General features: G+C 36.1%; 1 protein-coding gene and 4 pseudogenes across 1 annotated transcript; all 5 read right to left on the bottom strand.

The window, feature by feature from the left end:
• Positions 1–2,559: 2,559 nt before the first annotated feature.
• Positions 2,560–11,841, bottom strand: LOC149250112 (UDP-glycosyltransferase 83A1-like; annotated as a pseudogene).
• A 4,589-nt stretch (positions 11,842–16,430) lies between these two features.
• On the bottom strand, positions 16,431–17,103 carry LOC149250111 (isopentenyl-diphosphate Delta-isomerase I pseudogene; annotated as a pseudogene).
• A 19,104-nt stretch (positions 17,104–36,207) lies between these two features.
• LOC149250110 (isopentenyl-diphosphate Delta-isomerase I pseudogene) lies at positions 36,208–36,846 on the bottom strand (annotated as a pseudogene).
• An 11,448-nt stretch (positions 36,847–48,294) lies between these two features.
• On the bottom strand, positions 48,295–57,617 carry LOC149250109 (UDP-glycosyltransferase 83A1-like). Its single transcript, XM_089453554.1, has 3 exons — positions 57,119–57,617; positions 56,487–57,018; positions 48,295–48,721 (listed from the first exon to the last, which is right to left on the bottom strand). Exons 1-3 carry the CDS (start codon positions 57,615–57,617, stop codon positions 48,295–48,297), a joined length of 1,458 nt encoding a protein of 485 aa, XP_089309680.1.
• A 3,621-nt stretch (positions 57,618–61,238) lies between these two features.
• Positions 61,239–62,892, bottom strand: LOC149250108 (isopentenyl-diphosphate Delta-isomerase I pseudogene; annotated as a pseudogene).
• Between the last annotated feature and the right edge of the window lie 9,197 nt (positions 62,893–72,089).

Genomic DNA, 72,089 nt, shown 5'->3' with positions numbered 1-72,089 from the left:
TCAATATACACATAAAACAACACCTTTTTAACTACAAAATTGATTTTTGGGGCTTGAACTTAAGTCGATTACAAATTTTGAGAATATTTTAGAATTTGACAAATAGGAGTGAGGTCAATTGTTTGACATTGTTTTATATCCTAGATTCCAATATATTATCAAAATTTGCAATCGAGATAACGATGACCATTTTTAGGTACTCACGTATTACTCTGTTTATATTTTCCTCACTCATATTTCCACTATTGTTCCTTGTATAGTTTCCATGGTTACATTGCTCCATTTGGCCCATTTTTCTTTACCTTCAAAATTGGTACTCCTTCATCATACAATGTGTCATACAAACAATCCTTCTTCTCATCTCTCGTCTATTTCTACCTTCCTTGAGAATTGACTTTGTTAAATTCGCCCCTTCATCCACACCCAAAGATTCAAAAGTTCCTAATACAATTTTCAGTAGTCTTTGAGATTCTTGGATAGGATCCCCTTTTCATATATACTTGGTCTTGATGAGATTATTAACCTTTCTCAATAATGATGCATGGCTTCCCTAATTTGGTCTCCTAATTAAGACTCCATACCTTTATTGGATTTTGGTATGCTTCTCTTGGTTATGATAGAGTCAACTATTTTAAGGCTATTAGCTCCTTAAGCCTTCTAACCACATTACAAGATGAGAATCATTCTATGTATAGGGTTGTTAAATGTAGTTAGGTTGGCTCCAAACTCATGGCTTATTGCATCCAAGTATATCCTTTCCCACCATCGATCTCAGTAGTCCAACCAATGGTTCCCCTTGGTCAAACACTGCAATCTCATCCTCTCTAGCCTTTATCTCTATTCCCTATGTTAGCTATTTCCATGCCACTAAAACACACTTACCCTCTTCATAGTCCAATAAACATTATCACACACCTATTTCTTCCCAAAAAAAAAAAAAATACATTGGGAACCTGAACCTTTAATTTCTATAGATTTACTCAATTATAGACCATATAATCCCATAATGACTCAATGCATCATGCATTTTGTCTCCATTTTACAAACCCATTGTATGTTGATATTGTGGACTAAGGAGCATCTTTTTCTAGTTTTGATTCTTCTTTCTTGATTATATTCTAACTATTCAACAATCTTAGCCATGCAAATCCTTTGAAGGTTCTGCATGAGTTAAATGTGGATGATATTGCAATGACTTATATGGTTTGCAACTTAGCATCTGGGACATAGATTGGTATATTTGTCATTGGTGGATGTCACATGATGTGATGTGATGGTGTGTGTACCGAACCATTTGTTGAGTAACCAATTCATTCAAATACAAATGAGTTGAATAACATGTCTTCCATGATCCCTGATCCCATTGATTAAGCAGACACCACTAAGGATGGCCATAGTCACAGTGTGGCACATTTCATCTTGTTGACATGATTATTGTGAGTATGCCGCTCTGCACACATACCACCTTAACTGTGTGGAGCAAGCAATGTTATGTCCACAATGAGGGCATCTATGGTGAAATCGTTCTGCAAGTCAGTTTGATAGTGTTTGAAGATCTGCTTGAATGTGTGAAAAGGGAACATTGCTCTCTTCTTTGACTTGATCAAAATATCTACACATAAAGGTAGCAATCATGATCAAGCACTTAGAATACTCTTTGGGATGCATTCTTTCCAATATTGGCCTGCAATGTTGAGTTTTTACTTTGATTTTGAAATGGTTCATATGTTGTACTTCATGGCTCCTAAGATCTCCAGATTTCTGGTCTTTGATTGCTCTTAATAAAGTTCATTGTCAATGGGGCATTGGGCAAAGTGGATGTTTTATATTCACTATGGTTTAAGATGAACAAACAAAGATGTTCTGCAAATTAAATCACAAATGGAACACTGATGGAGCATCTTTGTAGCTAAAGGGAGGAGGACTTAGATCTCTTTAAGAACATGATTAAAGATGTTTTCCATCTAGACATTGTGCCTTTTAGCAAACTAATTTCTAGCCTTAACAAGGAGACTATTGAAACATTAATTCCAATTGTTAGAAGCAAAAATGTGATGTAACAAAGCTATTCAACATATTATTACACTAAGATTGTAGTTGCAGTTGTAGATTCTATATCTTGATTTAAGCTCCGATACCAATTTGTTGGTAAGAGAGCTCTGATACCAATTTGTTGGTAAGATAGAGGAGACAAAACAAATAATTCACACACAAATCATACGAGCTGCTGCTCTTCTATTGATCACACAAAACTTGATTCTTACAATGAACCCGATGAAAGGCATTTAAGCGTTACCAACTAGCGACCGGCCTAAAATATCTTAACATACATATACACTTAACTTAGTTAACTCACGCTTTAAATATAGACTGCACTTAACTCTTTATCCATCACTCAACTTGACTCAACGCTCAACACTCAACACTTAGTTAAAATTGACTCTCTAAATTTAACTAACTCCACATACTAGAGTAATTACATTTTCTAACATATTATTACACTACGATCGTAGTTGTTCGCAGAAGCAAATCCTACCAGCACTCGGCAACGTCAATCAATTACTTTTCTACGGTTTTCATTGCAGTAGCGAAGTTGTAGAAATTTGTGTCAGATGAACCACCTTCCTTAACTGCAGCAATCACACTCTCCCTCAAGTTCATCACTCTTCTCTTCATCTCTGCACCTTCCTCGCCCATCACTGCTCTCTCCACATCCCTCTTAATCTTATTCCTGTCGATTATTGATGTTCCACTCTCAGTAGATGCAGTGTTTTCCTTAAGCAAAGACAAGCCAATTTTCCAGACATGGACTATATAACTTTGGTTCAGAAACTAATTTGCAAAATAAGGCCAGCATAACATTGGCACCCCTATGGTGATGCTCTCCAACGTTGAATTCCATCCACAATGTGTCAGAAAACAAGCAATGGAAGGATGAGAAAGTACCCTCAACTGCAGACACCATAACACCAGACAGCCTCGCTGGCTCCGTTTGTTGAAATTGTAATTTCAACCGCTGCAACAGTTGAACCGTGCAACATTTAATTCCCAAAAACAGCTAGACTTCATCGCACCGCCTTTCATCGGTTGGTGGTATTTTCCGGAGGGGACGCGATAAAACATAGGGCTGACACGTGTCCACAGTACTTTTCAAAAAACCACTTTTTATCGGGAGGTAACATTTGTTTGGTTTGATCGAGCGATAGTCGTTGGATTAAAATGAAGGTGTGAAGCCGTTGATTGAAGTCAAAGATGCATACAGGCCTGAACATGGAGTTCGCGTGAAATTTTTGTTTTGACCGCCGGTTCTGTCAGCAAAGAAAATAAATGAAATTTAATGGTGATTGGCAGATTGTAGGTAGAAGTTTTAATTATATTGTTTTTTTTACTTATGGAAGTATGGCGTAGTAAACACATGTAAGTTTTTTTATTTTTGTTGCATATGTAATGTAATTTTTAGCTAGTTGTTTTTATTATTCGTGCATGTCATGTGAGGGAAGCACGGAGTGAAACACACAGCAGTGTGAACATAGAAGAACAGAGGCAGCGGTGAATTTTTTTTTTGTGGAGCACATGCATTGAAATGCATAGCAATGAGATGTAATGTGAAGAATGGATATGTAAAAGAAATTTTTCTTTACAACAGTAAATGTAAGATTTTGTTTTTACACAGTAGTGAATGTAATTTTCTGTAGTTGAACTCTGTTTTTACAGCAGTGAATGTAAAAGAGATTTTTACACACAGCAATGTAAAATCTCAGGAGGAGACAAAGTAATTTTTGTTGAAATGTTCTTGGTGAATCCCTCTAAGAGAGAGGAAGAAATTTGTAACTGAAGCTGTCTCTGATTAATGAATACAAAGCTTTTGTGGGTGTGTGTAATACTCTGTTCTCAGAAAATAATTTGTTTATAGCTTCTCTGTGTTAAGATCCTGTGCAAAAACAGAGCATCATTCTCTGTTCAGTCATTTTGTTTTGGAATTTACCAAAAAATTCCCAACAATGGTATCAGAGCTTATCCAGGCTCTTTAAAGGTGTCAAAGAAGCTAAAGGAAGGATTCTTGCTGTAGCAGCTTCTCCAGTAGAGTGAAGACTCAGTCAAGAAAGGATCTAGGTATTTCTCAGATTAGTTTTTTGTGTTGCTGAAGAAACAGTCAGTTACTTTAAATACACAGTCAAGAATTTGAAGCATAGTTTAGAGTGCAAGGAATGGCTAACTCCAACACCAGCACTAGTATGGGTATTTTTAATACTCAGCTCCAACAGTTTAATGGGAAAAACTATGACTATTGGGCAATAACCATGAGAGCCTTGTTTGCCTCACAAGATCTATGGGAACTTGTTGAATATGGATTTGAAGAACCAACAGATGAAGAAGAGTTTAATAAATTGACGCAGGCAGAGAAAGATTTGTTGAAGAGCAATAATAAGAAGGATTCAAAAGCCCTCGTATTTTTATATCAAGCAGTGCATGAGAGTGTGTTTCCAAGGATAGCAGCAGCCAAGACATCCAAAGAAGCATGGCAAACCCTCAAGACAGCCTATCAAGGCATGGAGAAAATGAAGACAACAAAACTACAGTTGCTGAGGAGATATTTTGAGAACATGTGCATGGAGGAGTCAGATAATATTGACTCATTCTTCACACATGTGATTGGTCTGGTCACACAGATAAGGACTCATGGAGAAGTTCTTGAAGAAAGGAGGATTGTGGAGAAACTATTGAGGATCCTACCCTCAAAGTTTGATGTGATTGTCACCACCATAGAAGAGACAAAGGATCTCTCAAACATTTCAGTTGATGAACTTCATGCATCACTGATAACACATGAGCAGAGATTGAGTAGAAATGAAAACTCATCCCTAGAGCAAGCCTTAAAGACCCAGATGTCCTTTGGAAGAGGAAGAGGTCAAGGCAGAGGAAACAAGAGAGGAAGAGGCAGAAGCCAAAACAGAGGTGGAAGGAACAGTCCAGCAAATGCTCAAGGAAGAGGCAGCAATCCAAATCAGAACCAAGGCCAAGGCAGTAGTCAACAAAGTGGACAACATCATGCTCAAGGACAAAGGTATGAAAAATCCAATGTCCAATGTTATTATTGTAAAAAATATGGGCATTATGCAAATGAATGTAGGAAGAAGCAACATGATATGAATAATAGATCTAGTGCAAATATCACTAGAGAAAATATCAGCCAAGATAATGTGCTTTTAGCTTGTAACATGGCTGAAATAAACAGTGATGATATATGGTTTCTAGACTCTGGTTGCAGCAACCATATGACAGGAAACATAGCCCTGTTTTCTGCTTTAGATCAAAATGTGAAATCACAAGTCACACTTGGGACTGATAGTAAAATTTCTGTTATGGGAAAAGGAGAAGTAAAAATATTTACAAAGAAAGGTGAAAAGAAAAGCATAGTAGATGTCTATTATGTTCCTGGAATGAAATGTAACCTCTTGAGTATTGGACAGCTTGTTCAAAAGGGGTGCAATGTCTTCTTTGAGAATGATGTATGCACCATCATGGATAGAGTACCCAGCAAAAGATGTATTGTTGAAGTGAAGATGACAAGGAACAAGATGTTCCCTCTCAGAATAAGGGCAGATTTGAAAAATAAAGAAGTAATTGCAGTAGTTACCCAAGAGGCTTTCCAAAACGTACCAAAGGATGAAAATTGGTTGTGGCACTTGAGATTTGGACATCTGAATTTTGGAGGTCTTAACTTGTTGAGTAGAAAAGCAATGGTAAGAGGATTACCATTGATAGAGAAACCGGACAACCTTTGTGAAGGTTGTATCTTGCGGAAACAACACAGAGAAAGTTTTCCATCAGGGAAAAGCATAAGGGCAAAAGAACCCTTAGAGATTGTCCACTCAGATTTATGTGGACCAATGCAAACTCCATCACTAGCAGGTAGCCAATATTTTCTAACATTCATTGATGATTTCACTAGAAAGACTTGGGTTTATTTTCTAAAGAACAAAAGTGAAGTGTTTGAAAATTTTCAAAATTTCAAAGAACTTGTAGAAGATGAAAGTGTGCTGCATATCAAAGTTTTGAGAACTGATAGAGGAGGTGAGTATATCTCCAAGGAATTCCTATGGTTTTGTAGAGAAAATGGAATTCATAAGAAATTTACAGCTAGGTACACCCCGCAACAAAATGGAGTTGCTGAAAGGAAGAACAGGACAATCATGGATATGGTGAGGAGTATGTTAAAGGCAAAGCATTTGCCAAATGATTATTGGGCTGAAGCTGTACATTGTGCAGTATACATTTTGAATAGGTGTCCTACAAAAGCAGTCATGAACAAAGTGTCGGAAGAAGCATGGAATTGGAGAAAGCAAGGAGTCACCCACATGGAAGATTTTGGTTGTGTGGCTGATGCACACATTCCAGATCAGCTAAGGAGGAAGTTGGACAGCAAAGGGGAGAAATGTATTTTCATTGGATACAGTGAGAAATCCAAAGCTTACAGGTTGTATATCCCATCTACCAAGAATTTTTTTGTGAGCAGAGATGTTGAATTCATTAAGGAGGAAGCTTGGGATGGAAGCATAGAGAAAACATTGAATGTTAAAAACTGTTTGTCTCATGATGAAAATGATGAGGAGATGGCTGAAATACATCCCCAAATAGCAGCGCCAACACAAGGACAGCATGAGACACCCTTGAGGAGAAATGAAAGTGCTTCTTCAAGCACACCACAAGGAGGAAATTCAAGTGCTTCTTCAATCACTTGCACACCAAATGAAAGAGGTAAGAAGTTCAGAAATTTAAGTGGCATTTATGATGAAGGTATGAATTCTTTGTTTGCTTTATATTGTCATGTTGATGACCCTATTCATTTTGAAGATGCAATTAAGGATAGGAAATGGATAGAAACTATGGATGAGGAGATTAATGCCATAGAAAGAAACAAGACATGGGATTTGGTTGAACTACCAAAAGGAAAAGAAGTCATTGGAGTTAAATGGGTCTACAAGACCAAGAGTAATGATGAAGGCAAAATAGAAAGACACAAGGCAAGGCTGGTTGCCAAAGGATACAAACAGCAGTATGGGAGAGACTATGAGGAAACTTTCGCACCGGTTGCTAGAATGGAAACCGTGAGAGCAGTGCTGTCCATAGCAGCACAAAACAAGTGGAAAGTTTACCAAATGGACGTGAAGTCAGCATTCCTAAATGGAGTGTTAAAGGAAGAGGTCTACATTGAACAACCTCTAGGCTATGAAAAGAAATTCCAAGAGCACAAAGTGTGCAGATTGAAGAAAGCTCTTTATGGGCTAAAGCAAGCACCAACAGCATGGTACAGTAGGATAGACTCCTATCTACTGGAAAATGAATTTTCAAAGTGTGAGGGAGAACCCACCCTCTACATCAAAGAAAAGGATGGTAAAATTTTAATTGTTGTGTTGTATGCTGATGATGTTATTTTCACAGGTAATGATGATCATCTTATTGAAAATTTCAAAACAATCATGAAAGAAGAATTTGAAATGACTGACATGGGTTTGCTGAGATACTTCTCAGGAATAAAAGTAGATCAAAATGAAAATGGAATTTTTATCTGATGCAGGAGTATCGAAACTGGCCAGCAAAGTGGAAAATTGTCGACATGTTGTGGCTTGACAAAGTGAATTTCATTTACTGTTGATTTTAGTATTACTATGAGAGTTGATTTCATAATCAATTTGTTATTATAATAAGTGAAATTGCTCCATTTAGTGATAAGATTTGTTAGGCGCATCAAAATATTTCTGTTAGAATTAATTTATGGAAGATTACCTTATCTATTTGTTAGAGTAATTAGTGGAAAATATATAGAGAAATTGTAACCAGCGAGGGGATTCTGTGTAGAAGAACTGGCCATGGAGCGATAGTTCAGAGAGTGAGAAGTTCGTGTGAGTTTTAATTGGATTGTATGTAGTAGAAGTTATTTTTATCATGTATGCAATTGGGTCCATAAATCTCGCCTTGGCACCGTGGAATCCACAACAGCATCGAAACAAATCCTTACCACCAGACATATTCGGTAACTATTATAACAGGAGTTAAAGAAGGGGCGATTCTGGTGGCAATTATTTGTAAACTGAAGATCTCTGACAGTTAATACCTTGGAGCGTATCAACGCCAATTCCTCGTGGGCAATCTTGGTTCAGATCGCATGAAATCTGATAAATTGTTATATATATATGTTATATATTTGTTTTGACCGCCGATTGTGGCAAATATAGTTGTGTTGGACCGGAATATCGGTCAATCGATATACACATATATCGAACCTGTATTAATGAGCTGGGGGAAGGCGAATATGTGTGTGAAAATAAAAATCCAACTGAAATATGGTTGGTATATGTATTCATTGGAAAATTGCGGTCAAAGGGGAATAGGGAGAGACCGGCAACGTTTTTTTTAAAAAAACATTTCACTGTCATATGTTTTTAAAAACAGTAATCTATGGTCTGCATTCTCGATGAAATGTAGAAGGAATTCTACAGATTAAAGGCGCATTTTGTAATTGTGTGTTATAGCCTTGAATTGGCTAGTCGGTCGATAGATAGTGATATTTTTTTAATGATTACATACTGAAACCTTTATATGCCTGAAGCTGTTTTAAAACAGCGTTTTAAGTTGTTCTTTTATTCAGATAATCATATCTGCGAATAAGGACCTGCGTTTTCAAATACAAAATGGACGGAAATGTTTTTTTGCTTTGTTTAAAACCAGTGGCTGTTATCTGATATATGATATAAAATAAATATATGGCTGCGCCCTATATGAAACAAGAAAGGAATCCAGTTCCTATGTTTGAGTTGAAACAGAATTTCTATTTTGGTATTCGGCATTTTAGAAGTGGATTGGATTGATTTGTATGCTTAAGATACAAGTGGAGTGCGCTCAGAGTTTCAGGTGCATTATTATCTCACAAGCAAAATATGTAAATGAAGTGTTGGAAAGATTTAATATGCAGGACAGCAAGGCAGCAATCACTCCCACAGTGATGGGATTAAAACTCAGCAAAGAGGACAACAGCAAGGATTTTGATCCTAGTTTGTACAAGAGCATAGTTGGCAGCCTCATGTATTTGACTGCAACTAGGCCAGATATATTGTTTGCTGTTAGTTTAATTTCCAGATTTATGGAGAGGCCAAAAGAAACACATTGGCAGGCAGCAAAAAGAATTCTGAGGTATGTTAAAGGTACCAAAAGGTTTGGCATTTTATATACTATCTCAGAATGTTGAGATTTAGTTGGATACACAGATAGTGATTGGGCTGGAAGTGTAGATGATCGGAAAAGCACATCTGGTTATATTTTTCACATGGGTTCAGGAGCTATTTCATGGGCTTCTAAAAAACAGCCTATTGTAGCATTGTCTACAACAGAGGTGGAATATGTGGCAGCTACAACAGCAACATGTCAAGCAGTTTGAATGAGAAGAATGTTAAGGAGCTTAGGCCAAGAGCAGGCAAAAGGAACAGTAATTTTTTGTGACAATAGCTCAGCTACTGCATTATCCAAGAATTCGGTGTTTCATAAGAGAACGAAACACATTGATACAAGGTTTCATTACATCAGGGAATTGGTAAGAAATGGAGAAATTGTTTTTAAACATTGCAGGACTCAAGAGCAGGTTGCAGACATTCTGACAAAGCCATTGGACCAGAAAAGTTTTTTATTTTTGAGGAAGTGTTTGGGCATGACTGATAACCCAGTAGTTGAAATTAAAGGGGAGTGTTGAAATTGTAATTTCAACCGCTGCAACAGTTGAATCGTGCAGCATTTAATTCTCGAAAACAGCCAGACTTCATCGCACCGCCTTTCATCGGTTGGTGGTATTCTCCAGAGGGGACGCGATAAAACATAGTGCTGATAGGCGTCCACAGTACTTTTCCAAAAACCACTTTTTATTGGGAGGTAACATTCGTTTGGTTTGATCGAGCGATAGCCATTCGATTAAAATGAAGGTTTGAAGTTGTTGATTGATGTCAAAGATGCATACAGGCCTTAACATGGAGTTCGAGTGAAATTTTTGTTTTGACCGCCGGTTCTGTCAGCAAAGAAATTAAATGAAATTTAATGGTGATTGGCAGATTGTAGGTAGAAGTTTTAATTATATTGTTTTTTTTTTACTTACGGAAGTATGGCGTAGTAAACACATGTAAGTTTTTTTATTTTGTTTCATATGTAATGTAATTTTTAGTTAGTTGTTTTTATTATTCGTGCATGTAATGTGAGGGAAGCGTGGAGTGAAACACACACCAGTGTGAACATAGAAGAACAGAGGCAACGGTGAATTTTTTTTTGTGGAGCACATGCATTGAAATGCATAGCAATGAAATGTAATGTGAAGAATGGATATGTAAAAGAAATTTTTCCTTACAGCAGTAAATGTAAGATTTTGTTTTTACACAGTAGTGAATGTAATTTTCTGTAGTTGAAGTCTGTTTTTACAACAGTGAATGTAAAAGAGATTTTTACACACAGCAGTGTAAAATCTCAGGAGGAGACAGAGTAATTTTTGTTGAAATGTTCTTGGTGAATCCCTCTGAGAGAGAGGAAGAAATTTGTAACTGAAGTTGTCCTTGATTAATGAATACAAAGATTTTGTGGGTGTGTGTAATACTCTGTTCTCAGAAAATAATTTGTTTGTAGCTTCCCTGTGTTAAGATCTTGTTTTGGAATTTACCAGAAAATTCCCAACACCGTTGGATGCGCTCCACAAACCCTAGAGGGAAGGCGGCCTCGCTACCTTGTACCAGATCAGGTTGCACAACCCAAAGAAATGGTCTTTCCGTGGCCTCCAACACAAGTGCAAGTTGTTGGAACTGCGTCTCGCTTAACACACTCAAGCTGCCAAATGAGATGTAGATCAAAGACTGCCTAGACTGCTTATCCAACCAATCCAAGCATTCGCCATCTTCAGCCCAAAATCCTGTTGTGATTTCCAATCGGAGTCCTGAGTTCGAATTGAGAAGGGAAGAAGGAACCAAGCGACCTATTGGACAGACTGAACCTCCATTCTCGACCACACTGTTGATGGCGGGGTCTTCCAGATGATGGAAGGAATTGCAGATGACCCAATCGATTTCCCACACTCTCTCCATGTGTCGATTTGTGAAGTGGAAAAATAATTCATGTTGAGAGTCATTGAAACCGGAAGCCCATGGAAGATGTGCAGAGTAGAGAGGTGGCATGGAGGGGAGGTATTTCACCATTTTAAAGTCCTTTGGAACTCCTACAGAGGCCTCAATTAATAAATACAATTTTGGCAATCAATTCATACACTATAATTACAAGGTTCATGAAATTAACATAATAATTAACTGTAAGCATACCATTTGAGGGAATGATTTGGGATGAAACAAGGGATGGAATATTAAAGAGCAGTGCATAGGTAGCAGTAAGAGATGTCCAAAGAGCGGCCCTTGGAATGTGGTGGCGTTGAGCAATCTCTAGTGCCTGTGACGCTATAATGTCTACTACCAGGCAGACACTTGAATCATTATCCTCCTCTTTGATTTGGTGAATGAGGTTATCAAGAAATGGGATAATCACGTTTTCCGTGACATCACATAGCTTGGCAAAGTCGGTGCGAGTATCATTGGAAGGAAGGCCATCGGGGACGACCACAGAGCCGATCATCGTGTGGTTACTCAAACTGGTTTTGTTAGCCTCTGGTATGCGAGAATGGTTATAATCTGTATTCACAAAACTGATAAAGAATCCCTCGTCCACAAGCTTGAGGGCCACTTGCATCATGGGATTTATGTGGCCTTGCGCAGGAAAAGGAACCAGAAGCGCATGGTGTCGCTGCTTGCTGCAATTGATATCCATTATTGCTTCCTTTCTCAATGCCACGATGTTGCCTCTGTTTCTAACACAACACTTTCTTTACCCTGAATTTTCACAAAGTTTGAAGAAGTGAGGCCATAGTCGTTTTTATTATTGTTAGAAATAATAATAAAAATCATTTACCCGATTTGCCATAGTCATACTTTATGTCTCTTGCACAGATACCCTCTCGCAACGCACTCAAAACATGTTAGCAAACCTTTGTCATTAATGGAATGAATGTGGCTGATGTGATTAATAAATAATTATACAATTTACGGGCTTCATGCCTTTATTTTTAAAATTTAATTATGCTGCCCTTTCAAAACTTATATTGCTCTTTGAAAACTCATTCCAAAGCAGAAGGGATCTGTCTCTGTATCTACCATTCTTCACTGCTCTTTGAAAACTCATTTCAAAGCAAAAGGGATCTGTCTCAATATCTACCATTCCTCACAAGCAGTTGTTTCAAAGAAAACCCAAGGAAATATAATAATATCATATAACTTTTGGAAAATACCAAAAATGAATATAACTAGGGTTATATGGTAGTTAATCCTTTAAGCTTAGTTAAAATATAGCTAAATTAAAGTAGAAATCAGTCAAAACATAAAAATTAAAATTTTTAAAATGTTATAATTAATTGTTGAATTGAGGCTTCTGTGATCCATAAAGTTGTAAGAAGAACTTCGGCGTAAATCACATGTAGAAAGACCTTTGTCAACGCATTTCAAACCAACCAGTGTGGTTCATTGTCAGGACAAGTTGAAGAAACAAATCCAGCTTTGCATGTTAAATAGTCAGAGCAGAGCCTCCAACGGCTATCTTGACCAATGGCTAATTTTGACTAAGGGACCAGAGTCATAAAGTCATTTATATAATTTAAAGGAAGTTAGTTATATTCGGTGACCATACCCTTAATATATATATAAATTTTTTATAAATAAAATAATTTAAATTGGTGCTTAAGTTAATAGTTAATTAAACTGGGTTGTTCTCCCTATTTGTGGATGCCCGGGCAGTGGATCCGTCCTTTCTTTGTAGCGGATTCAGAACCCTCAAGCATATTGCGGATCTCTGAGTCCATGTTCCTGATCGCGCAAACTCCAGCGTGGTCTTGATTTCATCGAATCGGTTGGCTTTGGAGGATTCGTTCCTCTTGCGGTGGCTTGTCTTTATAGATGCGGGTTTTTGGACTGTGTTTCATTGATTTGTGATTTTTGGGAGGAGTCTCTCCTTCCTGCGAAGGCTTGCACTGTCGGCGAGCTAGTTTTAAGCTGAGGCTCTCCCCGCTTGCAGGCGGTTGCAGCCATGGCGTTTTGCTTACTTACTCTATGTAACTCCTTTTTTTTCAAATAAAAAGATGGACTTTTTCCGTGGAAAAAAAATAGTTAATTAAAAAGTTATCATTTAATAATTAAAAATTGAAATTAAATAAGATTTAGTTATATGGAAGACCTTTCTTTGAATAAAAATATATATAAGGTATTTTTAAGATAATAGTTAGTTAGAATAAATATATATTATAACGAGAAAAAATAAAAATAAATAAATAAATTATAAAATAAATAAATAAATAAATAAAAATATAAATAAATAAATAAATAAAATAAATAAATAAATAAATAAACAAAAATAAAAATAAAAATAAAAATAAATAAATAATGATAATAATACAAATATATATATATATATATATATATATATATATATATATATATATATATATATATATAAGTATACCCCTCTCTCTCTCTCTCTATATATATATATATATATAAGTATACCCCTCTCTCTCTCTCTCTCTCTCTATATATATATATATATAAGTATACCTATATATAAAAAAAAAGAGGATATTAATTAAGATTAAAAAAAACGACATAAGATAAAAAGAAGGAGAAGGACAGGAAAAAGCCAATAAAAACCACAGAGCAAGAAGGAAGGAAGGCTCCAGGGGGAGCAACGAAAGCTTGAAAAAGATACAAAAGGGGGGGGGAGAGGAAACGAAAGACTAACACGAAAGGGTAGGGATCCAACATCTACTGATTTTCCCCGTCATCTCTATTGAGATTCTTGGGCCTTCTTTCAATCTCAATAGTTTTTTTTTTTTTTTTATAATCTTAATTAATATCCTCCTTTTTTGATAGATATAGGTATACTTATATAGATATATATATGTATTATTATCATTAATTAACTAATTATTTATTTATTCTTAATTTTATTTTATTTTATTTTTATTTATTTTAGTTTTATTATTATTTATTTATTTATTTTTATTTTTGTTTACTTATTTATTTATTTTTTTTTGTTATATATATTTATTCTGACTAACTATTATCTTAAAGATACCTTATATATATTTTTATTGAAAGAAAGTTCTTCCATATAACTAAATCCTATTTAATTTCAATTTTTAATTATTAAATTATAACTTTTTAATTAACTATTAACTTAAGCACCAATTTAAATGATTTTATTTATAAATTTTTTATATATATTAAGGGCATGGTCACCAAATATAACTAACTTCCTTTAAATTATATAAATGACTTTATGACTCTGGTCCCTTAGTCAAACATAGCCGTTGGTCAAGATAGTCGTTGGAGGCTCTGCTCTGACTATTTAACATGAAAAGCTAGATTTCTTCAACTTGTCCTAACGATGAACCACACTAGTTGGTTCAAAACGCGTCGACAAAGGTCTTTCTACATGTGATTTACGCCGAAGTTCTTCTTACAAAATGTTATAATTAGATTAATTTTAAATTGTAATTAAATGTATTATTAAATTTTGTAAACTAACATTATTTGTATTGCAATATAGAAATAATTATTAATAATTTACTTTTGGCTTTTTATAGTTTGTGAATATGGTTTTATGGAAATCTTATTATTAGACCTCGGTATAGAGGTCCTATCATAAATTTATATTATACCTTGGTTTGCGAATATGAGAAATTTTTAATTTATGCTTATTACAAACATCTTATTATTTTGAGCCTGATTCATTCATTGATAGTCTAAGATCTACCATATGTGGTTAAGTTTGCACAGAAGCCTAAGTGATCCCTGTCTACCCTTTAAAAATATAATATAAAAAAAAATTTCTCTGTCACATACCATTAATAAATTGTTTTCAATTACATGTCTGATTTTAAATAACAGTTTTAAATTACATATGTGATTTTAAATAATATATATTTTTATTAGATTATATTAATCATTAACCATTTTTATAAATAGAAATATACAATGATTATACTGATTAGCAATAATATTATCACATTCCCGAAACAGATTATAATAGGAAAAAATATAAAATTACAATAATTTTATTGCTTTCTCAAAAAATGTAAAATAAATATAATATAAAATTTTAGTATTACTAAATTATTTTATAATAAAAATATAACATAAAATTTCAATAATATTATCACCTTTCTAAAAATTTCAATAATATTATCACCTTTCTAAAAAAATTGTAAAACAAACATAATATACATTTTCAGTACTACTAAATTATTTCAACCCACCATAATCCTCAAATTTGATGACTATTTTGCCACCTTCAACACAGATTGGATAGTATAAATATAATTTAAGATTTCACAGTACTAAATTGTTTTGATACATAAAAATAAAAGTTCAACTCAGAATTACACTCGAAACCCATTGAAATTATAGAAAATTATTTTCTCATTAATATAATGGCCAGTACGTAAGAATTTCTCAAGTCGGAACGCATAATCAGTCACATGGTATGGGGTCCATACACACATTAATTTCAAAGATAGCACGAGTATAACGAAAAAACTCTCCAGCGAATGAACACTAGAAGCCCAGTGTCTATGTGATTTCAAGAAATTTTCACGTTGTGATGGTGAGAGGCAGTATGCATCCTAAATGCTCAAGCAGCTTCTTGTATATATATTGATGTGATTTCTGTATTTTTTAGTTAATTAATAGAGGTAATGGGCACATTAAGAGAGGCAATGCACAATAACATGTTTAACTTAATATCCATTCAAGTTCAATATAATAAATTAAATTATTTTAAAACAATCATATATTTCAATGTGTAATGTTATACTTTAGAATTTTTTGCAATTTTTTTTGTTCAAACCCAAACTAATATGGGTTTGACAAAAAATCCAATGCAATATCGACTGCCTTGCGGCACGGATAATACTATCACGAACTTTTAATCCAAGAGGCCTTGATCAATGGAATTACACAACCTATTGTGATTATCCAAATTCGTTGTATAAAGTATATCTAAGTGTTGCTGAGTGGTAGTCGTGTTATGTAATCATTTTGCAAGTCGAGTGGGACTATCTTTTTTATAGTTGAAGACTTGACTGAGATCTTGATAATTGCATTTTATTCCTTGAAATTTATACATCAGTTCAGTCGGAGAATCTACAGGGATTGCATTGACTATATTTATTATCTACCTAAACCTTATGAACTCCTGCTGACTATTAATTCCTCCCTGACTCACACCGATGACTCCTCGTCATATGAACATGGACGGATGACTTCGTGATTTTCTAACACCTCCCTTAGTCATGACCTATACTTTAGCTTTCATGCTGATCTCAGTCTCAGCTAGGCTTACAACAGTACATTAAAAATTTGATAACAAAGCTTTCATTTTTGCCTTCTTGCTAAAGGGTCCATGCTTGTTCATTTGTTGGTGTAGTTTCATCTTCACCTTTCTTGATTTCCTTATGAGCTCCTTCAAATGCTCTTTTCTTACATACTTAACATCAGAAACCTCTTCCGTATTAGGATGCAAGGCAACATCCCGAATAATGAAAACAAGGTAATCCAATTCATGCTCTCCCCACTTTCCATGGGGAGGAGCCTTATAAAGTATGAGACCAAGTGGCACAAACTGACCGATTGGATCATCTTCTACAACAATGCCTAGTTCATCATACAACTTCCTTTGGGCTACATTTCTGACCCCTGAATTGTTCTCCTCAATGAGCTCAAACTCCCTATAGAGAGGATGGCTACAACATGTATTTGTCCATACTAAAGGGAATGTTACCTTTGTTGAAGAACATTGCTGAAGAAGAAATTTATATTATGTATTGAATAGAAACACACTGAAAGCTCTATGCAATAGATTCTCTGAATCTATTTTCTCCATCAACTGACAATTGTATTTTGAGTCATGGCTAATGACATGATCCTCTTCATCCACCAAAATGCACTCATCTTCGAACATGAGTGACCTTTGAACAACATCCATGGTGATACCCTTCACTGTCACAATGATCTTAGAAGTAGATCCAATCAAATTTCTAACAATTGGGTTTTGGGAGAAGCAAGTTCTTCCCTCAATGATTGCAGGAACACGTGGAATAGATTGCACCTCCTAATATTCATGGTCATCAATAAAACCATTTTTTTATCGAATAATTCTTTTGAATAAAAAATACTACCTGAATCAAATTACCTGACCTAAAAATACTTCCGAATAGAGGATTATCAAAAATACCAATGTAAAAAATGCTTGAGAAAATATTTATCCCACTCATTGAACTCATTGACCAAAGCTGCATGCCAACGTGGCCACTTACACCACCACAACAACTGAATAACACAAAGGATGCATTTCAAGGTGGCTACTTACACCACAACAACAACTCAACAAAGCAAAGGAGACATGCAATGCTTCACACTTTCCACTGCAGCTGCTCCTTTACACTCCATATGGGATTCAACATATCAGTTCCTTCATCCACGCACTTCAGCTCAGCTGACACTAAAATAAAAAATGACCCATCACAAGGCTCACTATGCCTCTTATAAACCATAAACCAAACCTCAGTCAACTGCAGAATGCACCCACAATTTCACGTTCCAACACCACTGCGCCTTCTCCACATACGTGGCTCAAATGGGCTGGCAACAAGTTTCCCAAAACTCGACCAAAGGATTTCAATGCTCCTCACAAATGTTCCACATACAGATAGACAATCATCTCATGCAGATTTCCCATGGATCTATTCCATGCAGGTTGTGGCAGAGTATAATTGAAACTGCCACCAAGTTAGGCCGATTGGAACATACATCTCTATATTCTGAACACGACGAACACAAATCGATCCAGACGCACCATCAGTCCTTCTCCAGAGCACACAACTCTTCTCTAGGTGCACAGGTTAGTGAGTAGGCACTGTCACACACCTCTCTAATCAACTTCGTCAATAGGTGGTCCACGACTCTTCCAAAGTCGCAATACAATACACATGCCAGGACTCTTCTGGATACACAGGATTTCAACTCACCAGATTTCAATTAGGCTTGACCCTCACACAAAAATCCATGACTTGTCCAACATCAAGACAATTATAAGGTTTGATACCACAACTCTAGCAGTAATACACATACGCTCAACTTGAGTGCTACTACACTTATTTCTTTCACACATAACTTCTGAACAACGACCAGATAGGTCGTTGATCAGCTTTTACATGCCTCTTCCACTCTCACTCTACAACACACCTCAACTGTAAAAAAACTTATGTTATTCTTGACAACTCAATTCCACGCATGTTGGGCTCACTCACACCAGCTCCACACACCCTCGACTTACTAGAATAGACTCATTGCTTAGTAGATCACTTCCAGAACCTGAAATTATACCCTCCAGACCTTGCAAGGCACTACCTCGCAACCAGGATGGGACATTGTTGCTGCCACCAATGAACTCTTATAAATTCAATTCAGTGACACTCTCATTAATGTAGGCTCATTCCTAGACACTCACAATAACTACACCCTCGGCTAACAAAAACAACCACACGATGATCCGCTCACAGATCACAGAAAGGTTTGGCATCCACCGACAATGACCTTCACTTGTAACACACAAAATTGGCACTTTAATATTCCATCAATGCAAGAGTGCCTCCACACAATCTTGACATCAATAAACAATGTCGCTCAATGCAAGCTCTTCAGCAACTAACAATCGACTCTCAGTGATGGTGCTCTCTAATAATGCCAAATAGCACACGGGCACTGTATCTCTTGGTAGTTCAATCTCTCCATAACCAGATCTCCACACAATGGGCTCTCTCATAACTCTTCACACCATCGAGCCCACAACTCTTCATACCACTGAGCCTACAACTCTCACTCTGATATGATTTTAGAGTTGAAGACTCAACTTAGAGCTTGATAATTGCATTTAAATCATTGAAATTTATACATCAATTCAACTGGAAAATCTATAGGGATTACACCGACTATATTTATTAGCTACCTAAACATTGTGGACTCCTCGACTCCCACCGACTATTAGCCAACTGACAACAATGACTCACCATCATATGAATAGGGACAGACGACTTCGCGATTAATATTCTAACAATTGTATCTATTTTTGAGACAAAATAGATGGCTTATAAGGATCAAATGTATTCGAATCCATTATATATATTCAACTATATTTAATATGATTAAATTTAATAGGATGAAGTACACAAATAAATAGTCTTAGGGACCATTTTTATCTATTTTTAAGACAAAATAGATGACTTATAAGGATCAAAAATAAAAAATCCATTATATATATTCAACTAGATTAATATGATTAAATTTAATAGGATTAAGTACATAAATAAATAGTCTTATTTATTATAATATAATTAAAATAAAGACATGTTATTTACTCATGAAATTTGTAAAGAAGAATAATTATTAATCTTAAATTAGGTATTGGCATTAGCTTAATATAATGCATTCATATCATTTTTTATATATTAGTTAACAACTTGTAAAATGTAAAATCAATGTATGTCCTATATTAACAACTTGTAAATTGTAAAATCAATATATGTCTTATACTCTTTTAATAATAAGTAAATATATTATTATTAATATTATCCAACTTTAAGGTCACGGCCAAGCCAAACACAAAATTTGTATATGAGACCTTGTTGTTTGTGGGAAAAAGGACCCACCTCTGCGCAACAATTTCACTGATAAGTCTACGAAGTCATACATACTCTACCCCCCTCTAGTTTTGAACGTGTGACCTCTTAGGAGGAAACACATTCTCTTAACCATTAGGCCCACTCAAGTTGTATTTATCCAATTTTAGGGTCACAACCAAGACATACACCAAATTGGTGTATGAGACCCCCCTTGTTTTTGGGACGAGGGACCCACCTACATGCATCAATTTTACTACTAAGTCTATGAAGGCATGCATACTCTACACCCCTTCAGCTTTGAACTTTTGACCTCTTAACTATGTAATGTTGTAAAAAAATCTTCACATGATTAAGAATTTCAAGTAAAAAACCAATGGAAAGAGCTTTAGCTATAAGTTTTTGTTTGTTTCTTTTTCTTTGGGTTTTCTATTTAATTTTTTTTATTTTTTTTTTTCAATTCAATTTTTCCAATGCCTTTTCACTAATAGAATAATAAAAAATAAAATATTAATTATTTTTCTAATGTTTTTAGATATATATATATATATATATCTATATATATATATATATATATATATATATATATATACATACAAAGTTCATGATCCAGGTGGCTCCAGGGACACACACTGGACAAAGAGGGCTTATGGAAGCTCGAAAATCAAAGTGATCAGAATGATTTCAAACTAGGACCAAAGCGTAGATCTCATCGTCCTGATCGTGGCAGTGCCAATGGTTCATCAATTCGAGCTCACATGAGGGAGAATGAGCCAGTCAAAGTTCTGGTTAAAGTTGGGATGTGGGCCAGGTTTAAGTGTCCTACACTTTCAACGACCCCGAGGCATGAAACCTAGCTCTCGAAATCAGTCAAAATTGTGGCCTTGTTAATTTGCCCAATATTTGCACCCCCAAAACTATTTCATAACAAAATTTTATTATTATAAGGCCGATGGGTCATGAACCCCACCTACCTGACCGCAACATTGTTCCAATTATCAAAAGGTTCGGTGGGTGGCCATGACCCTGCCACACCCTTTGTATTAACCATATGAAAACCAATTGGGGTGGGCGCGGGCCACCTCTGGTGGACTCGGCCCACATCCCCACCAATAAAACAATGCCGAGATGTCAGTAAGGGAGTCAGTGGAGGTCAAACCCGCCCGGCCCACGTGGCTGGCCCCCAAGCAGGCAGCCCCATTAATACATGTAACGCCAAATCGTGAGGTGTACCTTGTATCGAACCCCAAACGGTCAACTGAAATATTGATACAAGCAGCGGCGAGGAGTTACGGGGGCAGGCTGACCAATGCAGACCCAACCTCCCATTCAAATTCATTTAAATTTTAAACCAAACAATAATGTGTTAGAAAAAGGGAACGTCGGGGTTTGACCACCCATCCCCTCCTCAACCATTAGCCTAATTTTACCAATGTGCCCAACGATCCTTCTTTGGACTCTTTGCCCGCCAATTTGTATTTAAACTCAGCTGACCAGTGCGCCTAGATGGAGGAAGGAACCAGGAGCGGGCACGAAAAACAAGACAAAATAATTTTTTTTATTAACTTTTAATGCATGTGGAACCATGACTGACCGAAATTTCCAGGAGGGTGAAACTTTTGCAGTGTCCAAATTGAACAAATTTTATGTCGATCTTACACCTCTCAGTGACACGAACCCGATGGCACAATCAGTTTCCCGATCTGAGCAGCCGATTTTCAGAGGACCTGGAGGAGGGAATCTTTAAGGAATCTAGGGGAATCTAAAAGATTCCCTAAGCCCCATAATTCCACTTTCTCAGAATTCAGAAATTTGACAGTCGATTTTGCACTATTCGACGCCACAAATCTGATGGTGCATTCAGATTTTCCATTTTCGCATTCTATTCTTTGTCTAATTTTCTAAGTGGAGTGCAGGTGTGAGCATTCATGTGCGAGCAACCATTTTCATGCGATTCAATGCTGTGAGATCGATGGTCCGAACAACTTCAGCAATTTGACATCTGCTTCTTTAGATGGCCCCTGGATGTGAGGTATATGCAATTTGTTCATGTACTTATTTTGCTATGCATTGCACTGAACAGACCCTTGTTTGATGTTTGATGTGGGATCATGTTTCTTACTTGTCTCATGATTCCTGCCTAATGTGATGCGGAATCAGCTGTGTGATGTAATTGTTGTCATGATTCGCCATGTTGTGTTTTGAGATCCCTTTGTTGTATGTTGATGGGATACTTATGTGTCACCATGCATGTTTGCATTGAGATCCCCCTTATGCCATGTTGGCAGGATGATCATCATGCATGAGTTTTGTGTCATACTGATAGGAGTCTTTTGACTGAGAGTTCCTATAGTTGAACATCTCTTGGAGCCACTCTTGCGTGAGGGCATTTTCCTTGTATGATAGTGACATCATCTCTTATGTACATCATCACTATTGATAGCACTTAATGCAACGACCTACACCATCTTGAGACTGGGGCCCGGAGACGTAGTCCCTCCTGGACGAACTCTGTTATCAACGACTTATGTTTTCATGTGTTGATGATTGACATGTTCCTTTTCTTTACAGCATGCGGATGTATTCATTTATGTTATTTTAAAAATGCAGTTTAAAACATCATGAAAGTAAGGTCTTGGAAGGGTCCTTTGTCACACCCGGACCTAGATCAAGTGGTATCAGAGCGGTCTTTGCGTGGATGTGAATTGCATCGTGAAAAATGGAACGTGCAACGATAGAGGATGAAAAAGCGATGTACGAGACCATGCTCAAAATATCCAAGAGGGTGGAAATAATGTATGAAAATCTATAGAAAGAGATAGAGGAAAAGGAGCGATTGCAGCTTCAGTTGCAAGCCACGGAAGAGGCCCTGGAAGAACTGAAGCACAACAAACACGATCTTCAAATAGAGAACGTTGAATTGAAGATCCGTCTACATGAAGAGAAAGAGGAGAAACATAGTTTGCTACGACCTGGGCGCGGGCCACCTTTGGTGGACCTGGCCCACACCCCCACCAATAAAACGATGCCGAGATGTTAGTAAGGGAGCTGGCAGGGGTCAAACCCACTCAGACCACGTGGCTAGCCCCCAAGCGGGCGATCCCATTAATACATGTAATGCCAAACCATGAGGTGTACCGTGTACCGAACCCCAAACGGTCAACCCAAATATTGATACGAGGAGCGGCGGGGAGTTATGGTGGTGGGATGCCCAATGTGGACCCGACCCCCCATTCAAATTCATTTTAGTTTTAAACCAAACAATAATGTGTTAAAAAAAGGGAGGGGAAGGGTTTGACCACCCGACCCCTCCTCAACCATTAACCTAATTTTACCAATGTGCCCAACAATCCTTCTTTGGACTATCCACCCGCCAATTTGTATTGAAACTTAGCTCACCAATGCGCCTAGGCAGAGGGAGGAACCAAGATCAGGCACGGTAATCGAGACAAAATATTTTTTTATTAATTTTTAATGTAGGTGGAACCATGACTAAGCGAAATTTCCAATAGGGTGAAATTTTTGCAGTGTCCAAATTTGACAAATTTTATGTCGATCTTACACCTCTCAGTGACACGAACTCGACGGTGCAGTCAGTTTCTTAATATGAGCAGCTGATTTGCAGAGGACCTGGAGGAGGCAATCTTTGAGGAATGTAGCGAGAATCTAAAAGATTCCTTAAGCCCTAGAATTCCACTTTCTCAGAATTCAGAAATTTGACAGTCGATTTTGCACTATTCGATGCCACAAATCTGATGGTGCATTCATATTTTCCATTTTCCCATTCTATTCTTCGTCCAATTTTCTAAGTGGAGTGCAGGTGTCAACATTCATGTGCGAGCAACCATTTTCATGTGATTCGATGCCGTGAGATTGATGGTTCGAACATCTTCAGCAGTTTGACATCAACTTCTTCAGATGGCCTCTGGATGTGAGGTATATGCAGTGCGTTCATGTACTCCTTTTGCTATGCATTGTGCTGCACAGATCCCTGTTTGATGTTTGATGTGTGATCATGTTTCTTACTTGTCTCATAATTCCTGCCTGATGTGATGCGGAATCAGCTGTGTGATGTACTTGTTGTCATGATTCGTCATGTTGTGTTTTGAGATCCCTTTGTTGTATGTTGATGGGATACTCATGTGACACCATGCATGTTTGCATTGAGATCCCTTTTATGCCATGTTGGTCGGATGATCATCATGCATGAGTTTTGTGTTATACTGATGGGAGTCTTTTGACTGAGAGTTCTTGTAGTGGAAGATCTCTTGGAGCCACTCCTGTGTGAGGGCATTTTCCTTGTATGATAGCGACATAAGCTATTATGTACATCATCAGTATTGACAACACTTAATGCAGCGGCCTAGACCATCTTGACATTGGGGCCCGGAGACGTAGTCCCTCCTGGACGAACTCCGTTATCAACGGCTTATGTTTTCATGTGTTGATGATTGACCTGTTCCTCTTCTTTACAACATGCAGATGTATTCATTTATGTTCTTTTAAAAATGCAATTTAACACATCGCAAAAGTAAAAGGCCTTGGAAGGGTCCTTTGTCACACCCGGACCTAGATCAGTTCATTAGTAAATAGATAAATATTTATAGTCTAAACATAATTAATACAAAATATTCTCAAATAATATTTACATTTTCTAAAAACTAATAATATAAGGAAATCTTATCAAACAAAACTGTCACAAATATAAATTATAAAATCTATATATGGCGTAAGAATTTTAAATAATACTACATCCATATTTTAAAGAAAAAAGTCATGCTAATTGCTAGTACATTGGTGCTGGTTTCAAATATATATTTTAAAGAAAAAAACATACTAATTGTTAGTACATTGGTGATGGTTTCAAATAGACACTATTTCTATTTTTTGTTGGGTACATTAGTACAAAGTAGGTAAGATTGGTGTATATTTTATTCATGAGTTTAGACTGTGTTTAATACACTCCTAGCTATAGCGACAAAAATCTCAGTAACTTTGCAAATTGGTGGAGTCTTGTGAGGATAAAATTTACAACATTTGCGCTACTATAGAGGCTACATAAGAAATAAGTTAATTAATAGTCTATCCAATGCATTTTATAGACATCATACATAACGCATTCACTAGATGACATGGATGATGTTTAACGAATATGTTAAATAATGATCTACATCCTGCATTTATTCATTAACAATCAACAAATTTAAGTTAAAAAAAAAACTGCATTTAATAAAGACCATGTAAATTTGGGAATGATGAATAGTCCTTAATAATGTTGAACAATTTCAAGTCTCATTTAATGAGTTGCTTAGAGTCATAGAATCATACCATAATGTTATCATTTATCTGTTATAATGGGAGGTAGATTACAATTAATACCTATCAAATCACTTTTGTTTGAAAACATACATAGATCTATATATATATATATATATCTATATATATATATATATATATATATATATATATATATATATATAGATATATATATATATATAGATATAGACACACACACATACATTCGCTGACTCGTAAATATAATGCTATTTATTTATCCTAATTGTATAACATTATTTATTTACCTTGCTTGTTTACGTTATTTTTTCTCTTTGGTGTACCCTTACATATAATTGACTCTTCTCTATTCGAAGGAGACGTCCCCTCACAATGAACTATTAGAAAAATTAGGGAGATGAACAGAGAGAATAGTTAGACACAGAAATCACACACTGTTTTATTGATCACGAGATATATAAATATAAAGGACATATCACAATGACTTCGACACATCTAGATGATGAGTCCAACTCATCTCTAATTCATAACATAGAAATCAACAACTTCTAGACTGATGCTTGGGAACTCACAATTGTCAGGCTAGGCAGTAACTCCATTAGGCAGAAAAACTGATTCGTTTATTTCATTAGGTAGCTATTGTTATATACATGAATGTGACTGATCAGTTCATCTTCTTGATGACTGTTCACATTCCAAATTCACCCAATCGCAGAGGATTAGGTGTCAACATTCTCCCCCTTAATCTGAAGGGATGTTGGTGAGTCCAAGCATCGTTCTGAATCTTTCAAGCTTTTCTCTTCCAAGCTTTTTGGTGAAGATGTCTGCAATTTGCTCATTTGTGGAACAATGACGGAGATGGATTGTTTTGGCCTCAACATGATGTCGGATCAGATGATATTTAGTATTGATGTGCTTTGTACGATCATGGAACTTTGGGTTCTTGGCCAAATTTATTGCAGAGGTGTTGTCAATCATGAGTGGAGTTGATTGTACTTGTTTTACCTGCAAATCTTCAAGAATTTTCCTGAGCCACAGAATTTCTTTCATTGCTTCAGCTGCTGCCACATATTCTGCTTCTGTTGTGGAATTTGCTGGAACTGATTGTTTGCGTGATCTCCAAGAGACATCTCGTGATCCAAGACTCATAACATATCCTGAAGTAGATACTCCAGTTTCTTTGTCTCCATCGAAGTCTGAATCAGAGTATCCAATCAAGCTGAAGTCGTCCACCTGTGTATACTTGATTCCAAGGTCTTGAGTTCCCTTCAAGTACCTTAGAACTCTTTTTGCAGCAGACCAATGTCCCTGACAAGGCTTTTGCATGAACCTGAAGAGGATTCGAACAGTAAATGAAATGTCTGGTCTGGTAGTAGTGAGGTAGATGAGACTTCCTACAAGCTGTCTATACCTTGTTGCATCCTCAAATTCCTTTCCTTCAATAGATGTGAGCTTTAAGTTTTGTTCCATTGGAGTAGAAAGAGGATTGCACTCTGTCATGCCAAATCTGTTTAACAAATCTCCAATGTATTTCTTTTGAGAAAGAAATATGGATTTTGGATGTTGGGTTACTTCAATGCCAAGATAGTAATGAACATAGCCCAAATCAGTCATTTCAAAACTTTTTCCTAGTTCTTTCTTTATGGATGCAATATAGCTTTCGTTGTTCCCTGTCATTAAAAGATCATCTACATATACCACAAGATATACAATTGTTTTGCCAACTTTCTTGACAAATAAAGTTGCATCATCAAGATCAAAATGATTGAAGTTGAGTTTCAGAAGATGCTCAGTTAGTTTTTCATACCAGGCTTGTGGTGCTTGTTTGAGGCCATACAAGGACTTCACAAGTTTGCATACTTTATGTTCATGTCCTTTCACAGAAAATCCTTCAGGCTGGGACATAAAAACATTCTCTTTTAGATCTCCATTCAAGAATGCAGTTTTTACATCCATTTGATGGACTTTCCAACCGTTCTGAGCAGCTAGTGCAAAGAGTGTCCGGATGGTGGCCCATTTTGCTGTGGGAGCAAAAGTTTCCTCATAATCGACCACTTCCTTCTGTGCAAAGCCTTTTGCCACAAGCCTAGCTTTGTGCTTGTCAAGTGAGCCATCAGCTTTGTATTTGTTCTTGTAGACCCACTTGCAGCCAATTGGTTTGGTTCCAAATGGAGGATCAACCAGCTTCCAAGTGCCATTCTTTATGAGGGCATCATACTCCTTTTTCATCGCTTCTTTCCATTCATCATGAGAAGCAGCTTCTTTGAAGGAAGTTGGCTCAAAATCTGTAGAGAAGTTCAATTCGCAATCATAAGTAACATCCATATCAACAGGTGAATTAGAGTCATCTACATCACCTCCATTTTGTCGGTTTGAATTTCTGGTTCCTGTTTTTCCAATTTCATCAGGATGAACACTTTCAAGTGTCTTTGTCAGCCACTTTGGGGGACCTTTCTGAGATGGTCCAAGCTGCTCTGTTGATTGAGTTGGGACTGAATCAAGATTGAGTCTCCCAATTCTATCAATTACATCACTTAAAGCATCATCCGTTGTTGGAGTTTCATGCAGGGGAGATTGTTCTTCAGAAGAAGATTCCACATGTTGATCTAGTATAGGAATCCCCCCTTCAAGATGTGGAATCTGATTATCAAATTCTTGAAATGATTTCATTTTTGCGAATCTATCCAAGCGATCAAGTTGCCGCTCAACAACATTGTCAGATTTGGATGATTCAAGAAAAATGACATCTCTAGATACAACAAACTTTTTAATTACTTCATCATAGAGGCGGTATGCTTTAGAGGTGTTTGAATACCTCAGGAAGATACACTTACGAATTCTAGCACCAAGTTTGTTTCTATGTACCTTTGGTATCAAAGCATAACAGGTGGAACCAAAGATCCTGAGATGTTTTACCGAAGGAACATGTCCATACCACAATTCATAAGGAGTCTTGTTTCTTATAGCATTAGATAGACATCTATTCTTTATATATGCAGCACATAGAACAACATCAGCCCAAAAAATTATCTTTACATTTTTGAAAAAGAGCATGGATCGTACCATATTCAAGATTGTTCTATTCATTCTTTCAGCTACACCATTCTGTTGGGGATTATAAGGAACAATTGTTTGATGTTTAATCCCATGTTGGCGAAGATAGTGTTCAAATTCATTTGATGTATATTCTTTTCCATTATCAGTGCAAATAGACCCAATATGAGATTGTGCATCATTTTCAATCCATTTATGAAAATTCTTGAATGTTTGAAAAGCATCAGATTTGTTCTTCAATAAATAAACCCAGCACATTCTGGTGTAATCATCAATAAATGTCATGATATATTTATTTCCATTTGCAGAAGGAACAGGCATTGGACCACATAAATCTGAATGAATGAGTTCAAGCTTCCTATGTGGTCTTGAATGTGAATCATGAAAAGACTGTTTGCTATGCTTTCCTAGAATGCAAGCATCACATTGCTTATGTTTCCAAGGAATTATAGGCAAACAAGCAACACCATTTTTCTTCAATAAGCGGAGACTGTCATAGTTTAAATGTCCAAATCTAGCATGCCATAATAAACTTGATGGAAGTGTACCTTCTTCATGATGAGAAATATATGAGAAATGTTGTGCATGAGCAGAGGTTCCTTGCAGTTTGAGAAGCCTTTCTTCTTCTATTCCCCTCATGACAAGTGAGTGGTCAGATGCTTTTCTTACCTCAAGCTTGCCATCAAACATATGAATGGAGTGACCTTGCTAGCGGATGTGGACCAAGGAGAGCAAGTTTCTCTTAAGCTGAGGGAGATATAGAACATGATCCAGAAGAAAGTCTGGAAGACCAAGCAGTTTAAGCCTGATTGTGCCAAGCCCTGATGGCTTGATTTTTGACTGATCTGCAAAGTATACTGCTCCATCAACATTGTCAGTGAAATCTTCAAAAAAATATTTTCTATGAGTCATATGACAGGTTGCTCCTGAATCAAGCAACCAATCATTTTTCGAAGAAGCAAGTGAAGCATTAAACAAATCTTCATTTACTCCAATGTTACATTGTGCCTCAATATAGTGAGCGGATTCAGGTGCTTTACCTTTGTCTGTATCATCAGTTTTTCCTTTCTGTTGGTTTCTTTTCTGCTCAATTTTGTCCCATGGTAGCTTGCATGTAGAAGCATCATGTGATCCATTTCGTTTGCAGCGAATGCAATGTAAGTCTGCCTTTTCTCCTTGAGAATGTCTGCCCCCTCGCCTCTGAAGTATCTTCCTCTTCCTCTTCGTCCACCTCTTCCTCTTGTAGAATCTTGAGCATGATGCTTTTCTTTATGAGCAAGACAAACAGTCTCTTCAGAAGATTCAGGGACTGTCTTCTTTCCAAAGGTTTTCTCTCTTTCAGCAAACTTTTTCACAAGAGAATCAAAGGTTATATCTTTAAGATTTCCATTTGCTTGTAGAGACTCAAGATAATTGGAGTAAGTAGGATAGAGTGCCTTGAGAAAAGCAATAAGAGGGATATCCAGCTCAACCATAGTGGATTTAATATCATGCATTATAGACTTTACTTCAGATGCAAGAGCAAGAGGATCATTATTTTTCAGTTCAAGAGTGAAGAGTTTAATCATGAGCTGAACAACTTCAAGTGCAGAATGTCAGTCATAGAGTTATTTTAGCTTTTGTAAAGCTTCAAAGGCAGTTGAATATGATGAAATATGGCGACTTACTTCTTCATTTACAGATGCTGCGATTAATGCATAGGCTTTGTTGTTCTTGTTTTCCCAAATGACGAGCTCTTTGTCGGATGTAGGCTGCACTGGGTCATTTTCTCCTTCTCCGACACACACTCCCTTCCACAACTCATTGAATATGAGGGTGTGTTTTATCATCCGGGACCATTCAGGATAGTTCTCCTTGCCAGTGAGAACTATTCCTACCATAGAGATGATTGAATGCATTATGTAAAAAAATACTTCTGCTGATATACAGTGAAATTGTACTCAAAAGGGCAAAAAAAATTTCAAACACTTTTATGTACTGTTTCTTCAAATCCCTCCAAGGATCCTCATATAATATATACACCATATTCCATATCTAAAAACTATTCAAACAACGTCCAAAATTTTTTCTCAAGCAAGATGGTGAATATATATATATATATATATATATATATATGTTGGTCAATCATCAGGCGTCCAAAACTCAAACGCTGGTCAACTTCATTCAAGCCACAGTTCAATGGGACAGCGCATTCAAAACATATATAAACCACGCATTAATTCAGCACCGCTATAATATAAGGCACAACAAATTAATTCAGCACCATTATCTCAAATAAAAAGAACACCGCATACAGCTATTCAGGTCTTTGTCAGCACCATTATCTCAAAAAAAAAGGAGCACTGCATGATAGTCTCGTTCTGAAACACCGCTATCTCAAAAAAAGGAACAACACATACAGCATTCAGGTCTTTGTGAGCACCATTATCTGAAAAAAGGAGGAGCACTGCAGGATAGTCTCAACTCCAAAAGATCTATCAAATTTTTTTTTGCAATTAAAGCTACAGGATTGAATTTGGTAAATAACGCACATCTGGACAACTTTTCACACACATATATATGAACAGTTATATATGGGACGTATTTTAGGATAGTCCGTATCATTGAGAAAATTCATATTAAAAATTATCTCCCTCCAGCTTTAAGCGTATTGCTTAACCAATCCAATCCTTCACAACAGGCCTTCACCCTTTATTGCTGAAGTAATGAATATAGCCCATTGCCGACTTTTTATCTTGTGCAATTCGAGAGCCTTAATTACTACAGCATTGTCGACAGAGACCACCACGCTTCCGCTACGCACCACGCTTTGAACCAGGGCGCAAAGAACCACGGGTATGCAGGAGAAGATGACTACAGAAATGGATGAGGCAACCCCTGAAGCAATAGCATTAATTCTGCTTAGAATTGAACAAATTCCTCAATCGCTGTTCGGCATTCAAGACGTAGCGATGACAGCCAAAATTGATGAGAATGCCAATGGAATCGAACAAAGCAGCAGGTCCGATGTCGATCATCCAAACACTGCAACACCTCAACACAATGTCTTAACAAATGTCTCAACACAGAATACGACCCCTTCAGCACATCATGCAGTGACACGGTTCAACGAATGTGTTCAGGAATGAATGAGATTTGCAGAGTTTCGACAGAGATTTTAGCATAGAAGCGAAATGAGCTCGGACAGGCCATCATCAGGACAGAAGGGAATATGGCAGTGGCAAATCATTTCAGGACAGAGGCAGAGGAGCGCTCAGTGGACAGAATGACAGAGGCGTTTGAGGACAGAGCTCAGGCCAGCGTACAGCCCACAGTAGCAAAACTGAAGGGAGTTACAACTATTTTTAAACTTGGCTCTGATACCATGTCAGGCCAGGCAGTAACTCCATTAGGCAGAAAAACTGATTCGTTTATTTCATTACGTAGCTATTTTTATATACATGAATGTGACTGATCAGTTCATCTTCTTGATGACTGTTCACATTCCAAATTCACCCAACCGCAGAGGATTAGGTGTCAACAACAATGACAACTCACAACAACACATGGAAGTATTACTTGCAACACCCTCCCTTAATGCTTACATGAAAAACACATATGACAGCAACAAAGGTAATTTGTCTGACTGGTCTTCATCAATGCTCATATTCACTCTATAATCTCGCAAACACCACTCTTTCACCACCACATCTTTGAGCTATCACTTGACCTCCATTTAAAACGTAACTTCCTTTGATCATTGTTGATGAACATTGCAAGATAAAAAATATTGAAAACTCGGCTCATCGGGGATTCTGCGATAAGAGACGTAAAGTAATCAACCATCCTATGGACCAACGACCATCTGTTGGATATTTCACTTTCGGTTATCCGTCAGTTGCTAGGATGGAGGTATGGAATATGAATGTGTTCAAAACTTGATTAACCAACTTGACCTTTCTAACACACAATAATTAATGTTTCATACATCGGGGCGTCCAATTTAAGAACCATGAACCCTTTTTATAACTAATAAAAACAAAAACACCAACACAAACTCTCATAATTTTTTATTTTAGTTTTTTACACAATACCGAAACCCAAAGAAAAGAAACTCAAATACACCAATAAAACTTCAACAAGTCAACGATGCCAATAGTTTTTAAACTATGATTCATAATTAATAATCTCAATCCTAATGGTTATGAGCCTCCCTGATGCAGAGGAAGTTGTGGTGGAAGATATTCCTTAAGCGGCTGGATCTGGTTGTGGTAGTCGAAAAGTTGGCCGAATCTGGATGTCGTAGCGACACTATAGACTTGTTTTGTACTGGAGGTCTTCATGCCAGAGGAGGCTTTGGAGGAAATGCTAGAGAATTTAATTCAGGAATACAACGATGCTTGAAGGAGCTACTAATCTGGATTTCTCTCTTTTGCTAGCAATGTCTTTCCATAGTAGCCTGACTTCATATCTCTTCCTCCATGATCACACCTTTACCACCAAACCTACAAAATAGATGGCAATGACTCTTACGCGGAGGCCTTTTTTCTTTTCATTCTCAACAAATATTTCTACAATGATCTCAAGTCTTTTAAAACTATGTAGATTCATTGATCTTGTAGGGTTTTTACCCCTAGCCTCAACCCCAATCGAACTCGGATTTCTTCCACCCCATAGACAAATATAGCAATGCACTTCCCGATCTTGAACCTCTCGCAAAGAAAGTGTTTGATATTACAAAATTAGAATATTAACTAAGCGGCTGCCGCATGCATTTACTATATTTGGGTTCCAATGGGATCATAATATTAAATGGCTCCAATAATAATAATGTTTAGAGAATGGGAATCGATACTTAGATCGGATTGGTAAAGAGATAACCAAACCCGAGCCCTGACTCTCAAAGCTTCTTTGAGGAGAATAGGAAATAGAGTTGAATAAGAGACACAATTATCACAATTCGAAAGATATTATTGGTTATGCATGCTCTATACATGTATGTATATCATTGAGTTAGTTGTACACATCTCCATTTCCATTCTTTCTTATCCTCAATATGCACACGGAGATTTGATTGTAGCTCCCAATTAAAGTAATACTGATTGTGAAGATTCCATCGACAACATAATATTTTTATGACATATCTTGATAATACATAACACAACATCTTTAAAACAAACAACTCTCACAAAACCAGATTATAGGGGCTTTAACAATCTAGATTAGACCTCTCAGATTTCAGCTTTATGGCACTTATACCATGTTAGAAAAATTGAGAGAGTGAGATAAGAGAGAGATTCATACAAACACAAATCAAACTCATTGTTTTATTGATCACAAGAGATACAAATATAAAGGACATAACACACTGACTTTGACACATCTAGATTATGACTCCAACTCATCTCCAACTCATAACATAGAAATCAATAGCTTCTAGATTGACGCCTGGGAACTCAAAATGACAACTCACAACAACAAATGGAAGTGTTACTTTCAACATGAACATTTCCATAATCTTTTTATCTTATGCCAATTCATGTTTGATTATATCGTATGCAAGTTCACATTTTATCTTTATTATAGATTGTTTTTAGGAAAATATATTCTCCTTATTTGTAATATTAATATTAATGTGGTGAATTTACAATGTTTGAGTAATATGGAAGATTTTTAAGGTTAATATATTTAATAGTGGGTAAAATATATATATTAATAATATATGGCTTAGTAAAAATCAAGATGTTATGTGGGTGGGGACATTACTCTTCCAGTCTTATCACAACAAGTTAAACATGTTTCATAGAATTGAACTCATGTGAATTTTTAAATTTTTTCCAAACTAAACACTAAATTGATATATGATACATCTTGTTTATAGGACAACCTACAAACATCTCTACAATGAATTGACTATTCAAATTTATGATAGATATCCATATCCCACCCACTTTAAATTTGAATATATGACATCTTGCAAAGAAGTACATATTCTTAACCATTATAAACCATTCATAACAAAGAATTTTCATAATTTCTTTATCTTATGTACATTCACATTTCTACTATACTCTATATATTAAAGCAAGAGCCAAGATGTCACGTGTGTGGGCCCCCCTACTCTTCGAGCCTTATCATGACGTGACAAACATATTCCTTGAACTTGAAGCTTTGTGAATTTTTAAGTTGTCGTCAAACTGAACACAAAATTGATGTATAAGACCCTTTGTTTATAGGACAATGAATATAGATGATTAGTTAAAATATAGTTAAATTAATGTAAAAATCAATAAAAATATAAAAATTATTATTTTTTATATGTTATAATTAGATTAATTATAGATTGTTATTAAATGTATTATTAAATTTTGTAAATTAACATTATTTGTATTGCAATATAGGAATAATTATTAATAGTTTATTTTTGGTTTTTTATAGTTTGCAAATATGGTTTTTTGAAAATCTTATTATTAGACCTTGGTATAGAGGTCCTATCATAAATTTATATTATTACTTGGTTTGTGCATATGAAAAATTTTATATTTATTCTTATTACAAACGTCTTATTATTTTGAGCATAATTCATTCATTAATAGTCTAAGATCTACCATATATGGTTAAGTTTGCAAAAAAACCTTGATGCAATATAATATAAAATAAAAATTCATTTGTCACATACCATTAATAAATTGTTTTAAATTACATATGTGATTTTAAATAATATATTTTTATTTGATTATATTAATCATTAACCAATTTTATAAATAGAAATATAAAATGATTATACTCATTATCAAAAATATTATTACTTTCCCTAAATAAATTGTAATTAAAAAAATATATAAAATTACCATAATTTTATAGCTTTCTCAAAAAAAATCCTAAAAAATACATAATATAAAATTTTAATATTGCTAGATTATTTTGTAATAAAAATATAACCCACCATATCCTCAAATTTAATGACTCTTTTTCCACCTTCAACAGAGATTCCCTCCTTCAACACCTTCAACACAGATTGTATAGTATAAATATAATTTAAGATTTCACACTACTAAATTATTTTGATACATAAAAATAAAAGTTCAACTTAGAATTACACTCAAAACAAATTGAAATTATAGAAAATTATTATTTGCTCGTTAATATAATGACCACATAAGCATTTCTCAAGTCAGAACGTATAATCGGTCACATGGTATGGGGTCCAGACACACACAGCATTAATTTTAGAGATAGCATGAGTATAACGAAAAAACTCTCGAGCGAATGAACATCATAAGCCCAGTGTCTATGTGATTTCAAGAAGTTTTCACTGAAGTTGATGTGACTTTAAACGTTGTGATGGGGAGGAGGCATTATGCATTATAAATGCTCAATCCAAATGCCAGTCTGTATATTGATGTGATTTCTGTATTTTTTGGTTAGTTAATAGAGGTAATGGGCATATTAACAAAGTCAATGCACAATAACATGTTTAACTTGATAGCCAATCAAGTTCAACATAAATAGATTAAATTATTTTAAAAAGATCATATTTCAATATGTAATGTTATACTATAGAATTTTTTAATTTTTTTGGTCAAACGCAAACTAATAGGGGTTTGACCAAAAACCCAATGCAATATCTGTATCACGAACTTTCAATCCAAGATAGTGGTGTTACAAAACTTATGGTGATTATCCAAATTCGTTATATAAAGTATATCTAAGCATTGTTGAGTTGTAGTCATGTTATGCAATCATTTTGCAAGTCTAGTGGGACTGTTTTCTTTTAGAGTTGAAGACTTGACTCAGAGCTTGATAATTGCAATTAAGTCATCGAAATTTATACATCAATTTAGTGAAAGAATCTACAGGGATTGCATTGACTATATTTATTATCTATCTAAAACTTGTTGACTCCCACTGACTATTAATTCCTCACTATCTCACATCAACAACTCCTCGTCATGTGAACATTGAGGGATGATGTCTTGATTTTATAAGACATCCCCTTAATCATGACCTATACTTTAACTTGCCTGCCGGCCTCTGTCTTAGCTAGGCTTACAACAGTAAACAAAAATTTGATAACAAAGCTTTCATTTTTCCTTCTTGCTAAAGGGTCCATGCTTGTTCATTTGTTGGTGTAGTTTCATCTTCAACTTTCTTGCTTTCCTTATGAGCTCCTTCAAATGCTCTTTTCTTATGTACTTAACATCATAAACCTCTTCCGGATTAGGATGCAAGGCAACATCTTAAACAATGAAAACAAGGTAATCCAATTCATGCTCTTCTAACTTTCCATGAGAAGGAGCCTTATAAAGTATGCAGCCAAGTGGCACAAACTGACTGATTGGATCATCTTCTACAACAATGCCTAGTTCATCATACAACTTCCTTTGGGTTGCATTTCTGACCTTTATATTTTTCTCCTCAATGAGCTAAGACTCCCTGTAGAGAGGATGGATGCAATAAGTATTTTTCCATACTAAAGGGAATGTTACATTTGTTGCACAACATCGTTGAAGAAGCAATTTATATTGTGTATTGAATAGAAACACACTGAAAGCTCTATGCAATAGATTCTCTGAATCTATTTTCTCCATCAACTGACAATTGTATTTTGAGTCATGACTAATGACATGATCCTCTTCATCCACCAAAATGCACTCATCTTCGAACATGAATGACCTTTGAACAACATCCATGGTCATATCCTTCATTGTCACAATGATCTTAGAAGTAAATCCAATCAAATTTCTAACAATTGGGTTTTGGGAGAAGCAAGTTCTGCCCTCACTGATTACAGGAGCATGTAGAATATATTGCACCTCCTGATATTCATGCTCATCAATAAAACCATTTTTTTATCGAATAATTCTTCTGAATAAAAAATACTACCTCAATCAAATTACCCGACCTAAAAATACTTCCTAATAGAGGAATATCACAAATATCAAGGTAAAAAATGCTCGAGAAAATATTTATCCCACTCATTGAACTCATTCCCGACCTAAAAATACTTCCTAATAGAGGAATATCACTGATCGAACCTGCATTCCAACGTGGCCACTTACACCACCAGAACAACTCAATAACACAAAGGATGCATTTCAACGTGGCTACTTACACAACAAAAACAACTCAACAAAGAAAAGGAGACATGAAATGCTTCACACATTCCACTGCAGCTGCTCCTTTACACTCCATATTGGATTCAACATATCGATGCCTTCATCCACGCACTTCAGCTCAACCGACACTACAGTCGAAAGAGACCCATCACAAGGCTCACTACGCCTCTTATTAACCATAAACTAAACCTCGGTCAACTACAGAATGCACCCGCAACTTCGTTCCAACACCACAGTGCCTTCTCCACATGCGTGGCTCAAACAGGCTGGAAGCAAGCTTCCCACAACTCAACCAAAGGATTTAAATGCTCCTCAAGAATGTTCCACATACGGACAGACACTCATCTCTTGCACGTTGCCCATAGGTCTATTCCATGCAGGCTGTGGCAGAGTAGAATTGAAACTGCCACCAGGTTAGGCCGATTGGAACATACCTCTCTACAGTCTCAACACGACGAACACAAATCGAAGACGGACCATCAATCCTTCTCCAGAGCACACAACTGTTCTCTAGGTGCACAGGTTAGTGATTAGGCACTGTCACACACCTCTCCAGTCAACTTCGTCAACAGATGGTCCACTACTCTTCCAAAGTCGCAATACAATACATAGGCCAGGACTCTTCTGGATACATAGGCTTTCGGCTCACCAGGTTTCAATTAGGCTCAAACCTCGCACAACACTCCATGACTTGTCCAACATCAAGACAATTATAAGTTTTTATACCACAACTCTAGCAGTAATACACATGCTCAACTCGAGAGTTACTGCACTTATTTCTTTCACACATCACTTCTGAACAACGACCAGATAGGTAGTTGATCGGCTTTCGTACGCCTCTTCCACTGTCACTCTGTAACACAACTCAACGCTGAGACATGCAACACACATCAAATGTAAAAAATAAACTTCTCTTACTCTTTCACAACTCGATTCCACACATGCTGGGCTCACTCACACCAACTCCACACGCCCTTGGCTTATTGCAATAGCCTCACCGCTCACTATATCACTTCCAGAATCTGAAATTATACCCTCCAGACCTTGCAAGGCAATACCTCGCAACCAGGATGGGTCGTCGTTGCTGCCACTAATGAACTCTTACACATTCAATTCGGTGGCACTCTCATTAAAGTAGGTTCATGCCCAAACACTCACAACAACTACACCCTCGGCTAACAACAACAACCACACGATGATCCGCTCATAGATCATAGAAAGGTTTGGCCTCCACCGACAATGACCTTCACTTGTATCACACAGAATTGGCAATTTAATATTCCATCAATGCAAGAGCTCCTGCAAGAGCTCCTCCACATAAGCTTGACATCAATAGACAATGTCGCTCAATGCAAGCTCTTCAGTGGGTACATTAGTAAAGAGCGGGTAACATTGATGTATATTTTCTTCACGAGTTTGGACTGTGTTTAATACCGCTATAGTGACAAAAAGCTCAGTGATTCTACAAATTTGGTGGAGTCTTGTGAGGATAAAATTTACAACATTTGGGTTACTATAGATGCTGCATAAGAAATAAGTTAATTAATGTTCTATCCAATGCATTTTATATACATAACACATTCACTGGACGACGTGGATCATGTTTAACGAATCCGTTAAATAATGATCTACATCATGCATTTATTCATTAATAATCAACAAATTTAGGTAAAATAAAATTAAAATTCTGCATTTAATAAAGACCAAGTAAATTCTGGAATGATGAATATTTCTTAATAATGTTGAATAATTTCAAGTCTCATTTAATAAGTTGCTTAGATTTCTACAATCATACCAAAATGTTATTATTTATCTGTTAAAATGGGAGCTGAATGACTAGGTAGATTACAATTAATACTAATCAAATCACTTTTGTTTGAAAACATATATATATATACACACACATTGGTTGACTCGTGAATATAATGATATTTATTTATCCTAATTGTATAACATTATTTATTTATCTTATTTTCGCTCTTCGGTGTACCTTACATATAATTGACTTTTCCCTACTCGAAGGAGACCTCTCCTCACAATGAACTATTAGAAAAATTAGGGAGATGGGCAGAGAGAATAATTAGACACACAAATCACACACATTGTTTTATTGATCACATGAGATATAAATATAAAGGTCATATCACAATTACTTCGACACATCTAGATTATGAGTCTAACTCATCTCTAATTCATAACATAGAAATCAACAGCATCTAGACTAATGCTTGGGAACTCACAACGACAACTCACAACAACACATGGAAGCATTACTTCCAACACCCTCCTTTAATTCGTACATGAAAAACACATATTACAAAAAAAAAGATAATTTGTCTCACTGTTCTTGATCAACACTCACATCCACTTCGGAATCTCGCAAACACTGCTCTTTCACTACCACATCTTCGAGATGTCACTTGGCATCCATTTAAAATGTAACTGCATCTGATAAATGTTGATTAACATTGCAAGATAAAAACTATTCGAAACTCGGCTCGTTGGGGATTCCGCGATAAGAGCCATCAAGTAATGAACCATCTTATCGACCAACCACCATCTATCAAATATTTCACTTTCGGCTATCTGTCACTTGCTAGGATCGAGGTATGGATTCCGAATGTGTTCAAAACTTGATAAAACAACTTGACCTTTCTAACGCACAATAATTGATGTTTCGGACATCGGGGCTTCTAGTTTAAGAACCACGAACCCTTTTTATAACCAATAAAAACACAAACACCAACAGGAACTATCATAATTTATTTTTTTCTTACACAATATCCAAACCCAAAAAAAAGAAAGTCAAATATACCAATCAAACTTAAACATGCTGACGATGCCAATAATTTTTAAGTTATGACTCATAACAAACAGTCTCAATCCTAATGGTTGTGAGCCTTGCTGACGCAGAGGAAGTTGTGGTGGAAGATATTCCTTAGGCGGCCAAATCTGGCTGTGGTAGTCGGAAAGTTGGTCGGATCTGGCTGTGGCAGCGACACTATAGACTTGTTGTGTATTGGAGGTCTTCAAGCCTTGACCTTTCTAACACACAATAATTGATGTTTCGGACATCGGGGCTTCCAGTTTAAGAACCACAAACCCTTTTTATAACCAATAAAAACACAAACACCAATAGGAACTATCATAATTTTTTTTTTCTTACATAATACCCAAACCCAAAAAAAAGAAACTCAAATATACCAATCAAACATCAACAAGCTGACGATGCCAATAATTTCTAAATTATGATTCATAACTAACAGTCTCAATCCTAATGGTTGTGAGACTCGCTGACGCAGAGGAAGTTGTGGTGGAAGATATTCCTTAGGTGGCCAAATCTGGTTGTGGTAGTTGGAAAGTTGGTCGGATCTGGCTGTGGCAGTGACACTATAGACTTGTTGTGTATTGGAGGTATTCATGCTAGAGGAGGCTTTGGATGAAATTCTAGAGAATCTAATTCAGGATGACAATGATGCTTGAAGGAGCTACTGATCTGGATCTCTCTCTTTTGCTAGCAGCGTCTTTCCATAGTAGCCTAATTTTAGATCTCATGCTCCACGATCATGCCTTTACCACCAAACCTATAGAGCATATTGCAATGATTCTTATGCGGAGGCATTTTTTCTTTTCATTGTCCACAAATATTGCTACAATGATCTCAAGTCTTTGAAAACTCTATAGATTCATCGATCTGGTAGGGTTTTTACCCCTAGCATCAACCCCAATTGAACTTGGATTTCTTACACCCCGGAACAAAGCTAACAATGCACTTCTCGGTCTTGAACCTCTCCCTTAGCAAGTTTTTGATATTACAAAAGCATAATATTAACTAAGTGGCCGCTGCATTCATTTACTGTATTGGGGTTCTGATGGGATCATAATATTACATGGCTCCAATAATAATAATGTGCAGAGAATGGGAATTGATACTTAGATCGGATTGGTAAAGAGATAAAGAAACCCAAGCCCCGACTCTCAAAGCTTCTCTGAGGAGAATAGGAAACAGAGTTGGAGAAGAGTCACAAATATCACAATTGGAAAGATATTATTTTTTATGCGTGCTCTATACGTGTATGTATATAATTGAATCAATTGTACACATCTCCACTACCATTCTTTCTTATACTCAATATGCACACGCGGATTTTATTGTAGCTCTCGATTAAAGTAATATTGAATGTGAAGATTCCAGCGGCAACATCATATTGTTTATGATAGATCTTGATAATGCATCACACAACGACTTTAAAACAAATAAATCTCACAAAACTAGATTACAAGGGCTTTAACAATCCAGATCTGACCTCTCAGATTTAAGCTTTATTGCTCTGATACCATGTTAGAAAAATTGAGAGAGTGAGATCAGAGAGAGAATCATACACAACAAAAATCACACTCATTGTTTTATTGATCACAAGATATACAAATATAAAGGACATAACACACTAACTTCGACACATCTAGATTATGACTCCAACTCATCTCCAACTCATAACATAGAAATCAACAACTTCTAGACTGATGGAACTCACAACAAAACACGGAAGCATTACTTCCAACATGAACATTTCCATAATCTTTTTATCTTATGCCAGTTCATGTTTGATTATATCCTATCTAAGTTCACATTTTATCTTTATTATAGATTGTTTTTAGGAAAATATATTCTCTTTGTTTGTAATATTAATATTAATGTGGTTAATGTTTGAGTAATATGGAAGATGTTTAAGGTTAATATATTTAATAGCGGGTAAACCAGATATATTAATAATATATGACTTAGTAAAAATCAAGATGTTATGTGGGTGGGGGCCTTACTATGCTAGTGTTATCACAACGAGTTAAACATGTTCCGTAGAATTGAACTCACGTGCATTTTTAATTTTTTTCCAAACTAAGCACTAAATTGATATATGATACATGTTGTTTATAGGACAACCTACAAGCATCTCTACAATGAATTGACTATTTAAATTTATGAGAGATATCCATATCCCACCCACTTTGAATTTGAATGTATGGCATCTTGCAAAGAAGTACATATTCTTCACCATTATACACCATTCATAGCAAATAATTTTCATAATTTCTCTATCTTATGGACATTCACATTTCTACTATACTCTATATATTAAAGCAAGAGCCAAGGTGTCATGTGAGTGGGGGCCCCTACTCTTCGAACCTTATCATGACAGGACGAACATATTCCTTGAACTTGAAACCCTATGAATTTTTAAGTTGTCAAACTAAACAAAAAATTGATATATAAAACCCTTTGTTTATAAGACAATGAATATGCCTTTACACAATAATTTGACTATTTAAATTTGTGAAAAATATACATACCTACCCACTATAAATATAAATATATAACCTATCACAAAAAAAAATACATATTCTTAATCATTATAAACCATTCATATAAACTATTCATATACGACATTTTCGTAATTCATTTATCTTATACACATTCACATTTCAAACATACATTTCTACTCGCATTTCTATACTCTCGTTATCTTATATCCGTTAACATTTTTACTGCAATGTCTTTGTAACAAAACATTTCCATACTCTTTTGTCTTACTAAGATTCACATTTCTATACGCTCGTTATCTTATATACGTTCACATTTTTACTGCAATGTATTTGTAACAAAACATTTCCATACTCTTTTGTCTTACTAAGGTTCACATTTCTAGCATAAATGAATTATTTATAGCTAATAATTTGTATCATTTTTTGGGTTTTATATTCACATTCATATTTGTGCTATAAATTGTCTATTAAGAAAATGATATATATTAATAATTTTAATAAAATAATTAATATAATATAAATATTTTTATTATATATTTTATAGTAAATAATAATATATATTAATAAGCATATTTAATATTATATTAATTAATAATATATTAATAATTTTAATAAAATAATTAATATAATATAAATATTTTTACTATATTTTTTTATAGTAAATAATAATATATATTAATAAGCATAGTTAATATGATATTAATTAGTAGAAATAGTAATTGGGGTTCATTAATTAATATATTAGTGATATATTAAGATGTTCTAATTTCATATTTATGTGACGATTAATTTTTTAAAAAATCAATGTATTAGTTATAAAAGAATATTTGAATCAATTTCCATAATAAACCGAATATATATATATATATATATATATATATATATATATGTGGGGTAACTTATAATAGTTATATAAATTTATATAGATTATTAAAATATTATTAAATATGATATAATATTATAAAATTATATTTTTATAATTAAGAATAATAAATTTTAAATTTAGATCATTTAATTTTTATAAAATGATATATATATTTTAATATTAATCGAAGTAGACATAATTCAATAAACATAAAGGTGTGTGTCAATTGAGGTTATCCCGAGTGGTTGGGAGCAAGGAATAGAAACTTTCCCCACACAGGCTCAATTACAACAAGTGACATGGAATATGCTGATAGTGTTGACAATATACATATGTTTCTCATATGGAATATACAATATTGTACTTGTGAAAATCTGGGCATGTGTGTGCGTGTTAGTTATTGTTCTTTTAATATTTATATGTTCATCAAGGGTTTTGTTCGGTTGTAACATTTCTTAATGGTTATTTCAAAATGTGGCATTCATCCTGCAGTGTTAATGTTTATGTTGCAATGCAATATTCATTAATGTGATCTCACATTATGATATTCATTAAAGGTTTTATTGGATTGGGGCATTCATTACATGTGATGTCATATTGTGTCATTTGTAGAAATTAATGTGTAGATTCAATACTTCTCATGAAATTTTCTAAATCACAAGACTTGAGGCTACTCTACTCATCTACGGAAGTTAATTCACCATCAAAAGAAAGAATCATAGACATGCAAAAGGAAACATCACACATGCACAAAGATTTATCTAGGGGAAAACAACTGCTCAAAACCCCTTACTATCTATATTGCATTAATCATAGAATAGAGAAGAAATAAAATGCTTGCTCAAGCCTGAGCACACTCTACAAGTGTATAGTCTATCCCTCTTCTTGGCTGACTGAACTTGGCCCAATACTTAGCCAATTTCAAGCCTTCCCAAGCTCCTATTTCCTTGCGTTGTTCCCTTGGGAAATTGCCCCTATTTTTTAGGAATTTCATACCAAGGAATTGCACAATAGACTTAGGTCAATCTCTGACTGCATGCACCATCTGTACACATGGGAATATGCTACAACTGATAGTACGCTGCCTTGGAATCTCCATCTGAAATGGGTAACTCGAATTCTATGCATGTAACAATTATTTTGGGTTGATTGATAAGTTAATTGGTTGATCATTGATTTTGGTTGAAGTTCCACTTCCACAACTTGACCTCCACAAGTTCGTCTGACAGTTAGAATTAGTTAAATTGACAATAACTCAAATTAACTGAAATAGATTGCTAAAAATTAACTTAAATAGATTGCTAAAAATTAACAATCAATCATGTAGAACGGAACTCAAGCTTCTCCAACTCAAATTTACTGAGTTAACTGAGTGACAATAGACATGTCATTTCAGTTAATTACCTCCAAGTATTCTATTGAAATAGAAATTCAAATTTTAATCTAGTTTGACCAAGGAAAAGTCAAACTAAAAATTGTGTGACCAAAGAATTACATCCAAATTTCTAATTGAGAGGCTGAACATCAAAAACGTTTGGGTGTGAGTGAGCACATAATAAATACCTTGATAACGCTTCAATGGAATAATCTCCTTATCTCCTTGAGCACCTTGCTATGTACCTCCAAATCCTCTATGAGTCTGCTCTATGTGAATTGTCCTGTGCGAGTCGAGTATGCACTTTAGTCTCTCGCTTGGCAACCACTATAACAAAATGCAACAATAAATTCATCTACAGTTTAATTGTTGTTTGCTAAAACTACAAACGAAAACTCATTAATATACAAACTAAACTTATTAAATTTACGTGCCATTTAAAAATGGGATCAATTGGAGACGCGAGAGAAATGAGCTCCTTTAAGGAGGAATGAAATCACGTTTCTAAAAAAAATTGTTTCAAGAAACCATCCATTTATGGAGAAACTAGTTTCGTAGATTGAGAAATGAAAACGATCGAGGAAAACATAGTTTTCCATGTTGTTCCATTTTCCATATGTTTTCTTTTGGAAACAAAGGATCTTGATTTGTTTCTAGTAACATAGACTAGGTATATGCTCATCTCTATATAAATAGGCTTGCATAACCACCATAGGAATATGCTCCCCTCTCTCACTATATTGTAGGATTTTGTAGCCTAAATTAATCCACTCCCTCTGTATATAATACGCTTCCATAGCCTAACATAAATCCACTCCCTCACTATAAAATATGATTCCATAGCCTTTTAGAGGGGATCCTCTCCCATTATATTAAATTTCCATAACCTAGAAAAATAAGAGGGATCATGTCCTTTAAGACTGTTTCATTCAATAGACACATAAAACAACACCTTTTTAACTACAAAATTGATTTTTGGGGCTTGAACTTAAGTCGATTACAAATTTTGAGAATATTTTAGAATTTGACAAATAGGAGTGAGGTCAATTGTTTGACATTGTTTTATATGCTAGATTCCAATATATTATCAAAATTTGCAATCGAGATAACGATGACCATTTTTAGGTACTCACGTATTACTCTGTTTATATTTTCCTCACTCATATTTCCACTATTGTTCCTTGTATAGTTTCCATGGTTACATTGCTCCATTTGGCCCATTTTTCTTTACCTTCAAAATTGGTACTCCTTCGCCATACAATGTGTCATACAAACAATCCTTCTTCTCATCTCTCGTCTATTTCTACCTTCTTTGAGAATTGACTTTGTTAAATTCGCCCCTTCATCCACACCCAAAGATTCAAAAGTTCCTAATACAATTTTCAGTAGTCTTTGAGATTCTTGGATAGGATCCCCTTTTCATATGTACTTGGTCTTGATGAGATTATTAACCTTTCTCAATAATGATGCATGGCTTCCCTAATTTGGTCTCCTAATTAAGGCTCCATACCTTTATTGGATTTTGGTATGCTTCTCTTGGTTATGATAGAGTCAACTATTTTAAGGCTATTAGCTCCTTAAGCCTTCTAACCACATTACAAGATGAGAATCATTCTATGTATAGGGTTGTTAAATGTAGTTAGGTTGGCTCCAAACTCATGGCTTATTGCATCCAAGTATATCCTTTTCCACCATCGATCTCATTAGTCCAACCAATGGTTCCCCTTGGTCAAACATTGCAATCTCATCCTCTCTAGCCTTTATCTCTATTCCCTATGTTAGCTATTTCCATGCCACTAAAACACACTTACCCTCTTCATAGTCCAATAAACATTATCACACATGTATTTCTTCCCCAAAAAAATAAAAAATACATTGGGAACCTGAACCTTTAATTTCTATAGATTTTACTCAATTATATACCATATAATCCCATAATGACTCAATGCATCATGCATTTTGTCTCCATTTTACAAACCTATTGTATGTTGATATTGTGGACTAAGGAGCATCTTTTTATAGTTTTGATTCTTCTTTCTTGATTATATTCTAACTATTCAACAATCTTAGCCATGCAAATCCTTTGAAGGTTCTGCATGAGTTGAATGTGGATGATATTGCAATGACTTATATGGTTTGCAACTTAGCATCTGGGACATAGATTGGTATATTTGTCATTGGTGGATGTCACATGATGTGATGTGATGGTGTGTGTACCAAACCATTTGTTGAGTAACCAATTCATTCAAATACAAATGAGTTGAATAACATGTCTTCCATGATCCCTGATCCCATTGATTAAGCAGACACCACTAAGGATGGCCATAGTCACAGTGTGGCACATTTCATCTTGTTGACATGATTATTGTGAGTATGCCGCTCTCCACACATACCACCTTAATTGTGTGGAGCAAGCAATGTTATGTCCACAATGAGGGCATCTATGGTGCAATCGTTCTGCAAGTCAGTTTGATAGTGTTTGAAGATTTGCTTGAATGTATGAAAAGTGAACATTGCTCTCTTCTTTGACTTGATCAAAATATATACACATAAAGGTAGCAATCATGATCAAGCGCTTAGAATACTCTTTGGGATGCATTCTTTCCAATATTGGCCTGCAATGTTGAGTTTTCACTTTGATTTTGAAATGGTTCATATGTTGTACTTCATGGCTCCTAAGATCTCCATATTTCTGGTCTTTGATTGCTCTTAATAAAGTTCATTGTCAATGGGGCATTGGGCAAAATGGATGTTGTATATTCACTATGGTTTAAGATGAACAAACAAAGATGTTCTGCAAATTAAATCACAAATGGAACACTGATGGAGCATCTTTGTAGCTAAAGGGAGGAGGACTTAGATCTCTTTAAGAACATGATTAAATATGTTTTCCATCTAGACATTGTGCCTTTTAGCAAACTAATTTCTAGCCTTAACAAGGAGACTATTGAAACATTAATTCAAATTTTTAGAAGCAAAAATGTGATGTAACAAAGCTATTCAACATATTATTACACTAAGATTGTAGTTGCAGTTGTAGATTCTATATCTTGATTTAAGCTCCGATACCAATTTGTTGGTAAGAGAGCTCTGATACCAATTTGTTGGTAAGATAGAGGAGACAAAACAAATAATTCACACACAAATCATACGAGTTGCTGCTCTTCTATTGATCACACAAAACTTGATTCTTACAATGAACCCGATGAAAGGCATTTAAGCGTTACCAACTAGCGACCGGCCTAAAATATCTTAACATACATATACACTTAACTTAGTTAACTCACGCTTTAAATATAGACTACACTTAACTCTTTATCCATCACTCAACTTGACTCAACGCTCAACACTCAACACTTAGTTAAAATTGACTCTCTAAATTTAACTAACTCCACATACTAGAGTAATTACAATTTCTAACATATTATTACACTACGATCGTAGTTGTTCGCAGAAGCAAATCCTACCAGCACTCGGCAGCGTCAATCAATTACTTTTCTACGGTTTTCATTGCAGTAGCGAAGTTGCAGAAATTTGTGTCAGATGAACCACCTTCCTTAACTGCAGCAATCACACTCTCCCTCAAGTTCATCACTCTTCTCTTCATCTCTGCACCTTCCTCACCCATCACTGCTCTCTCCACAGCCCTCTTAATCTTAGTCCTGTCGATTATTGATGTTCCACTCTCAGTAGATGCAGTGTTTTCCTTAAGAAAAGACAAGCCAATTTTCCAGACATGGACTATATAACTTTGGTTCACAAACTGATCTGCAAAATAAGGCCAGCATAACATGGGCACCCCTATGGTGATGCTCTCCAACGTTGAATTCCATCCACAATGTGTCAAAAAACAAGCAATGGAAGGATGAGAAAGTACCCTCAACTGCGGACGCCACAACACCAGACAACCTCGCTGGCTCCGTTTGTTGAAATTGTAATTTCAACCGCTGCAACAGTTGAACCGTGCAACATTTAATTCCCGAAAACAGCTAGACTTCATCACACCGCCTTTCATCAGTTGGTGGTATTCTCCAGAGGGGACGCGATAAAACATAGGGCTGACACGTGTCCACAGTACTTTTCCAAAAACCACTTTTTATCGGGAGGTAACATTCGTTTGGTTTGATCGAGCGATAGTCGTTCGATTAAAATGAAGGTGTGAAGCCGTTGATTGAAGTCAAAGATGCATACATGCCTGAACATGGAGTTCGCGTGAAATTTTTATTTTGACATCCCGTTCTGTCAGCAAAGAAATTCAATGAAATTTAATGGTGATTGGCAGATTGTAGGTAGAAGTTTTAATTATATTGTTTTTTTTTACTTACGGAAGTATGGCGTAGTAAACACATGTAAGTTTTTTTATTTTGTTGCATATGCAATGTAATTTTTAGTTAGTTGTTTTTATTATTCGTGCATGTAATGTGAGGGAAGCACGGAGTGAAACACACAGCAGTGTGAACATAGAAGAACAGAGGCAGCGGTGATTTTTTTTTTTGTGGAGCACATGCATTGAAATGCATAGCAATGAAATGTAATGTGAAGAATGGATATGTAAAAGAAATTTTTCTTACAGCAGTAAATGTAAGATTTTGTTTTTACACAGTAGTGAATGTAATTTTCTGTAGTTGAAGTCTGTTTTTACAGCAGTGAATGTAAAAGAGATTTTTACACACAATAGTGTAAAATCTCAGGAGGAGATAGAGTAATTTTTGTTGAAATGTTCTTGGTGAATCCCTATGAGAGAGAGGAATAAATTTGTAACCAAAGTTGTCTCTGATTAATGAATACAAAGCTTTTGTGGGTGTGTGTAATACTCTGTTCTCATAAAATAATTTGTTTGTAGCTTCCCTGTGTTAAGATCCTGTGCAAAAACAGAGCATCATTCTCTGTTCAGTCATTTTGTTTTGGAATTTACCAAAAAATTCCCAACAGTGGTATCCGAGCTTATCTAGGCTCTTTAAAGGTGTCAAAGAAGCTAAAGGAAGGATTCTTGCTGCAGCAGCTTCTCCAGTAGAGTGAAGACTCAGTCAAGAAAGGATCCAGGTATTTCTCAGATTAGTTTTTTGTGTTGCTGAAGAAACAGTCAGTTACTTTAAATACACAGTCAAGAATTTGAAGCATAGTTTAGAGTGCAAGGAATGGCTAGCTCCAACACCAGCACTAGTATGGGTATTTTTAATACTCAGCTCCCACAGTTTAATGGGAAAAACTATGACTATTGGGCAATAACCATGAGAGCCCTGTTTGCCTCACAAGATTTATGGGAACTTGTTGAATATGGATTTGAAGAACCAGCAGATGAAGAAGAGTTTAATAAATTGACACAGGCAGAGAAAGATTTGTTGAAGAGCAATAAGAAGAAGGATTCAAAAGCCCTCGTATTTTTATCAAGCAGTGCATGAGAGTGTGTTTCCAAGGATAGCAGTAGCCAAGTCATCCAAAGAAGCATGGCAAACCCTCAAGACAGCCTATCAAGGCATGGAGAAAATGCAGACAACAAAACTACAGTTGCTGAGGAGAGATTTTGAGAACCTGTGCATGAAGGAGTCAGATAATATTGACTCATTCTTCACACATGTGATTGGTCTGGTCACATAGATAAGGACTCATGGAGAAGTTCTTGAAGAAAGGAGGATTGTGGAGAAACTATTGAGGATCCTACCCTCAAAGTTTGATGTGATTGTCACCACCATCGAAGAGACAAAGGATCTCTCAAACTTTTCAGGTGATGAACTTCATGCATCACTGATAACACATGAGCAGAGATTGAGTAGAAATGAAAACTCATCCCTAGAGCAAGCCTTCAAGACCCAAATGTCCTTTGGAAGAGGAAGAGGTCAAGGCAGAGGAAACAAGAGAGGAAGAGGCAGAAGCCAAAACAAAGGTGGAAGGAACAGTCCAGCAAATGCTCAAGGAAGAGGCAGCAATCCAAATCAGAACCAAGGCCAAGGCAGTAGTCAACAAAGTGGAAAACATCATGCTCAAGGACAAAGGTATGAAAAATCCAATGTCCAATGTTATTATTGTAAAAAATATGGGCATTATGAAAATGAATGCAGCAAGAAGCAGCATGATATGAATAATAGATCTAGTGCAAATATCACTAGAGAAAATATCAGCCAAGATAATGTGCTTTTAGCTTGTAACATGGCTGAAACAAACAGTGATGATATATGGTTTCTAGACTCTGCTTGCAGCAACCATATGACAGGAGACATAGCCCTCTTTTCTACTTTAGATCAAAATGTGAAATCACAAGTCACACTTGGGACTGATAGTAAAATTTCTGTTATGGGAAAAGGAGAAGTAAAAATATTTACAAAGAAAGGTGAAAAGAAAAGCATAGCAGATGTCTATTATGTTCCTGGAATGAAATGTAACCTCTTGAGTATTGGACAGCTTGTTCAAAAGGGGTGCAATGTCTTCTTTGAGAATGATGTATGCACCATCATGGATATAGCACCCAGCAAAAGATGTATTGTTGAAGTGAAGATGACAAGGAACAGGATGTTCCCTCTCAGAATAATGGCAGATTTGAAAAATAAAGAAGTAATTGTAGTAGTTACCCAAGAGGCTTTCCAAAGCATACCAAAGGATGAAAATTGGTTGTGGCACTTGAGATTTGGACATCTCAATTTTGGAGTTCTTAACTTGTTGAGTAGAAAATCAATGGTAAGAGGATTACCATTGATAGAGAAATCGGACAGCCTTTGTGAAGGTTGTATCTTGCAGAAACAACACAGAGAAAATTTTCCATCAGGGAAAAGCATAAGGGAAAAAGCACCCTTAGAGATTGTCCACTCAGATTTATGTGGACCGATGCAAACTCCATCACTAGCAGGCAGCCAATATTTTCTAACATTCATTGATGATTTCACTAGAAAGACTTGGGTTTATTTTCTAAGGAACAAAAGTGAAGTGTTTGAAAAATTTCGAAATTTCAAAGAACTTGTAGAAAATGAAAGCGTGCTGCATATCAAAGTTTTGAGAACTGATAGAGGAGGTGAGTATATCTCCAAGGAATTCCTACGATTTTGTAGAGAAAATGGAATTCATAAGAAATTTACAGCTAGGTACACCCCGCAGCAAAATGGAGTTGCTGAGAGGAAGAACAGGACAATCATGGATATGGTGAGGAGTATGATAAAGGCAAAGCATTTGCCAAATGATTATTGGGCTGAAGCTGTACATTGTGCAGTATACATTTTGAATAGGTGTCCTACAAATGCAGTCATGAACAAAGTGCCGGAAGAAGCATGGAGTGGGAGAAAGCAAGGAGTCACCCACATGAAAGTTTTTGGTTGTGTGGCTTATGCACACATTCCAGATCAGCTAAGGAGGAAGTTGGACAGCAAAGGGGAGAAATGTATTTTCATTGGATACAGTGAGGAATCCAAAGCTTACAGTTGTATATCCCATCTACCAAGAATTTTTTTGTGAGCAGAAATGTTCAATTCATTAAGGAGGAAGCTTGGGATGGAAGCATAGAGAAAACAGTGAATGCTAAAAACTGTTTGTCTCATGATGAAAATGATGAGAAGATGGCTGAAATACATCCCCAAATAGCAGCGCCAACACAAGGACAGCATGAGACACCCTTGAGGAGAAATGAAAGTGCTTCTACAAGCACACCACAAGGAGGAAATTCAAGTGCTTCTTCAAGGACTTGCACACCAAATGAAATAGGTAAGAAGTTCATAAATTTAAGTGGCATTTATGATGAAGGTATGAATTCTTTGTTTGCTTTATATTTTCATGTTGATGACCCTATTCATTTCGAAGATGCAATTAAGGATAGGAAATGGATAGAAGCTATGGATGAGGAGATTAATGCCATAGAAAGAAACAAGACATGGGATTTGGTTGAACTACCAAAAGGAAAAGAAGTCATTGGAGTTAAATGGGTCTACAAGGCCAAGAGTAATGATGAAGGCAAAATAGAAAGACACAAGGCAAGGCTGGTTGTCAAAGGATACAAACAGCAGTATGGGAGAGACTATGAGGAAACTTTCGCACTAGTTGCTAGAATGGAAACCGTGAGAGCAGTGCTGTCCATAGCGGCACAAAACAAGTGGAAAGTTTACCAAATGGACGTGAAGTCAGCATTCCTAAATGGAGTGTTAAAGGAAGAGGTCTACATTGAACAACCTCTAGGCTATGAAAAGAAAGGCCAAGAGCACAAAGTGTGCAAATTGAAGAAAGCTCTTTGTGGGCTAAAGCAAGCACCAAGAGCATGGTACAGTAGGATAGACTCCTATCTACTGGAAAATGAATTTGCAAAGTGTGAGGGAGAACCCACACTCTACATCAAAGAAAAGGATGGTAAAATTTTAATTGTTGTGTTATATGCTGATGATGTTATTTTCACAGGTAATGATGATCATCTTATTGAAAATTTCAAAACAGTCATGAAAGAAGAATTTGAAATGACTGACATGGGTTTGCTGAGATATTTCTTAGGAATAAAAGTAGATCAAAATGAAAATGGAATTTTTATTTGATGCAGGAGCATCGGAACTAGCCAACAATGTGGAAAATTGTCCACATGTTGTGGCTTGACAAAGTGAATTTCATTTACTGTTGATTTTAGTATTACTATGAGAGTCGATTTCATAATCAGTTTGTTATTATAATAAGTGAAATCGCTCCATTTAGTGATAAGATTTGTTAGGCGCATCAAAATATTTCTGTTAGAATTAATTTATGGAAGATTACCTTATCTATTTGTTAGAGTAATTAGTGGAAAATATATAGAGAAATTGTAACCAGCGAGGGGATTCTGCGTAGAAGAACTGGCCATGGAGCGATAGTTCAGAGAGTGAGAAGTTCGTGTGAGTTTTAATTGGACTGTACGTAGTAGAAGTTATTTTTATCATGTATGCAATTGGGTCCATAAATCTCGCCTTGGCACCGTGGAATCCACAACAGCATCGAAACAAATCCTTACCACTAGACATATTCGGTAACTATTATAACAGGAGTTAAAGAAGGGGCGATTCTAGTGGAAATTATTTGTAAACTGAAGGTCTCTGACAGTTAATACCTTGGAGCATATCAACGCCAATTCCTCGTGGGCAATCTTGGTTCAGATCGCATGAAATCTAATAAATTGTTATATATATATATGTTATATATTTGTTTTGACCGCCGATTGTGGCAAATATAGTTGTGTTGGACCGGAATATCAGTCAATCGACATACACATATATCGAACCTGTATTAATGAGTTGGGGAAAGGCGAATATGGGTGTGAAAATAAAAATCCAACTGAAATATGGTTGGTATATGTATTCATTGGAAAATTGCGGTCGAAGGGGGAATAGGGAGAGATCGGCAACGTTTTTTTTAAAAAAACATTTCATTGTCATATGTTTTAAAAAAAAAAATAGTAATCTATGGTCTGCATTCTCGATGAAATGTAGAAGGAATTCTACAGATTAAAGGCGCATTTTGTAATTGTGTGTTATAGCCTTGAATTGGCTAGTCGGTCGATAGATAGTGATATTTTTTTTAATGATTACATACTGAAACCTTTATATGCCTGAAGCTGTTTTAAAACAACGTTTTAAGTTGTTCTTTTATTCAGATAATCATATCTGCGAATAAGGACCTGCATTTTCAAATACAAAATGGACGGAAATGTTTTTTTGCTTTGTTTAAAACCAGTGGCTGTTATCTGATATATGATATAAAATAAATATATGGCTGCGCCCTATATGAAACAAGAAAGGAATCCAGTTCCTATGTTTGAGTTGAAACATAATTTCTATTTTGGTATTCGGCATTTTAGAAGTGGATTGGATTGATTTGTATGCTTAAGATACAAGTGGAGTGCACTCAGAGTTTCAGGTGCATTATTATCTCACAAGCAAAATATGTAAATGAAGTGTTGGAAAGATTTAATATGCATGACAGCAAGGCAGCAATCACTCCCACAGTGATGGGATTAAAACTCAGCAAAGAGGACAACAACAAGGATTTTGATCCTAGTTTGTACAAGAGCATAGTTGGCAGCCTCATGTATTTGACTGCAACTAGGCCAGATATATTGTTTGTTGTTAGTTTAATTTCCAGATTTATGGAGAGGCCAAAAGAAACACATTGGCAGGCAGCAAAAAGAATCCTGAGGTATGTTAAAGGTACCAAAAGGTTTGACATTTTATATACTATCTCAGAATGTTGAGATTTAGTTGGATACACTGATAGTGATTGGGCTGGAAGTGTAGATGATCGGAAAAGCACATCCGGTTATATTTTTCACATGGGTTCAGGAGCTATTTCATGGGCTTCTAAAAAACATCCTATTGTAGCATTTTCTACAGCAGAGGCGGAATATGTGGTAGCTACAGCAGCAGCATGTCAAGTAGTTTGGATGAGAAGAATGTTAAGGAGCTTAGGCCAAGAGCAGGCAAAAGGAACGGTAATTTTTTGTGGCAATAGCTCAGCTACTGCATTATCCAAGAATTCGGTGTTTCATAAGAGAACGAAACACATTGATACAAGGTTTCATTACATCAGGGAATTGGTAAGAAATGGAGAAATTGTTTTAAAACATTGCAGGACTCAAGAGCAGGTTGCAGACATTCTGACAAAGCCATTGGACCACAAAAGTTTTCTATTTTTCAGGAAGTGTTTGGGCATGACTGATAACCCAGTAGTTGAAATTAAAGGGGAGTGTTGAAATTGTAATTTCAACCGCTGCAACAGTTGAACCGTGCAGCATTTAATTCCCGAAAACAGCCATACTTCATCGCACCGCCTTTCATCGGTTGGTGGTATTCTCTGGAGGGGACGCGATAAAACATAGTGCTGACAGGCGTCCACAGTACTTTTTCAAAAACCACTTTTTATTGGGAGGTAACATTCGTTTGGTTTGATCGAGCGATAGCCGTTCGATTAAAATGAAGGTTTGAAGCTGTTGATTGAAGTCAAAGATGCATACAAGCCTGAACATGGAGTTCGCGTGAAATTTTTGTTTTAACCGCCGGTTCTGTCAACAAAGAAATTAAATGAAATTTAATGGTGATTGGCAGATTGTAGGTAGAAGTTTTAATTATATTGTTTTTTTTTTACTTACGGAAGTATGGCGTAGTAAACACATGTAAGTTTTTTTATTTTGTTTCATATGTAATGTAATTTTTAGTTAGTTGTTTTTATTATTCGTGCATGTAATGTGAGGGAAGCGCGGAGTGAAACACACAGCAGTGTGAACATAGAAGAACATAGGCAGCGGTGAATTTTTTTTTGTGGAGCACATGCATTGAAATGCATAGTAAAGAAATGTAATGTGAAGAATGGATATGTAAAAGAAATTTTTCCTTACAGCAGTAAATGTAAGATTTTGTTTTTACACAGTAGTGAATGTAATTTTCTGTAGTTGAAGTCTGTTTTTACAGCAGTGAATGTAAAAGAGATTTTTACACAGCAGTGTAAAATCTCAGGAGGAGACAGAGTAATTTTTGTTGAAATGTTCTTGGTGAATCCCTCTGAGAGAGAGGAAGAAATTTGTAACTGAAGTTGTCTTTGATTAATGAATACAAAGCTTTTGTGGGTGTGTGTAATACTCTGTTCTCAGAAAATAATTTGTTTGTATCTTCCCTGTGTTAAGATCCTGTGCAAAAACAGAGCATCATTCTCTGTTTAGTCATTTTGTTTTGGAATTTACCAGAAAATTCCCAACACCGTTGGATGCGCTCCACAAACCCTAGAGGGAAGGCAGCCTCGCTACCTTGTACCAGATCAGGGTGCACAACCCAAAGAAATGGTCTTTCCGTGGCCTCCAACACAAGTGCAAGTTGCTGGAACTGTGTCTCGCTTAACACACTCAAGCTGCCAAATGAGACGTAGATCGAAGACTGCCTAAACTGCTTATCCAACCAATCCAAGCATTCGCCATCTTCGGCCCAAAATCCTGTTGTGATTTCCAATCGGAGTCTTGAGTTCGAATTGAGAAGGGAAGAAGGAACCAAGCGACCTATTGGACAGACTGAACCTCCGTTCTCGACCACACTGCTGATGGCGGGGTCTTCCAGATGATGGAAGGAATTGCAGATGACCCAATCGATTTCCCACACACTCTCCATGTGTCGATTTGTGAAGTGGAAAAATAATTCATGTTGAGAGTCATTGAAACCGGCAGCCCATGGAAGATGTGCAGAGCAGACAGGTGGCATGGAGGGGAGGTATTTCACCATTTTAAAGTCCTTTGTAACTCCTACAGAGGCCTCAATTAATAAATACAATTTTGGCAATCAATTCATACACTATAATTACAAGGTTCATGAAATTAACATAATAATTAACTGTAAGCATACCGTTTGAGGGAATGATTTGGGATGAAACAAGGGATGGAATATTAAAGAGCAGTGCATAGGTAGCAGTAAGAGATGTCCAAAGAGCGACCCTTGGAATGTGGTGGCGTTGAGCAATCTCTAGTGCCTGTGACGTTATAATGTCTACTACCAGGTAGACACTTGAATCATTATCCTCCTCTTCGATTTGGTGAATGAGGTTATCAAGAAATGGGATAATCACGTTTTCTGTGACATCACATAGCTTGGCAAAGTCGGTGCGAGTATCATTGGAAGGAAGGCCATCGGGGACGACCACGGAGCCGATCATCGTGTGGTTACTCAAACTGGTTTTGTTAGCCTCTGGTATGCGAGAATGGTTATAATCTGTATTCACAAAACTGATAAAGAATCCCTCGTCCACAAGCTTGAGGGCCACCTGCATCATGGGATTTATGTGGCCTTGCGCAGGAAAAGGAACCAGAACCGCATGGTGTCGTTGCTTGCTGCAATTGATATCCATTATTGCTTCCTTTCTCAATGCCACGATGCTGCCTCTGTTTCTAACACAACACTTTCTTTACCCTGAATTTTCACAAAGTTTGAAGAAGTGAGGCCGTAGTCGTTTTTATTATTGTTAGAAAGAATAATAAAAATCATTTACCCGATTTGCCATAGTCATAATTTCTTTCTCTTGCACAGATACCCTCTCGCAACGCACTCAAAACACGTTAGCAAACCTTTGTCATTAATGGAATGAATGTGGCTGATGTGATTAAGAAATAATTATACAGTTTACGGGCTTCATGCCTTTATTTTTAAAATTTAATTATGCTGCCCTTTCAAAACTTATATTGCTCTTTGAAAACTCATTCCAAAGCAGAAGGGATCTGTCTCTATATCTACCATTCTTCACTGCTCTTTGAAAACTCATTTCAAAGCAAAAGGGATCTGTCTCAATATCTACCATTCCTCACAAGCAGTCGTTTCAAAGAAAACCCAAGGAAATATAATAATATCATATAACTTTTGGAAAATACCAAAAATGAATATAACTAGGGTTATATGGTAGTTAATCCTTTAAGCTTAGTTAAAATATAGCTAAATTAAAGTAGAAATCAGTCAAAACATAAAAATTAAAATTTTTAAAATGTTATAATTAATTGTTGAATTGAGGCTTTGTGATCCATAAAAGTTGTAAGAAGAACTTCGGCGTAAATCACATGTAGAAAGACCTTTGTTGACGCGTTTCAAACCAACCAGTGTGGTTCATTGTCAGGACAAGTTGAAGAAACAAATCCAGCTTTGCATGTTAAATAGTCAGAGCAGAGCATCCAACGACTATCTTGACCAACGACTAATTTTGACTAAGGGACCAGAGTCATAAAGTCATTTATATAATTTAAAGGAAGTTAGTTATATTCGGTGACCATACCCTTAATATATATATAATTTTTTTATAAATAAAATAATTTAAATTGGTGCTTAAGTTAATAGTTAATTAAACTGCGCTGTTCTCCCTATTTGTGGATGCCCGGGTAGTGGATCCGTCCTTTCTTTGTAGCGGATTCAGAACCCTCAAGCATATTGCGGATCTCTGAGTCCATGTTCCTGATCGCGCACACTCCAGCGTGGTCTTGATTTCATCGAATCGGTTGGCTTTGGAGGATTCGTTCCTCTTGCGGTGGATTGTCTTTATAGATGCGGGTTTTTGGACTGCGTTTCATTGATTTGTGATTTTTTGGAGGAGTCTCTCCTTCCTGCGAAGGCTTGCACTGTCAGCAAGCTAGTTTTAAGTTGAGGCTCTCCCCGCTTGCAGGCGGTTGCAGCCATGGCGTTTTGCTTACTTACTCTATGTAACTCCTTTTTTTTCAAATAAAAAGATGGACTTTTTTCGTGGGAAAAAAATAGTTAATTAAAAAGTTATCATTTAATAATTAAAAATTGAAATTAAATAGGATTTAGTCATATGGAAGACCTTTCTTTGAATAAAAATATATATAAGGTATTTTTAAGATAATAGTTAGTTAGAATAAATATATATTATAACGAGAAAAAATAAAAATAAATAAATAAATAAATAAATAAATAATGATAATATATATATATATATATATATATATATATATATAAGTATACCTATATATATAAAAAAGGAGGATATTAATTAAGATTAAAAAAAACGACATAAAATAAAAAGAAGGAGAAGGACAGGAAAAAGCCAATAAAAACCACAGAGCAAGAAGGATAAATCCTAGGAGGAAGGAAGGCTCCAGGGGGAGCAACGAAAGCTTGAAAAAGATACAAAAAGGGGGGTGGGGGGGGGGGGGGCAGGAAACGAAAGACTAACACGAAAGGGCAGGGATCCGAAAGCTTGAAAAATATACAAAAAGGGGGCGGAGGAAACGAAAGACTAACACGAAAGGGTAGGGATCCAACATCTACTGATTTTCCCCATCATCTCTATTGAGATTGTTGGGCCTTCTTTCAATCTCAATAGTTTTTTTTTTTTTTTTAATCTTAATTAATATCCTCCTTTTTTTATATATATAGGTATACTTTTATATATATATATATGTATTATTATCATTAATTAATTAATTATTTATTCTTAATTTTATTTTATTTTATTTATTTAGTTATTTATATATTTTATTTTATTTTATTTTTATTTATGATTATTTTTTTTTTTCAACCAACTTTTACCTTTAATGGCTAAGTTCTTAATTAAATTTATTTATTTATATTTTTATATATTTATTTATGTATTTTTATTTATTTTAGTTTTATTATTATTTATTTATTTATTTTTATTTTTATTTTTGTTTACTTATTTATTTATTTTTTTCTGTTATATATATTTATTCTGACTAACTATTATCTTAAAGATACCTTATATATATTTTTATTGAAAGAAAGTTCTTCCATATAACTAAATCCTATTTAATTTCAATTTTTAATTATTAAATTATAACTTTTTAATTAACTATTAACTTAAGTACCAATTTAAATTATTTTATTTATAAATTTTTTATATATTAAGGGCATGGTCACCAAATATAACTAACTTCCTTTAAATTATATAAATGACTTTATGACTCTGGTCTCTTAGTCAAACATAGCCGTTGGTCAGGTTAGTCGTTGGAGGCTCTGCTCTGACTATTTAACATGAAAAGCTAGATTTCTTCAACTTGTCCTAACGATGAACCACACTAGTTGGTTCAAAACGCGTCGACAAAGGTCTTTCTACATGTGATTTATGCCGAAGTTTTTCTTACAAAACGTTATAATTAGATTAATTTTAAATTGTAATTAAATGTATTATTAAAATTTGTAAACTAACATTATTTGTATTGCAATATAGAAATAATTATTAATAATTTACTTTTGGCTTTTTATTGTTTGTGAATATGGTTTTATGGAAATCTTATTATTAGACCTCAGTATAGAGGTCCTATCATAAATTTATATTATACCTTGGTTTGCGAATATGAGAAATTTTTAATTTATGCTTATTATAAACATCTTATTATTTTGAGCCTGATTCATTCATTGATAGTCTAAGATCTACCATATGTGGTTAAGTTTGCACAAAGCCTAAGTGATCCCTGTCTACCCTTTAAAAATATAATATAAAAAAAAATTTCTCTGTCACATACCATTAATAAATTGTTTTCAATTACATATTTGATTTTAAATAACAGTTTTAAATTACATATGTGATTTTAAATAATATATATTTTTATTAGATTATATTAATCATTAACCATTTTTATAAATAGAAATATACAATGATTATACTCATTAGCAATAATATTATCACATTCCCGAAACAAATTGTAATAGGAAAAAATATAAAATTACAATAATTTTATTGCTTTCTCAAAAAATCTAAAACCAACATAATATAAAATTTCAATGTTGCTATATTATTTTTTAATATAAATATAACATAAAATTTCAATAATATTATCACCTTTCTAAAAATTTCAATAATATTATCACCTTTCTAAAAAATTGTGAAACAAACCTAATATACATTTTCAGTACTACTAAATTATTTCAACCCACCATAATCCTCAAATTTGATGACTATTTTGCCACCTTCAACACAGATTGGATAGTATAAATATAATTTAAGATTTCACAGTACTAAATTATTTTGCTACATAAAAATAAAAGTTCAACTCAGAATTACACTCGAAACAAATTGAAATTATAGAAAATTATTTTCTCATTAATATAATGGCCAGTACGTAACCATTTCTCAAGTCGGAACGCATAATCAGTCACATGGTATGGGGTCCATACACACATTAATTTCAAATATAGCACGAGTATAACGAAAAAACTCTCCAGCGAATGAACACTAGAAGCCGAGTGTCTATGTGATTTCAAGAAATTTTCACGTTGTGATGGTGAGAGGCAGTATGCATCCTAAATGCTCAAGCAGCTTCCTGTATATATATTGATGTGATTTCTGTAATTTTTAGTTAATTAATAGAGGTAATGGGCACATTAAGAGAGGTAATGCACAATAACATGTTTAACTTGATATCCATTCAAGTTCAATATAATAGATTAAATTATTTTAAAACAATCATATATTTCAATGTGTAATGTTATACTTTAGAATTTTTTGCAATTTTTTTTGTTCAAACCCAAACTAATATGGGTTTGACAAAAAACCCAATGCAATATCGACTGCCTTGCGGCACGGATAATACTATCACGAACTTTTAATCCAAGAGGCCTTGATCAGTGGAATTACACAACCTATGGTGATTATCCAAATTCGTTGTATAAAGTATATCTAAGTGTTACTGAGTGGTAGTCGTGTTATGTAATCATTTTGCAAGTCGAGTGGGACTATCCTTTTTATAGTTGAAGACTTGACTGAGATCTTGATAATTGCATTTTATTCCTTGAAATTTATACATCAGTTCAGTCGGAGAATCTACAGGGATTGCATTGACTATATTTATTATCTACCTAAACCTTATGAACTCCTGCTGACTATTAATTCCTCCCTGACTCACACCGATGACTCCTCGTCATATGAACATGGACGGATGACTTCGTGATTTTCTAACACCTCCCTTAATCATTACCTATACTTTAGCTTTCATGCCGGTCTCAGTCTCAGCTAGGCTTACAACGGTACATTAAAAATTTGATAACAAAGCTTTCATTTTTGCCTTCTTGCTAAAGGGTCCATGCTTGTTCATTTGTTGGTGTAGTTTCATCTTCACCTTTCTTGATTTCCTTATGAGCTCCTTCAAATGCTCTTTTCTTACGTACTTAACATCAGAAACCTCTTCCGGATTAGGATGCAAGGCAACATCCCGAATAATGAAAACAAGGTAATCCAATTCATGCTCTCCCCACTTTCCATGAGAAGGAGCCTTATAAAGTATGTGACCAAGTGGCACAAACTGCCCGATTGGATCATCTTCTACAACAATGCCTAGTTCATCATACAACTTCCTTTGGGCTGCATTTCTGACCCCTAAATTGTTCTCCTCAATGAGCTTAGACTCCTTGTAAAGAGGATGGCTGCAACAAGTGTTTGACCATACTAAAGGGAATGTTACCTTTGTTGAAGAACATCGCCGAAGAAGAAATTTATATTATGTATTGAATAGAAACACACTGAAAGCTCTATGCAATAGATCCTCTGAATCTATTTTCTCCATCAACTGACAATTGTATTTTGAGTCATGGCTAATGACATGATCCTCTTCATCCACCAAAATGCACTCATCTTCGAACATGAGTGACCTTTGAACAACATCCATGGTCATATCCTTCACTGTCACAATGATCTTAGAAGTAGATCCAATCAAATTTCTAACAATTGGGTTTTGGGAGAAGCAAGTTCTGCCCTCAAGGATTGCAGGAACATGTGGAATAGATTGCACCTCCTAATATTCATGGTCATCAATAAAACCATTTTTTTATCGAATAATTCTTTTGAATAAAAAATACGACCTGAATCAAATTACCTGACCTAAAAATACTTCCGAATAGAGGATTATCAAAAATACCAATGTAAAAAATGCTTGAGAAAATATTTATCCCACTCATTGAACTCATTGACCAAAGCTGCATGCCAACGTGGCTACTTACACCACCACAACAACTGAATAACACAAAGGATGCATTTCAAGGTGGCTACTTACACCACAACAACAACTCAACAAAGCAAAGGAGACATGCAATGCTTCACACTTTCCACTGCAGCTGCTCCTTTACACTCCATATGGGATTCAACATATCAGTTCCTTCATCCACGCGCTTCAGCTCAGCTGACACTAAAATCGAAAATGACCCATCACAAGGCTCACTATGCCTCTTATAAACCATAAACCAAACCTCAGTCAACTGCAGAATGCACCCACAACTTCACGTTCCAACACCACTGCGCCTTCTCCACATACGTGGCTCAAACGGGCTGGCAACAAGTTTCCCAAAACTCGACCAAAGGATTTCAATGCTCCTCACGAATGTTCCACATACAGATAGACAATCATCTCATGCAGATTTCGCATGGATCTATTCCATGCAGGTTGTGGCAGAGTAGAATTGAAATTGCCACCAGGTTAGGCCGATTGGAACATACATCTCTATATTCTGAACACGACGAACACAAATCGATCCAGACGCACCATCAATCCTTCTCCAGAGCACACAACTCTTCTCTAGGTGCACATGTTAGTGAGTAGGCACTGTCACACACCTCTCTAATCAACTTTGTCAATAGGTGGTCCACGACTCTTCCAAAGTCGCAATACAATACACATGCTGGGACTCTTCTGGATACACAGGATTTCGACTCACCAGATTTCAATTAGGCTTGACCCTCACACAACAATCCATGACTTGTCCAACATTAAGACAATTATAAGGTTTGATACCACAACTCTAGCAGTAATACACATACGCTCAACTTGAGTGCTACTACACTTATTTCTTTCACACATAACTTCTGAACAACGACCAGATAGGTCGTTGATCAGCTTTAACATGCCTCTTCCACTCTCACTCTACAACACACCTCAACTGTAAAAAAACTTATGTTATTCTTGACAACTCAATTCCATGCATGTTGGGCTCACTCACACCAGCTCCACACACCCTCGACTTACTAGAATAGACTCATCGCTCAGTAGATCACTTCCAGAATCTGAAATTATACCCTCCAGACCTTGCAAGGCACTACCTCGCAACCAGGATGGGACATTTTTGCTGCCACCAATGAACTCTTATAAATTCAATTCAGTGACACTCTCATTAATGTAGGCTCATTCCTAGACACTCACAACAACTACACCCTCGGCTAACAAAAACAACCACATGATGATCCGCTCACAGATCATAGAAAGGTTTGGCCTCCACTGACAATGACCTTCACTTGTAACACACAAAATTGGCACTTTAATATTCCATCAATGCAAGAGTGCCTCCACACAATCTTGACATCAATAAACAATGTCACTCAATGCAAGCTCTTCAGCAACTAACAATCGACTCTCAGTGATGGTGCTCTCTAATAATGCCAAATAGCACATGGGCACTGAATCTCTTGGTAGTTCAATCTCTCCATAACCAGATCTCCACACAATGGGCTCTCTCATAACTCTTCACACCATCGAGCCCACAACTCTTCATACCACTGAGCCTACAACTCTCACTCTGATATGATTTTAGAGTTGAAGACTCAACTTAGAGCTTGATAATTGCATTTAAATCATTGAAATTTATACATCAATTCAACTGGAAAATCTATAGGGATTACACCGACTATATTTATTAGCTACCTAAACATTGTGGACTCCTCGACTCCCGCCGACTATTAACTCCTCGCCGACTGACAACAATGACTCACCATCATATGAATAGGGACAGAGGACTTCACGATTAATATTCTAGCAATTGTATCTATTTTTGAGACAAAATAGATGGCTTATAAGGATCAAATGTATTCGAATCCATTATATATATTCAACTATATTTAATATGATTAAATTTAATAGGATGAAGTACACAAATAAATAGTCTTAGGGACCATTTTTATCTATTTTAAGACAAAATAGATGACTTATAAGGATCAAATGTATTCAAATCCATTATATATATTCAACTAGATTAATATGATTAAATTTAATAGGATTAAGTACATAAATAAATAGTCTTATTTGTTATAATATAATTAAAATAAAGACATGTTATTTACTCATGAAATTTGTAAAGAAGAATAATTATTAATCTTAAATTAGGTATTGGCATTACCTTAATATAATGCATTCATATAATTTTTTATATATTAGTTAACAACTTGTAAAATGTAAAATCAATATATGTCCTATATTAACAACTTGTAAATTGTAAAATCAATATATGTCTTATACTCTTTTAATAATAAGTAAATATATTATTATTAATATTATCCATCTTTAAGGTCACGGCCAAGCCAAATGCAAAATTTGTATATGAGACCTTCTTGTTTGTGGGAAAAAGGACCCACCTCTGCACAACAATTTCACTGATAAGTCTACGAAGTCATACATACTCTACCCCCCTCTAGTTTTGAACGTGTGACCTCTTAGGAGGAAACACATTCTCTTAACCATTAGGCCCACTCAAGTTGTATTTATCCAATTTTAGGGTCACAACCAAGACATACACCAAATTGGTGTATGAGACCCCCCTTGTTTTTGGGACGAGGGACCCACCTCCATGCATCAATTTTACTACTAAGTCTATGAAGGCATGCATACTCTACACCCCTTCAGCTTTGAACTTTTGACCTCTTAACTATGTAATGTTGTAAAACAATCTTCACGTGATTAAGAATTTCAAGTAAAAAACCAATGGAAAGAGCTTTAGATATAAGTTTTTGTTTGGGTTTTCTATTTAATTTTTTTTTAATTTTTTTTTTCAATTCAATTTTTCCAATGCCTTTTCACTAATAGAATAATAAAAAATAAAATATTAATTATTTTTCTAATGTTTTTAGATATATATATATATATCTATATATATATATATATATATATATATATATATACAAAGTTCATGATCCAGGTGGCTCCAGGGACACACACAGGACAAAGAGGGCTTATGGAAGCTTGAAAATCAAAGTGATCAGAATGATTTCAAACTAGGACCAGAGCGTAGATCTCGTCGTCCTGATCGCGGCAGTGCCAATGGTTCATCAATTCGAGCTCACATGAGGGAGAATGAGCCAGTCAAAGTTCTGGTTAAAGTTGGGATGTGGGCCAGGTTTAAGTGTCCTACAATTTCAACGACCCCGAGGCATGAAACCTAGCTCTCGAAATCAGTCGAAATTGTGGCCTCGTTAATTTGCCCAATATTTGCACCCCCAAAACTATTTCATAACAAAATTTTATTATTATAAGGCCGACGGGTCATGAACCCCACCTGCCTAACCGCAACATTGTTCCAATTATCAAAAGGTTGGGTGGGTGGCCATGACCCCGCCACACCCTTTGTATTAACCATATGAAAACCAATTGGGGTGGGCGAGGGCCACCTCCGGTGGACCCGGCCCACATCCCCACCAATAAAACAATGCCGAGATGTTAGTAAGGGAGTCGGTGGAGGTCGAACTCGCCCGACCCACGTGGCTGGCCCCCAAGCGGGCAGCCCCATTAATACATGTAATGCCAAACCATGAGGTGTACCTTGTACCGAACCCCAAACGGTCAACTGAAATATTGATACAAGCAGCGGCGAGGAGTTATGGGGGCAGGCTGCGCAATGCAGACCCAACCTCCCATTCAAATTCATTTAAATTTTAAACCAAACAATAATGTGTTAGAAAAAGGGAGCGTCGGGGTTTGACCACCCGTCCCCTCCTCAACCATTAGCCTAATTTTACCAATGTGCCCAACGGTCCTTCTTTGGACTCTTTGCCCGCCAATTTGTATTTAAACTCAGCTGACCAGTGCGCCTAGATGGAGGAAGGAACCAGGAGCGGGCATGGAAAACAAAACAAAATAATTTTTTTATTAACTTTTAATGCATGTGGAACCATGACTGAGCGAAATTTCCAGGAGGGTGAAACTTTTGCAGTGTCCAAATTGAACAAATTTTATGTCGATCTTACACCTCTCAGTGACACGAACCTGATGGCACAATCAGTTTCCCGATCTGAGCAGCCGATTTGCAGAGGACCTGGAGGAGGGAATCTTTAAGGAATCTAGGGGAATCTAAAAGATTCCCTAAGCCCCAGAATTCCACTTTCTCAGAATTCAGAAATTTGACAGTTGATTTTGCACTATTCAACGCCACAAATCTGATGGTGCATTCAGATTTTCCATTTTCTCATTCTATTCTTTGTCTACTTTTCTAAGTGGAGTGCAGGTGTGAGCATTCATGTGCGAGCAACCATTTTCATGTGATTCAATGCTGTGAGATTGATGGTCCGAACAACTTCAGCAATTTGACATCCGCTTCTTTAGATGGCCCCTGGATATGAGGTATATGCAATTTTTTTATGTACTTATTTTGCTATGCATTTCACTGAACAGACCCTTGTTTGATGTTTGATGTGGGATCCTGTTTCTTACTTGTCTCATGATTCCTGCCTAATGTGATGCGGAATCAGCTGTGTGATGTACTTGTTGTCATGATTCGCCATGTTGTGTTTTGAGATCCCTTTGTTGTATGTTGATGGGATACTCATGTGTCACCATGCATGTTTGCATTGAGATCCCTCTTATGCCATGTTGGCAGGATGATCATCATGCATGAGTTTTGTGTCATACTGATAGGAGTCTTTTGACTGAGAGTTCCTATAGTTGAACATCTCTTGGAGCCACTCTTGCGTGAGGGAATTTTCCTTGTATGATAGTGACATCATCTCTTATGTACATCATCACTATTGATAACACTTAATGCAACGACCTACACCATCTTGAGACTGGGGCCCGGAGACGTAGTCCCTCCTGGACGAACTCTGTTATCAACGGCTTATGTTTTCATGTGTTGATGATTGACATGTTCCTCTTCTTTACAGCATGCGGATGTATTCATTTATGTTATTTTAAAAATGCAGTTTAAAACATCATGAAAGTAAGGTCTTGGAAGGGTCCTTTGTCACACCCGGACCTAGATCAAGTGGTATCAGAGCGGTCTTTGCGTGGATGTGAATTGCAGCGTGAAAAATGGAACGTGCAACGACATAGGATGAAAAAGCGATGTACGAGACCATGCTCAAAATATCCAAAAGGGTGGAAATAATGTATGAAAATCTATAGAAAGAGATAGAGGAAAAGGAGCGATTGCAGCTTCAATTGCAAGCCACGGAAGAGGCCCTGGAAGAACTGAGCACAACAAACATGATCTTCAAATAGAGAACGTTGAATTGAAGATCTGTCTACATGAAGAGAAAGAGGAGAAACATAGTTTGCTACGACAGCTGCAAGCAAAGGACGAGGCCTTGGAAAACTTGCAGTGTGACCCATGTGAGGTAAAAGGTAGTTCTCCATCTTCATGTATATTTATGGATGATGATTTCGCTGTTTTTGAAAATCACACCACAGAAATTGGCTCCAAACTGTTGAAGAAAATGGGGTATGAAGGAAAAGGCTTGGGTGTCAATGGCCAATGCATTGTCAACCCCATAAAAGTAGAGGAATTACCATATCAAACAGGACTTGTGTATGTCAGAAAGGAAGTTGGGGAATGCATCATGACAGTTAGCGAACAACCAACAACAGATGATGAAAAGCCCTCATCAGTCCTTTCCAAATTGACCGAGGAGGTTAAAGATGTTGATTTCCTTCGGTTTCGTCTTCACGTAGTATGCTTTCCGTTGGAAATTTGGAGACCCCAATTACAGGGACAAACATGAGGCTCCTTACCAGGACGAGGCACGAGGAGGAAAAATAACTTGGTGTTAATAACCAAGGCATAACTCAACCATTAGAGGTGTTGTAGAGACCTCAATTTTCAGGCTCGAGTTACACCAAAGGAGAATGTTCGAAGGTGTCAGATTCTTCCGAGACACCGTCCAAGTCATCAAGGAAAGAGAATGATGGGAACACATCCCCATCATCCCATGGCAGTTTCCATTGCAGGGAAAGAGTTGAGGCAAGCTCTCATCGCCATACTTACACCAGAGACGACAAGGAAAGGTATAACCACTCTTGACATTCAAATGTTCATTTCGATTGTAATCATGTTGTTAATGATGAGTGTAAAACATGGCATCGAAAAACATGTACCTTTTGTGGATTACATAACCATACATTTTCTAAGTGTTGGAAAATAATGGCAGCACACAAAAGGATGAGGCATGAAAGACCCTCTCAACAGCAGGTAAAGAAACATGTTAAGTAGATCTAGAGGAAGAAAACCTATTGCAGTCATTGCGACAGAAGTGACCATCAAAGAGCCACTTGTTGGAGGCTCCATCTAGAGCAGCACTTTAAAGACGAAGTGTCGGTTCATGAAACAGGTGAAATAATTGTTCGACAAGCAAAACCACCACAAGGACCCATTCACAACGATAAGTGAAAAATGATTTCTAGATATGTTAGCGTTTCATGGTCGTACTTTTGTAAATAATTTGTTTCATTTTAAAATGTAAAAGTGATGATGTGTTTTCCATCACTTGTTCAGGAATAATGATGTATGGTCTTATTTTGTGTTGCATGATAAATTTTGAAAGTGATGTCGTGTTTCCATCACTTGTTAGAGCAAAAATAGTGTTTGGCCTTATTAATCATGTGTTGCAGTGATGATGAGCTTTCCATCACTTGTTAAAACAACAATGATATGTTGGCCTTGTTTTCATAGCTACGGTATTGCATCCATCTTGATGTAAACTTGACCACCGAGTATGTGTTATAAACTCGTCGCAAGTGTAGGACTCTTAGGTCATTATTTGGTCATGAAAATCAAGCATGTATTTTGCAAAACAATGTACTATAGGTTGCGGAGGTTGCAGGTGTCGGCTCATCGCTTAAGGCTCCGAAGAACAAAGGTGAAGGAGATGGAAGCGAGACCTTTCAGGACACTTGTGATGCAGACAAGGTAAAGAAAAGTTGCAGATTATTTCACATGCTTTTGGAGGACCAAAAGCTCCTCAGTGGGGAGGATTGATCTAGGTGGCTCTAGCGACATGCAAAGGACAAAGAGGTCTTATGGAAGCTTGAAAATCAAAGTGATAAGAATGATTTCAAACTAGGACCAAAGCGTAGATCTCGTCGTCCTGATTGCAGCAATATGAACGATTCACCAATCCGAGCTCGTATGAGGGAGAATGAGCCAATCAAAGTTCTGGTCAAAGTTGGGCTGTGGGCTAGGTTTAAGTGTCCTACAATTTGACCGACCCCAAGGCATGAAACCTAGCTCCCGAAATTGGTCAAAATTGTGGCCTCGTTAATTTGCCCAATATCATTTATTTTCTAAAGGTTGGAAAAACTCCCCTGTTTTTATTAAAATAAAAATATATATACATATATGTTGTGGTGGCGGGCCACCACCCCCGCCACCCCCAAAACTATTTCATAACAAAATTTCATTATTATAAGGCCGATGGGTCATGACCCCCACTGGCCTAACCGCAACATTTTTCCAATTATCAAAAGGTTGGGTGGGCGGTTGTGACCGCGCCACACCCTTTGTATTAACCATATGAAAACCAATTGGGGTGGGCGCGGGCCACCTTTGGTGGACCTGGCCCACACCCCCACCAATAAAACGATGCCGAGAGGTTAGTAAGGGAGCTGGTAGGGGTCGAACCCACTCGGACCACGTGGCTAGCCCCCAAGCAGGCGATCCCATTAATACATGTAATGCCAAACCATGAGGTGTACCGTGTACCGAACCCCAAACGGTCAACCCAAATATTGATACGAGGAGCGGCGGGGAGTTATGGGGGTGGGATGCCCAATGTGGACCCGACCCCCCATTCAAATTCATTTTAGTTTTAAACCAAACAATAATGTGTTAAAAAAAGGGAGGGGAAGGGTTTGACCACCCGACCCCTCCTCAACCATTAACCTAATTTTACCAATGTGCCCAACAGTCCTTCTTTGGACTATCTGCCCGCCAATTTGTATTGAAACTTAGCTCACCAATGGGCCTAGGCAGAGGGAGGAACCAAGATCAGGCACAGTAATCGAGACAAAATATTTTTTTATTAATTTTTAATGTAGGTGGAACCATGACTAAGCGAAATTTCCAGTAGGGTGAAATTTTTGCAGTGTCCAAATTTGACAAATTTTATGTCGATCTTACACCTCTCAGTGACACGAACTCGACGGTGCAGCCAGTTTCTTAATATGAGCAGCTGATTTGCAGAGGACCTGGAGGAGGGAATCTTTGAGGAATGTAGCGGGAATCTAAAAGATTCCTTAAGCCCTAGAATTCCACTTTCTCAGAATTCAAAAATTTGACAGTCGATTTTGCACTATTCGATGCCACAAATCTGATGGTGCGTTCAGATTTTCCATTTTCCCATTCTATTCTTCATCCAATTTTCTATGTGGAGTGCAGGTGTCAGCATTCATGTGCAAGCAACCATTTTCATGCGATTCGATGCCATGAGATCGATGGTTCGAACATCTTCAGCAGTTTGACATCAACTTCTTTAGATGGCCTCTGGATGTGAGGTATATGCAGTGCGTTCATGTACTCCTTTTGCTATGCATTGTGCTGCACAGATCCATGTTTGATGTTTGATGTGTGATCATGTTTCTTACTTGTCTCATAATTCCTGCCTGATGTGATGTGGAATCAGCTGTGTGATGTACTTGTTGTCATGATTCGTCATGTTGTGTTTTGAGATCCCTTTGTTGTATGTTGATGGGATACTCATGTGACACCATGGATGTTTGCATTGAGATCCCTTTTATGCCATGTTGGCCGGATGATCATCATGCATGAGTTTTGTGTTATACTGATGGGAGTCTTTTGACTGAGAGTTCTTGTAGTGGAGGATCTCTTGGAGCCACTCCTG

The sequence above is a fragment of the Pinus tabuliformis genome, chromosome 7, assembly GCF_031772625.1.
Source record: "Pinus tabuliformis cultivar Carrire ecotype Pingquan chromosome 7, CPIR1, whole genome shotgun sequence".
Taxonomy (NCBI): Eukaryota; Viridiplantae; Streptophyta; class Pinopsida; order Pinales; family Pinaceae; genus Pinus; species Pinus tabuliformis.
Note: the sequence above shows the minus strand (reverse complement) of the source record. Positions and strands in the feature narration are given on the sequence as shown.

Coding starts and splice junctions, on each gene's coding strand:
- LOC149250109 (XM_089453554.1), bottom strand. CDS start 57,617: ATGGATATCAATTGCAGCAAGCAACGACACCATGCGGTTCTGGTTCCT. Junction 57,019..57,118: donor CCAAATCATTCCCTCAAACG/GTATGCTTACAG, acceptor AGGCCTCTGTAG/GAGTTACAAAGGACTTTAAA. Junction 48,722..56,486: donor TTTGTGGAGCGCATCCAACG/GTGTTGGGAATT, acceptor CAACAAACGGAG/CCAGCGAGGTTGTCTGGTGT.